At 38.4% G+C, this 72,089-nt stretch overlaps 3 pseudogenes; all 3 read right to left on the bottom strand.

Annotated features, from left to right (window-relative positions):
- Nucleotides 1-37,340: 37,340 nt before the first annotated feature.
- On the bottom strand, nt 37,341-38,143 carry LOC138810017 (heat shock 70 kDa protein 4-like; annotated as a pseudogene).
- A 443-nt stretch (nt 38,144-38,586) lies between these two features.
- On the bottom strand, nt 38,587-44,089 carry LOC138810016 (heat shock 70 kDa protein 4 pseudogene; annotated as a pseudogene).
- Nucleotides 44,090-63,270: 19,181 nt separating this feature from the next.
- Nucleotides 63,271-63,392, bottom strand: LOC138810288 (U4 spliceosomal RNA; annotated as a pseudogene).
- Between the last annotated feature and the right edge of the window lie 8,697 nt (nt 63,393-72,089).

Raw genomic sequence — 72,089 nt, 5'->3', positions numbered from 1 at the left:
GTACATTTATTTTGAACAGAGTCACCTCTTCCCTGGTTTTCTCTCAGTTTTTCCTCCTGACTCTTTCCCCTACAAGTTGTATAATTTATTTTCAAAATAGTGCCTAGTGAGTATCACTGCTGCATTTGTTCACCCTTTGTCCTGGCATTTCTGTGCTCCTCCTCTCCCTCCCCCAAACAGATAAACTTACACACAGTACAAAATGTACAGAAATGAAAAACAGGAGAAAAAAACAACAAAAAGAAAAATAACAAAAACCTCTTGTTTCCATTTCTTGCAGTGCATTTTTTTTTTATTGTAAAGATACTATACAGAGGGTTACAGTTACATGAGTGAGGTAATGAGTACACTTCCACTTCCTCTTGAACATTGTTACCCCCTCCATTGTTTTCCCCCTACCATCTCCTCCCTCCCTCCCTTCCCCAAGGTTCTTTTTTTTTTTTTTTTTTTTGATTGTGATTAAGTGATTACTTAATTTCCGGAAATTCACAGTATTGTGGAATAATGATTGCAGTGCATTTTGATAAACATCATTTTATATGATCATAAATCATAATCACTATTAAGTGTTAAGGGGAGGCAAAGAAAGATGGCCACTGAGTTAGATCCTCTGAACATGTTCTCCACACAGCACACCAAACTGAACAGCCGTTTATGCACCAGGCTACCTTCACAATTGCTGAAGAAATCAGGTTAGAGACCATAGTACCTGCTTTCAGAATAATAAAATGAAGAGAGGCACTGAGGAAAGCAGGGAGGAATGACTTTTCTATGGTAACACTCCAAGAAGCCTCGCACTGAGAAAGAATTTAGTTCAAGTCTTTGACCTGAAACCCAGTACCAGTTCTCCTAAAAATGAAATGCAGTGCTGGGCAGAACCCAATTCCTACCAACAGGATGATACACACAAACTGAGCCGCTGGAGATGCATTAGGCAGGGTGTTGATGGCATCCACACCTCCTCCAACCTCAGAAGTAGCATGCAGAACAAGGTCTCACCAGCAAGTGAGAATACCTGGTAGAAACTCTAGGCCATGTACACAGGCCATAGTTAGTAGATGGAACTTCTAGATTTTCCCAGTGGAAACTTTTGGGCAGTGGGACAGACTTGTGTTTCAGCTACATTAGTTTCAGTCTTGGAATACGCTGTGGCACACATGCCCTCTTCTCTAGCCTGTACAGATCTCTAGCTGTGAAACTCATGTAACTCGGCTTATCATCAGCCCAGGTACCACTATCTCAACCTTTGACAGTATAGTAGATGCAAAACTCCATTCACTGGGTTTAGACTAGGGAAATAAACAAAGACTTTGCCCTAGAACTTAATAGAATTTGTCTTTTCCACCAGTAGCTCATGCCTGTAATTTTAGCTACTTAGAAAGATGAACTCTGAGTATCATGGTTCAAAGCTTTTCCTACCTGGGTAGGAAAAGTCGGTGAGAATCTTATCTCAAATTAACCAGCAAAAGAGCCAGAAGTGGAGTTATGGCTCAAGTGGTAGAGTGAAAAAGCACAAGGTACAGCACCTAGACCCTGAGTTTGAACCCCAATACCAGAAAAGAAAATGAAATTCTTTCCATGATAGCCATTCTGAGATAAATGATATCTCATTTGTTTGTCTTTTGTGAAGTTTTATTTATCAGTTCAGCATGTCAGTTTATGAGTACATTATATTTTGATCCAAGTCACCTCTTCTAGCATTTTCTATGGGCCCCAGCTCCACCCATTCCCTCAGGTTACCCTGGTTCCTTTTACTATACCTTGTTGGAATAAATTAAAAATAATTTTCTGGCTGGGAATGTAGCTTAGTGGTAGAGTGCTTGACTAGTATGCATGAAGCCCTGGGTTCAATTCCTCAGTACCACATAAACACAAAAAGCCAGAAGTGGTGCTGTGGCTCAAGTGATAGAGTGCTAGTCTTGAGTACAACAAGGCTCAAGGACAGTGCCTGGGCCCTGAGTTCAAGCTCCAGGACTGGCAAAAAAACAAAAAATAATTGAAGGAATTTGGACAAAAGAAATGTAGTGGAAGGACAGAATCTATGAATATTCAAATGTTAGTTGTGAAATCCTATATCCTTGCAAGATATAATCTATAAGTTTTCCCTAGCACCTATCATGACAAAAACACAAGCAGGAGCTGGAGGCATGGCTCAAAAGGTAGAGAGTCAGCCATGACTCTCTTGAGTTCAAGCCCAGTACTGAAAAGAAGTTATTTCCTACTGACCTAAATTATAGCATTGCTGAAAAAAAAGAGAAAACATAACCATTATCCTAAGTACCCTTAAAGCATGCAAAAACAAGTTGTCTTTTAAGTTGTTATTGTAAAGGTGATGGACAGAGGAAAACCAAGTTGTTCAGAGAAAATACTATTCCTTTTGAGAACAGAATATTGTTTGATGTAATGAGCAATGTTCTCAACAACATCTTACAATTAATAAAACTTTTAACTTTACTATGTTGTTTCTTGTAAGGGCTATATGTAAGCAGGTATCAATTTACACAGGATTCTCACTAATGAATTGGCTAACACTTTAACTGATTTTGGCTACTCCTTTTCTTTTCCTTCTTAATATTCTTTTGTTTCGTGTGGTCCTGTGGCATTTGTTGCAACAATCACTTATATTATGACATCTATTATTAACTGCAGAAAAATATGAGTCTTTCAGTCAATACAGTGATTTAAGTTTACACCCATGAAAATCAAGCTTGGATCAGTTATGTTAATGGGATAGTTTGATACAGCCAATGTGCTTTCCCAATTCTTTTTCTTTTTCTTTTTGGTCTGGTAGTGGGGCCTGAACTCTGGGCCAGGGCGCTGTCCCTCAGCTCTTCAGCTCAAGGCTAGCGCTCTACCACTTGAGCCACAGCACCACTTCTGGCTTTTTTTTTTTTACTTATGTGGTGCTGAGGAATCGAACTCAGGGCCTCAGGCATGCAAGGCAAGCGCTCTACCACTGAGCCACCTTCCCAGCCCTTCCCAATTCTTTTTATCTTACTAACTTACTTACTGGAGAATGCTTTTTCCTCCAGGGCTCTGGTCCTGTAGCTATCTTTTTTTTGCAGCTATATTTTTACTTACTGAGTAAGTAAAATTTATACTTCTTGGCCTGAAAAATATGTCCAAGTCAGGTCCAACTTGATGGGATTCACTTGGGTGGTGTATGGAGATTATTAATTCTTACCAAGTGGTGGGTACCACATGATATGATTTACTTCTGTTACTTCACTTAGTCCCCTACCAAACTGAAGTAACAAGTATGTTACTTTTGCTTTACAGATGAAGAAGCAGAGACTTAGAATGAATGAACTATCCATAAAGAGTGGTGTTAGGATTTTAACCAGGATCTCTTATACACCAAAATATGTTTTGAACTTCTAGCCATAGGTTTTATTCTTTTTAAAAATTATTTTTTACAGCAATTTGTGATCACTGCAAAAATAAACAGAAAATAGAGACTTGTAGTCCTAGCCCCTAGTACCAACCTACTTACTTCAGCAGAATGGTATGATTTTTGTAACTGAGAAAGCATTATTACTCAGTCCACAGTTTATATGTGGTTTCAGTTTAGATGCCATTTGTTACACAGTTTGAAGCAAATTCATATGATGGATCCTAAGGTTCACTTTTTACCATTTCACACATTTGCAGACTGAAGAACTCTCCAAGGATCCTGAATTCACTTTCAGGAACTCGATGCTATCAACTCATTTAGGAATGATGAGCTCCTGAGGATTCACTTCAGGCTAACAAGTGACACAGATTTATTTATAAACAAGGGATAACATTAATATTCAATGGGGGGGTTTATCTTTCTTGTCACCAGAAAACCCTTCTCTAAGGCTTATTAAGTTTCCTTGGAATCCTGGTTAGTAACCAAGAAAGGGTGAGACAATGAGATATGGATTTTTGTGAAGCAAATGGAGTAGTCCTTGAAGAATATTTCTTAGGAATAGCAGAAGCTGGAGAAATATACATGCTTTACAGTGAGTTCACATTTCTAGTCTCAATGGGTAAATTAACAATTATTCTTCAACTCCCCACTTTTTTTTTTTTTGGCGGTCATGGGGCTTGAACTCTGGGCCTGAATGCTGTCCTTCAGCTCTTCAGCTCAAGGCTGCGCTCTACCACTTGAGACACTGAGCCACGTCCCGTTTTCTGAGTGATTTATTGGAGATAAGAGTCTCACGGACTTTCCTGCCCGGGGTTGGCTTTGAACTGCCATCCTCAGATCTCAGCCTCCTGAGTAGTTAGGATTATAGCCACCAGCCCCCGGCTTTGAACTCCCCACTTCTTGAACTCCATGAACATTGTCAGGTTACTTTGTTTGCATTAATAACAAGATATGTACCAATGTTATTTGAGGACAAAGCTCAGGCCATAGTGATTTAGTGTTCTGAGGAGATTTAGAGCCACCTCAGTCCCCTGCATAAATCAATTTCACGTACCTAGGTAATGCCACAAGGGCTAATCACATCCATTCAGTGTTATTAAATATAAATTTCTTCAATGCTGGGTGCTGGTGGCTCACATTTGCAAGCCTAGATTTTCAGGAGCCTGAGATCTGAGGATCTCAGTCAGCCTGGGCAGACAAGTCTCTGAGATTCTTTTCTCTAGTTAACCATCAAAAGGCTGAAAGTGGCAAGTGGAGTTGTGGCTCAAAGTGGTAGAACATGAGCTTTGAGCAAAAGAGCTCAAGGGCAGTGCCCAAGCCCTGAGTTTAAGCAGGGGCTTAATGAACAGCAAAAAATAAAAACAAAAACAACACAAAAAAAATCTCTCATGTATGGGCTGGGAATGTGGCTTAACGGTAGAGTGCTTGCCTAGCATACATTAAGCCCTGGATTCAATTCTTCAGTACCACATAAACAGAAAAAGCTGGAGGTGGCATTGTGGCTCAAGTGGTAGAGTGCTAGCCTTGAGCAAAAGAAGCCCAGTGACAGTGCCCAGGCCCTGAGTTCAAACTCCAGGACTGACAAAAAAAAGCTGAAAGTAGAGGTGTGGTTCAAGAGGTACAGCTCCAGCCTAAGCAAAAAAGCTAAGCAAGAGTTCAAGGTTTTCTGAGTTCAAGCCTACTACTGGTACACTGGCACTAGATATAATGTATGTGTGTATATTATGCATATATAAATATATAATACATAAGTATATATCTGTACTCTATATAGCATATATAATATGTTATATACGTATGATTGCTATATAAAAATTTTAATCTCAAAGGATGAGCTTTCCTATTTTGTTCCTAATTTTAATTTCTTCTTTTTTCTTCCCTTTTTGTTTTCTGGTCTGAGATTGGCCTCAAACTTGGTACCTGATGCTTTTGCTCACTGGCTAGGGGTCTATCAACTGAATCATGCCTTCAACTCCTTATCTGCCTGCCTGCCTGCCTGCCTGCCTGCCTGCCTGCCTGCCTGCCTGCCTGCCTTCCTTCCTTCCTTCCTTCCTTCCTTCCTTCCTTCCTTCCTTCCTTCCTTCCTTCCTTCCTTCCTTCCTTCCTTCCTTCCTTCCTTTCTCTTTCTTTTTTTGTCAGTCATGGGGTTTGAACTCTGGATTTGGGCGCTGTCCCTGTGCTCTTCAACTCAAGGCGAGAGCTCTACCACTTGAGCCCACTTCCAGTTTTCTAGTGGTTTATTGTAGATAAGAGTCTCATGGACTTTCCTGCCTGGGCTGGCTTTGAACTGCGATCCTCAGATCTCAGCCTCCTGAGTAGCTAGGATTACAGGCGTGAGCCACCAGCGCCCGGCTTGCTTGCTTCCTTTTCTTTTCCTTCCTTCCTTCCTTCCTTCTTTTCTTTTCCTTCCTTCCTTCCTTCCTTCCTTCCTTCCTTCCTTCCTTCCTTCCTTCCTTCCTTCCTTCCTTCCTTCCTTCCTTCCTTTCTCTCTCTCTTTCTTTCTCTCTCTTTCTCAAAATTTTTTTTTGGTGTGAGACTGGGACTCAGACTTGGCTATTTTTTTTTTTTTTTCTGTCAGCTGTAAGGACTGAACTCTGGGCCGAGGCGCTGTCCCTCAGATCTTCAGCTCAAGGCTAGCACTCTATCATTTGAGCCACAGCACTACTTCTGGCTTTTTCTGCTTATGTGGTGCTGAGGAATTGAACCCAGGGCCTCATGCATGCAAAGCAAGCACTCTACCACTGAGCCACCTTCCCAGCCCCAAACTTGGCTAATTTTAATCATGCCTATTTAGATTTTGAAGTCTATTTTTATTTTACTTTTTGCTAGTCCTGAGGCTTGAATTCAGGACCTGTACTTTTATACAGGTACTTTTGCCCAAGGCTAGTGTTCTAACACTTGAGCCACAGTGCCACTTCTGGTTTTCAGTGCCTAATTGGAGATAAGAATCACATGGACTTTCCTGGCTTGTAACTGTGATCCTCAGTTCTCAGCTTCCTGAGTAGTTAGGATTACAGGTGTGAGCCACCAGTGCCCAGCAAGGTTTTGAAGTTTATAATACACCAATGTGAAAAAAAAGTAAAGATATCATTTTTGCTTTCGAAGGGTTTATCTGAAACTTGGAATATAGCAACAAGCTGACATATATGTTTGACAACTTATAATGTGTTTTTTACTTAGTACTGGATGGGATATTGTCAGATATGTGAAAATCATACAAAGTATTAGGTGGAAAAGGCTTAGACAAAGAAATATAGCCAAGTACAAAAACCTAAATCCCCATGTTTCCCTCAGCCCTAACTTAGCCTGCTTATGACTGATCCTGGGAATTCCACCCTGATTCAACCTCATTGTGTATCTTGTGTTACCAGGACAATTTTATTCTCTTGAGTTTCTCAAACCAAGGTCTGCCAAATTAACTGTCACTTTCTATTGAACCTGGCATATAAACTACCACCTTCAAAGGGACACTGTGAGAAGCACTTATTTTCCCAGTGTTCCAGGTGACAAGCCTTTGATTTGCCAGTATTAAATTAACAAATGCAATGTCTGAACTTTATAAACAAAAGAATTTAAGTCTGTCATTAATGACAGACTTTTGAAATTTAGTTCCCCCAAAAAATCTCAGTAGTTTTCTCTCAGGCTATTCTTTCTTTTTTCTTTTTCTTTTCTTTTCTTTTTTTGCCAGTCATGGTGCTTGAACTCAGGGCTTGGGCACTGTCCCTGAGCTTCTTTTGTGCAAGACTAGCACTCTATCACTTGAGCCATAGTGGCACTTCTGGCCTTTTCTGTGTATGTGGTACTGAAGAATTGAACCCAGGGCTTCATGCATGCTAGACAAGCACTCTACCACTAAGCCACATTCCCAGCCTGTCAAGCTATTCTATTAAGATGAATAACAAGTTGAGACTTAAATAAAAGACATTATTTAAAGAAGAGACTGACCTTTATCTCCTGGTGAAACTTCAGTTTGATACTATAAAACCATGCTTGATTTATGCCCCAAGATTATAAATCATTAAGAGAGACATCTGAGATGTGTGTACGAGTGTGGTCTGTGTGTCTGTATGTGTGTGGACATTCTTGTATAATGGGATAAAAAGTTATATATCTTATAAGTGTATTTTCTAATCAATTTGATTTCAATTTGAGCAGTAAGATAGGCCAGTTGAAAAGTTAGTATACTGTATCTCCCAAGCACAAGAGCACAGGCATTTAAAAAATATATTCACAAAATTTATGTTTCCTTTCTTTGTCATGAGCCACACTAGTACAGACAAAGGTATCTGCCCTTTTGTACCTCTTCTCTTCCCCCTAAAATTCATGATCAAACTAGAATGGTAAAGATGACAGTCAAAAAGTACCCACAACCTGTTCATTGTTCTTGCCCAAGGAGAGCTTGTGAGTAGGTAAGGGAAGGAAACCCAGTGTCTCAAAGCTGTAATAGGAGAGTCCCTTGAGAAGGAGGTTTTCTCTCTGTACAGTTGGGGAAAAACCAATTTCATTTAATAACTGCACAGTTCGTTATTGTTGGAAAGGCTTTTATTGGTCTTTAGCCTTTAAGAACCCATGGATGAAGACAACTTAATTAGGAAGAGTTTTGAACCTCCACAAAAGACCATTGATTGTATTTTAACAGTGAGACAGAGTGGGACACTGATTAGTGAGAAATAGCATTGGTCAGGTACATCCACACTGAAGAAATGTTCTCCCCTTAAGTAAATCTATGCAAACTATTATATACATTTCCCCGAATAGCAAATTAATGTTTGACAGATTCACAACTAATGAAATACCAAGGTATAAAAAATTGGAAGTCACAAGATTCCATTTTTAATGGAAAAAGGAAAACAGTTATGTTCAGGCAACTGTTTACTTATTAAACATTTGGTGAACTTTTTCCATATCAGAATGTCTCAGTACGAAATGCTTTTGTTGACACCCCTCTTGAGTAATAACAAACGTATTGTAAAACCCATCCAGCTGATGAATGGTTTTTGGCTTTTAGGAGAGTTTCCCACAAGATAAAGAGATCAGTGTAGAATAGAAGGGAGGCCATCTGTTTCAGTGTTGAATTTTAATTTTCTATTATTAATATAACAATTAGCAGTTGATAATTATTCCAGACAAAAGCTGTGTTTATCAGTATTTAACTCAAGCTAGCAGACACATGACTAGTTGCTTGGATAACTTGAAGGAGATTTGGATCAATGTGACTAGATTAGGGGTTATATGGTTTGTGTTCCTTGTTAAATTCTGGAATGGCACAAGGATATGGAACAGCGTTAAATTAATTTCTTTTTTTCACTCTTGTTTTTATGCAGTTCCCCACATTATACCCTTTGCTATAATATATGCCATGTTCAATTAAGGTGTGTTGGTCTGCTGAAGGATTTTTCAACAACTCTGTTGAAATCTCATCAATGAGGTCAGCTCACAGGGTCAAACTAATACATGCTAAATGCTTGTATGTAATTTTTTTTTAGCTTGAGACAGGCTCTGAGGCATTTATTTGACAAACTCTAAGAATAATTGGTTCCTCAACAACCTTGACAGAATAGGCTTTTTGAGAATAAAATAGGTCCTCTTCCATTTCTTTCCTGCAGCTCATTTTAAGTAGCATCTTCCAACAATCCCAATTTTAAAGTTACTTCTATTCACCCAGTGAAAGTAACTTGTTACTTTCAATCCGTCTGGTGTCTTTATATTGCTTAGAGCTGTTCTCTCAAACTGCAACTGTTAATCACAAACATTTTTTGTTGCCTTATGTTATTAGTAGCATGCAGTTTACTAGATCTTGGTATGATCCTGTTATACTGATACACTTAACATCTGCCATAAATGATTTATTGAGACTTGGTGAAAATTATATTTAAAATGTATTTAAGGTAAAACTTGATTGCAATCATAAATGTTTTACTCATATTTCAGTACTTTCCCAAATTAGAAAATTATAAATAAGGCAATTTCTTTCCCTTATTTGGGAGCCAGAAGCAATTAAAATTTATCTTTTCTTTTAATGACAACTTTTATTTTTTGGCTAGTCCTGGGACTTGAATTCAGGGCCTGAACATTATCTCTGAGCTTCTTTTGCTCAAAGCTAGCACTCTATCATTTGAGCCACAGTGCCACTTCTAGCCTTTTCTATTTATGTGGCACCGAGGAATCGAACGCAGGGCTTCATGCATGCTAGGCAAGCACTCTACCACTAAGCCATATTCCCAGCCAAGCATTTTCTTTTTAAAGACATTCATAAAACTTTGATTTATTTGGATGACTGCAGGCCTTTGCTTATGATTTCTTGTTCAGATCAGGTGCATGTGTAAAGATAAGGAAGATTTTATGATTTTTTTTCCCTCAGCGTAATGAGAAAGTCTAGGCTATGAATGTTAACAGCCTACAGAACAAATATACATAGTAAATGGAACTTGATGCTTATTTATTTATGGTTGTATATTGCTTAGACCAAAAGTATTCAAATGGGTAAAATCACTTGGGCCACTCGAGCCAATGTAATAATTCTGACCAGTCATGTTAAAGCATTAGCTTAATGGATTGATATGCCTTCTTTGAATAAACAGCCCAAGAGCTCAATAAATTTACTGTCCAAAACATTAGGCTTAAATAGAGTTCTGTTCTCTTGGGAGTTGAGTCTTGCCAATTCAAAATCAAACTTTAGAAGGGCTTCCAGTTGTACTTCCTTTCCCATTTGTCCTTTTGTTCCTTACCTGTTTTGTTTTTGAGAGAACTTGCTACTCTTTTGCATAAGTGTAGACTTGTAACAACTTGACTTTCTAATTGGTGAGGAGAGTATGCCATGTTCTCTTTCCTAAGGTAAAGAGCACCATATTAACATTGAGTGGTTCTCTTAATCTCTCAGAGATTGAGTGACCTCAATCCTTTAAGAGTTGACCCCATGTATGTGTCTGTGTGTAAAATGGTTAAGACAAACATCCCTGCAGCTCTTAAGGGAGAGGTGTGTAGTGCAGAAAAGCCTTTTCAGCTAACAGAGTCACGAATAAAAACTCATGTTATTGTACAAACTAAGCTTACCAGAATTTTCCACTTGGCAAACTGTTTAGAGCACTGAGTGCTTTACTACTGAGGCAAAACACAGACAAGAGAGAGGCTCATGTTAGAAAGCAACCTCCACTTCAGCTTTAGTATTATAGGTTTGGTCTGAGTACTCCATTATCAGAACACATTGGAACAAACATCCATAAAATCTTTAATAACTATTTTCCAGAAAATGCCTTAACAGTTATTAATTAGACACCGATAATAATCTACAAGTAGAAAAACAAGAAGAGCCCAAGAAACATTGTACTTATAGCTTGAGTCATTAAATTGTAACCCCCTTGTACAAGTCCTTAAAAATAGCAATAAAAAACCCCCTGAATGTGTTTTGCTTGACTCGCGGGATGGTTTGAAAAAACTGAATGTGGATTACGTTAGGTAAGACATCTGTTCTTCAGATTGCTACAGGCTCCACTACTCCCTAATGTTTTGGAATTACCAAGGTTTATATCCTTAAATACTTTCCTGGGTTTTGCAGCTGAATGAGTTCATGCTTTCTGATAATCAGGTGTTGGTATATTGATAATCAGCTTATTTTATCACACTGCAGAGACATAGAGGAAAAGAGCGTTGCTGAGCACTAAAGTAGGCTGTAATAAACCAGGCAGAAATATCCAGAGATATTTGGCTCTTTGCTTTGAATTCTCTTTCTTGGTAAGATGCTAGAACTTGCTTCCAGAATCTGAATGAGAAATATACAGAGATACTTAGAAGTATTTAACAATTAACACTCATGACAAACATTAGTTTTAACTTTTTTTCATTCATTTACCCAGCAATTATTTAATTTTTATGTAAGTCTAGGATTTCTCCATTTTGTCCTTTGAAGAAGAGACTGAAACCTTCTTGTTGGGGCACACATATAACTGACAGGCGATTCCAACATCATTTCCTGTGTCCTTGGTCATGCATGGATTGTATACTTTCAGTTCTCAAATGCTTTCTGTGCAACTTCAAAAGTCTTAGCTTATTTCTATCTTATGTCTTGGCAAATTGCAGGAATCTGTCTTGTGGAAATGATGAGAAAATGTTAGATTTAGGAGGGGGTCTACTGTCCTATTAGTCATGAAAGTGAAACAAGCTAAATATTTCAAAAAGGATATTTGTTAAAGAAATTGTACTGTGATGAATTAGAATTCACTATAGCCATGAGAAATCTTAACTTGAATATATAGAAACATAGAGAAAGTATTTACAGCAAAGTGTCTGGTAAAAACATAACAAAACAGAACACTGTGAAATAGTTCTAAGGCCTTACCTGGATCTTTAAAAAGTAAGTATAAAATTACACAAGTTTAGAATTATGCCTCAAAATGTTAACAGTAGTTGCCTGGAATTAGGGATATGGTTGATTTTAACCTTTGTATAATGTTGTTTTCTAAATTTTATTTTTTAATGAGAAACTATTGCTAAGAGAAATTTTTAGTGACTAATGGCCAATGCTAAGCAAGTACCATTCCTTAAAGACAACTCATTAAGCTGTGAGCAGGTGGCTTATGCCTATAATCCTAACTACTCAGGAGGCTGAGGTCTGTGGAACGGGATTCAAAGCTAGCCCAGGCAGGAAACTCTGTGATTCTCTCTTTTTTTTTTTTTTGGGTCTGGTCTTGGGGCCTGAACTCTGGGCCTGGGCGCTGTCCCTCAGCTCTTCAGCTCAAGGCTAGCGCTCTACCACTTGAGCCACAGCACCACTTCCGGCTTTTTTCTTTTTGCTTATGTGGTGCTAAGGAATCGAACCCAGGGCCTCAGGCATACAAGGCAAGCGCTCTACCACTGAGCCACCTTCCCAGCCTTGTGATTCTCTTATCTCCAATTAACCACCAGAAAAAAAAACAGAAGTGGTACTGTGGCTCAAGTGGTAGAGCGCTTGCCTTAAGCTGAAGAGCTCAGGGACAGTGCCCAGCCCAGAATTCAAGCCCCACAACTGACAGAAAAAAAAAAAGACAATTTAGTAAGACATCTCCATAAGACTAGTGCTGCCTATACTAGAGTACTGGAACATCATTCGTCCAGAGTGCCCATTCAACCATATAACCCCATTCTCTGATTTTAAGGTAAACATGTAGATCTCATACCATCTAAAACAACTTTTCAATTGTAGAGGAATTGGAAGCTTTGCACTATCAGAACTAATGGTCCATGCCATTACTGCTATCTTGTAAAATAATTATACTTTCAAGGGAAGAATTCTCTGCTATCCAGTGATGGTTAGGTATAGGGTTATTCTTTTTATTTCAAGAGGAGTGGCTCTAGTTTAATGTTTCTGAACATCAGTAAGGGGAATGGATATTTGTTCTTGGAAGGGTCTTTTTAATAGGATCATTGTCTCTAAACAATAATGTTTCCTTGGTAACTGCCTAGTGTCTGTCTTTGAAGACAGAGGTGAGAGAGATAGAGAGAGAGAGAGAGAGAGAGAGAGAGAGAGAGAGAGAGAGAGAGAGAGAGAGAGAGAGAGAGAGAGAAGAGAGAGAGAGAGAGAGAGAGAGAGAGAGAGAGAGAGAGAGAGAGAGAGAGAGAGAGAGAGAGAAAAGTCATATTCAAATGGTCAACGGCTAGTAAGGAGAAAGGCAATACATTTGTACCTTAAAAACTCAAGTAAAAATTATTTCTTTTATAATCCAATTATTCTACTTCAAATATTCGTGTGGCAGAAAAATTTATATCTAAAATACACAGCTTCCAGACTCACATTGTTTTTCATATTCTCTCCTTAGCTTCCAGAAGTACAGCATGCATGTGTGGCAGGAGATGTGCAAGGGAAATGGACATGATTGGCAACCAGTTGCTGAGCATTTTTACACTGTTAACCCCAAACCCTAGTCTCAGTAATTGTATAGAACTGGATGGAAAAGGAGTTCACTTCTTATTTGAATTCTGAAAAAACTCCCAGTAGTTGTTGTCCCAAACCCAGGCAGTATAACTTTCTAAGTTGTTTTTATAATTACTGATAGATTATTTTTTTAAAATAAGTTTTTATTGTGAAAATACTGTACAGAGGGATTACAATTACATGAGCAAGGTAATGAGTGCATTTCTTTTCAAGCATTGTTGCCTCCTCCTTTGTTTTCCTCCTACCATCCCTTCCCTCCAACTTCCACAATTAACTTTCTAACTTTATGAATAAAAATGGCAAGGTCCAGAGAAGTTAAGTATTACTACATAAAATCACCAGAAATCACTCAGTTTTGGGAAAACAGATTGATTGCTTATCCATAGGATGAATTGTTTTAATTTTAATGGAAAAGGAGGAGCAGGAAAAAGACCTCTGCAGACTGAGCAAAAGTGTTTCTCAGATTGCTTTATACTCTCTACTCTAATACAACTGAACTCTTTTGTTACTTAATAAGTGAACGAACGAGTTTGCTTTTTGAGATATAGTTTCCCTGTTTCCCAGGCTGGCCTGGAATTCTTTTTTAAAAAATATATTTTTTATTGTAAAGATACTGTAAGAGGGGTTATAGGTACATGATCAAGGTAATGAGTCCATTTCTTTTTTTTTATTGTGAACATACTGTACAGAGGGGTTACAATTACATGGGCAAGATAATGAGTACATTTCTTATCAAGCATTGTAGCCTCGGAGGTTCCGGGAAGATGGCGGAGGAGAAGCTGGAATCTGAACAAGCTCTCGCATAGAAAGTAGGTTTAGAGTTCCAGTGAACAGTCCTAAGCCAGAGAACCACACCAAGTCTGCCATCACAGGACAGAGAGTTAGACAAGAGAGGGGAAGCCAAGGAAACTCACCAGCTGCCGCTCCGGCGGCGGGGTCGCGGCGGCGACCACCGCCGCGGGAGTCATACCTGAGACACAGAGAGTCGGGGACGAAGGAGCCAGACGCAGCGGACGAGCGGATTCTACTCAACACCAACAAGAACCGACAAGGAGCGGAAATCTTCATCCTGCTGTTTGCAGACCAGAGACGACCCAGGATCCAAGACTCGGCGTGAGTACAAGCCCGACATCCTCACTCCTCAGGGAGCAGAGGAGGGAAGGCCACCCCTCCCCCCCCAGCACCGGTGATCTCCATCTTGGATACCGACAAAGCTCGGAGTTGCTGCTAGCTCCAGCTCAGGCCTTGGAATAAAACGAGTCATTTAGCAGGTCACAAGAACTTAACGGCGAAGTGACCTGCCAGACTCAGCTCCATCCAGGGAAAAGTCACCCAGCTCAGGCGCCAGCCATCGGAGTGCCTAGCGTCACTGGGTAACCAGAGCCAGAGGCTGCCCCTCCCTCTAGCAGCCACCACAATCAATTGAAAAACAGAAACCCTGAGAATGGCTCCAGGCTGGGCGCTGTGAGCTCTATCACAAAATAGCCCCAGGGAAAAGCTACTGTTTGTTGAAAGGCCTCAACCCTACCCAGAACCTAGCCTCATAACCACATCCCCCTCTTTTGTGACTCTCAAAGCAGACCACCCTCCCAGAAAACTAACCTGGGAGGGGGATCTCAAAATCTTGGGTAAAGCAGAGCATTTTTCTGCCTCTTCCAACCAACCGACTTAAGAAACCAATCAAGCCACAGGACCTCAAGCTGTCCAGAGACTACAATAAGAGACTGGTTGCAGACAAAAGGGAGATACAGGATTCTTCCCACTCCTCCCCCCCCCAAAAAAAAAAAAATCAAAAGACTTTTTTTTTCTTTCTTTTTTTTTTTTTTCTTCTTTTCTTTTTTTTTGCTTGTTTTTTGTTTTTTGTTACCTTATATATATATATATATATATATATATATATATATATATAAATTTTTTCCCTTCTAAAACTTTTATTAATCTTTAATTTTTGCCTCTTCTGAAAAAAAAAATAATTGTTTTCCAGTAATTTTTTTTCTCATCTTATAATTTTTATTTTAGGAATACGTGAATGAGAGTTTTCCTTTCTTTTCTTGTCTTCTTTCTCTTTTTCTTTCATTCTTAATTATCTTTTTGTTTTTTATCTAGCTCTACTGAACTTCTGATCTTTTCTTCTCCCTTTCCCATCCTTAAAGCTTTCCACATCTCCTCTATGTCCCTCCCCTTCTCTGAACATATTCACATTCCTCTCTAAATAGACGGTCTTTTAACCTCTATAATAACATTAATTTTTACGTTTCTATTCTTTTTCTGGTCTCTCTTTATTCCCCTTTCCGTCTCTTCTTTTTCTCTCTCTCTCTACTTGCATCCTACCCAACCCATTTCCTGCACTGTGATTAGGACATAGTTAACTCTCCCTGTGCCTCCCCACACCAATCTATTCCTATTTTTTACCCACATCTCTCCCTAATCCTAATAATTTCTGGTTTTCCAAATTCTTTTCTGCGGTTCGAAGTCCTTTAACATATAGTCATTTGATGTTGAATAGATGTATCTGTTGAACTAGATTGTATCTGTAGACTATTGACTGTACAAATGCAAACTTTGGTTGATGGTTGCCTTAAGATAGTGTTCTAGCACAAAACTGGTGCAATCTGTATCTCAAATGGGCCGAGTAAGCCGGAAAAACACAAGAAAAATGGCAAATTCGGGTATCTCAATTCCCAACCTTGATAATCAGGGATTAGAACAGATAAAGAATAATCCAGAGGAGAGTTCCCAAATAGCTCTACAAACACTAATAGCAAACATGATAAATGAGAAGTTTGACAATGTACAAAGGACTCTGTATGAGCGTGATAGGGAGAGAGAGGAGGCATCCCAGAAGTTTATACAGGAACATCATAAGCGTGAGGAAGCTTCTCAAAAACTGATACAGGATTTGCGTGAACAACTTGAGAATACTCAAAGAGAAAGGGAGGAATGGCGTGAGCAGGCAGAGAACACTCAAAGAGAACTGCAGGAATCCCACAGAAGGGAGGAAACTAATCAAAGAGTAATTCACGAATTAAGAGACCAGGTAGAGAATACACAAAGATCACTAAAGACATTCATGGAATCCATTAACAAAGAGCTGAAGGAAGTCAGGGAGACCACAAAGGGAAGGCTGAATGGAACCCAACAGAAGGAATGGGAGTCCAAAGAAACCATAACCAATCAACTAAGTGATTTGAGAACAAACACTGAACACCAAATTAAGGAAGTAAAGAAATTCATACAAGACCTAAAACAGAGCTTCAACAAAGAACTTGAAGCCATCAAAGCTGACCAATTAGAAGGAAAAGAGATAAAAAACAAAGTAGAGAGTCTTGACAGCAGGTTAGACCATGCAGAAGATCGAATCTCAGGGATTGAAGACAGCCTAGATATTATAGAGAAAGAACATACAACCATCCAAGACAAGTCCAAGAAATATGATAGGTCTATCCAACACCTGGAAGACACCATCAGAAGGCCCAATCTAAGGATAATGGGTGTAGAGGAGCACCTAGAAACAGAAGTTAATGGTCTAGGAAATTTGTTTAACAGGATCCTAGCAGAGAACTTCCCAAACATACAAAAAGATAGGCCTATTCAGATACAAGAAGCTTTTAGAACCCCAAATAGACCAGACCAGAATAGGACATCCCACTGTCACATTATAATCCACACAGGATCAACCCAGACCAAGGAAAAGATCCTTAAAGCTGTCAAGGAGAAAAGGTTAATCACCTATAAAGGGAAACCAATTAGAATCACCTCAGATTTCTCACCAGAGACAATCAAAGCAAGAAGAGCCTGGAATGATGTATGCCATGCCCTAAAAACAAACAACTATCAACCAAGAATACTGTACCCAGCTAAACTCTCCTTCATAACTGAAGGCCAAATAAAAACCTTCCATAGCAAAGAAAAATTGAAACAATACATCTCCACCAAACCAGCCCTGCAAAAGATTCTTAAAGATGTCCTACACATAGAAAACCAACAAGAACGCAACAAAGGCCAAGAAACTGCACCCAAACTGAGAATCCAAGAACCTTAGGAAGAACCCAGTTTTCACAGCCCCCAAGAAGGTGGATAACATGGCAGGAACTCCCAAATACCTCTCAGTCCTATCTCTTAATGTTAACGGACTGAACTCTCCAATTAAGCGACATAGACTGTCTAGTTGGATTAAAAAACAAGACCCTTCTATCTGCTGCCTGCAGGAGTCACATCTTGCCCGTAAAAACAAACATATTTTCAAGGTTAAAGGCTGGAACAAAATCTACCAAGCAAACGGCCCTCATAAACAGGCGGGAGTTGCAATCCTAATATCAGATAAAATAGACTTCAAATTAAAATTCGTGAAAAGAGATAAAGAAGGTCGCTACATACTAATTAAAGGATCTCTCCTTCAGGAGGATATTACAATTCTAAATATCTATTCGCCAAACAATGGAGCACCCAAATTTATCAAAGAAACACTACTTTCCCTCAAATCCCAGATAGATCCAAAGATATTAATCGTTGGGGATTTTAACACACCACTCTCCCCACTAGATAGATCAACTCGGCAAAAACTCAACAGAGAAACCGCAGATCTTATTGATGAACAGTTGAGATGACTGCTTCTGGCCTGATGTGGTTCATATCTGTCCATGTTTGTTTATCAGTACAGGTATGAGTGACATTTGAACAAATGAAATATATGATACCAAGATGTAAACTGGCAGAAGGGGTTAGAGTGAGTTGGAAAATCCAGAAAAGGGGACTGGTGTGCCTGGACGATTGCTTCAAGGGGTTATTGAGGAGTGCTAGTGGTAGCTAAATAATAATAATGATGATAATAAATAATATAATGAAAGTGTTTACAGGATATGATAAAACATGAATGGAAAATGTGTATAGTTACAAGAGTATCTTCAAATTTTGTTGGTGTAATTCTGCTTTCCAATCAACCTGAAGCATCTAGCAGCTTTCAACAAAAAAAATTATATTTTCTAAGGAGTTTGTAGGTCTAACTTAGGCTCAGCTGAGCTTGGCTGGGCTTGGCTGCCGTCTGTGTGCAGATTGATTCAGGCTTGATCCACATGACTGTTGTGCAGGAGTCAGAAGCAATCCCCCAGGCGTGCTCTTTAGAAAGCAGATGTCAGCAGCACAAGTGGTCAAGCTAAGCCACGACAGCACACTTAAAGCTTCTGCTTGCAGAATGCTTTTTCACACACTTCACATGGCATAGCCAAATGTCATTGGGTCAGAGAAATACATTCCTCCTAGAGAATCAGGAGAGGTCCACACATACACATGCTGGTAATGGATTTAAGGGTTACACATGGCAAGGAGTAAAGGACCTACTGCTTTTCCTTGCCACTTTCTATGATCTAGGCGCTTCAGTATATTGGCTCACAGTCTGAGATCTGTGCTCTCCCGGCTGTGTTTGCTTGCTTCATGATAATACTTATCCTTCCGCTATGTATTAGCGTGTTCAGGGGCATCTTTAGTGAGAGGTTGACATTTGAATTAACTCCTGCATGAGACAAGGAGAGTGCCACACAGATTTCTTAGAAAAGATGTTCTAAACAGAGATAAAAGCAAACAATGGCACTGGAAAAGGATGTATTTGTTGTGTTCAAGGACAAGGCAGCAAGACAGTGTCAGGAATAGAAATGTGGGGAGAGAACATAGGAAGTGAATGAAGTCTAAGTGGCAAAGGGTATTGGTAGTGGATTAGACAAAGGAGTGACTTGATCTGATTTACTTTTTTTTTTTTTTTTCAATTCCAGGGACTTGAACTCTGGGCCTCAATGCTGTCCCTGACCTTTTGTGCTTCAATCTGGTACTCTATCATTAAAATCACAGCTCCTTTTCTGGCTTTTTTTGTGGTTAATTGGTGATAAGAGTGTCATAGACTCTTCTACCTGGGCTGACTTTGAACTGCAGTCCTCAAATTTCAGTCTCCTGAGTAGCTAAGATTACAGGCATGAGCCATCCCTGTCTAGCTGATCTAATTTACTTTTAATGTATCATTCTTATTTTCACATTGAGACTGGACTTCCAGGATTGTGAGTGTCAGTATAAATACTGATAAAGAGGTTATGATTAAACTCATGGAAAGAGATAATGCTGACTTTAACCAAGGTGGTAGCAATGGAGGTGATGAGAGGCTGAGATCCTAAGCATATTTTTCAGGAGTAGACATTCAGTATATTCACTGAGTATATCGGAGAATGAAAATCAATGGTGGCTACCAAGTTTTTAAAAAAATTATTTATTTTAGACTGAAACAATAGAATTGGCTTTTTAATATATGAGAAAGAGTCAAGAATCAGGACTGGGCATAAAATTTTTGTTCATAATGAAGTGAAGGTATTAAATTGGAGGTTGGTGTGGGAGGTTGTGTTATTCATTCACAAGTCTTTCTTTTTCTCCTTCCTCTTTGTCATGGACTATATATACTTTTCTGTGTCATTGGTGATGAGATTGGCCATGTTATTTGTTTTAGCTAATTAAAAAGGTTCAAATGATAGTTTGCCAGCTTAGCTGAAGCCATAGATAGTTCAACAAAATAGAAAATACCTCTCTAAGGTTTTACCCTGTCACAAGAACTTGCTCTTGAAGAACTGCCGGTACCAGAATAAAATGTGGAGCAGACCTGTACTATCTGTAGCCTGAAGCAGAGATATCTCGGTAAACCTTCAGATAATTGAGCAAGAAGTTATTATTATAAGCCACTGAGTTCGTGAGTTGTTTGTTACACTGTGTTATGAAAGCAGAAACATGACTAATGCAGTTAGCTATTTGAGAACGAAGTTTATAAATCTTGGAGTCCAGAATCTGTAGATGAAAGGATATCAAGGAGATGAGTGGAGATAGAGAAGAGATGAAGAGACTGAATCTTTGGACCCTCCACTATGATGTCCAAAGGGGAGAAGGAGGGATTAGAATAGCTCATGCTGGCAAAGGAAACTGAAGAGTGGCTCATGGCTAGGAGAAAAACCAATAGAGAGTGCACCTAGGAATCATAAAAAGCGTCATTTAAGGAGAAGGCTGTAGCATGCCAAATTAAAATCCCTACAGTTTGGTCATGTAGGGGAAGACTGAGACCCAGCTTAGCAACTTGGAAATGACCATGACAGTGGAAGTTTGGGCTAAATGAAAGTAGATTCCCTTATTAGGCAAGACAAGGGAATTTTTAGAGCAAGATCATTTATTTGATGAGAAATTGTCCAATCCAGTCTCAAGTAAAGGAGCTGATTCAAGCTAAGGCATGGAAGATCCACCTTTGATAACACAGTAGAAATTGGTGGCAGTTGTTTCTAAAACTACTTTTTAGAGACATAGGAAGCAACATTGTTAGAGTGATGATGAATTTTGAGATGAAGGAAGAGCTATGGAAGTTTTTGAGGAGAGAGAATTAAGTAGAGAAATATAGTTCAATCTCTGGGCAACATGAGAACTAAGCAAGACTGATTTTCTTTGTCTACATTCAGCTTCATGGGTGCCAGGACTAAGTAGGTAGAAAGTTAGATTTAACCTGGTTAACCTGGTTTTACCAAGTTAGAACCTGAGGTCAGAGGGCAAGGGATTTGAATTTTACACAATAGAGAGATGAGCCTGAAATCTGAGGATCTAAGTTCAAAGCCAACACCATCAGGAGAGTCCATGAGACTTCAATTAATCACCTAAAAGCCAGAAGTAGAGCTGTGGTGCAAGTGGTAGGGAACCAGCCTTGAGTGAAAAAGCTAAGGGATAGTGCACAGGCCCTGAATCCAAGCCTCTTATGGAACAAAAGAAAAAAAAAAGAGAGAAATGGCCAGATACTGGTAGTTCATTGCCTGTAATTCTAGCTACTCAGGAAGCTAAGATCTGAGGATTGATATTTGATGCCAGCCTAGGCAGGAAAGTCTGGAAAGTCCGTGAGACTCTTATCTCCAATAAACTACTCAGAAAAAGCTGGAAGTAATGCTGTGGCTCAAGTGGTAGAGTGCTCACCTTGAGTAAAAGAAACTCAGGGACAGAGTCCAGGCCCAGAGTTCAAGTCCCAAGATGTGTGTGTGTGTGTGTGTGTGTGTGTGTGTGTGTGTGTGTGTGTGACAGAGAGAAAGAGAGAGAGTGAGAGAGAATATTAAAGATTTTAAACTAGATAAGTAGGGTGATTTACAATAGCCAAGATGTGGAAACATCCCAGATGCCCCATAATAGCTGAGTGGGCCCCCCAAATGTTCCTATACACAGTAGAATTTTACACAACCATTAAAAGAGTAAAATAATGTCATTTGCATGGAAATGGGTGGAACTAGAACAAATCATGTTAAGTGAGGTAAACCATGCTCAGAGAGACAAACAGCACATATTCTTTCTGATATGCAAAAATTAGATCTAAAATGTACTGGGAAATGATAAAGTATACAGGATTCTAGATACATACAGTGAGACAAAAAAGAGGATACTTAGGAGAGAAAAAGAAAGCACTATGCCTAAGTGCCTCTTCATAGTTTATAAAAATAACATACACACTGACACAAACTCTCTAAAACATGGAAACAAGAGACTGCTTCTCCCCTTCCTTTCTCTCTGTCTGTTTCTCCTCTCCCTCCCTCCCTCCCTCCATCCTTCCCTCCCTCCTTCCGTCCTCCCTCCCTCCCTTCTTCCCTTCCTCTTTCTTTCTTTCCTTTCTCTCTTTCTCTTTCTCTCTCTTTTTTCTTTCTTTCTTTCTTTCTTTCTTTCTTTCTTTCTTTCTTTCTTTCTTTCTTTCTTTCTTTCTTTCTTTCTTTCTTTCTTTCTTTCTTTCTTTCTTTCTTTCTTTCATTTGGATGATTCTATCTTCTTTACCTTGGTGTATTCTTTGAAAGAATTTGGGGGAGGATACAGAACTCGAGGGAAAAAGGGTGAAAAAGTGCAGCAGAGAAGCTCACTGGGTATTGATGAATTGTACAACTTGTGGGTGGAGATGGCAGGGAGGCAACTGGGAGAGAGTAAGGGAACAGAAGACACTGTACCAGACTCAGGTAATTGTAATCCCTCTGTACATTACCTCTATAATAAAATAATGTAAAATAATAAAAAAGAAGGGTGATTCATACAGGATTTAGAAATGGCGTGTAGAAGTCTGCATAGGAATGGCACATTAGAGGGGAAGAGCTAGAAGGAAAGAGATGTTGGTGGTAGGAAAGTGGATCTAGCACCCAAAGAAATTGCTGTTAAAGGTGCCTTGTTAGGTGGAATGTGAGGACATTGGAAAAGATGAACTTGAGTTTATTGAGAGATAATTACTGAAGTCACCAAGATTTATGAGAAGTAGAGAGCTGGGTCTGAGAGTTAGTGGAGAGATTAATTCTTCAAAGGCTGAAGGAAAGGAACCAGATACATAAATTATTATTACAAGAAGGAGTAGTGAGTTGACAATGTAAAGGATATGACTATGGAAACCATATTCTGTTGGTGGGGGAGCGGTCAAGTTGAGAATAGTAGGTTTCAGGGATTTTGCCAAGGACTGGTGGTAGATTCCAAAGCATAGTGGAAGTGTTTTAGGATTTGGGGTGAGTTCCTAAGTGGAAAGTCCAGATCAGTAGAGTAGGTAGAATTTGGGGGTAAAGGCTTATGGGAAGAGTGTGGAAAGGTAGGAAGCTGAACTTCTTGAAGCAATCAGTAAATCGAGAATAACCAGATGCATCTGTTTAAGTCTCAACACAGGAAGAGACTTGGTGTAGTGATCAGAGAGGCTAGTATTATGTCTGCAGCACATATATTTAGTACAACCTCCTTCATCAAGAAGGGAGGAGCATCTCCCTTCTTGATGTCCAGGACAGTGTAGGAGAGGGGAAAAAGACTTCACTGGTGCTTGTAGAGCTCCTGGGCCTGGCTTAGGATGTTGGGTGAGTGGTGGGGGCAACAATGTTAGAGTCCCCTGGCATCAGCAGGGAACCACCATTTGGGGCCATTAGGTTCAGAACCGGAGATTCTTCTATATCACATTGCCTTCTCTGTATGATACCTTTTTCTGATTATATCATAGAAGCTATGCTTCAGCAATTAGGGGCGTGGCAATTAAAAGCAAAAGATAAAGCATGTGTTAAGAGCACACACAAGGCAGGATTGAGAACTATTGAGTCTATTCCCCCCCACCCCACCCCGCTCCCCCTTTGTGATGATGGTATGGCTTGACTGAACTCAGAGCCTCAAGTTCTGGCTTGACTTTTTCACTCAAGTTTGGCACTCTATTACTTGAGCCATACCTCTATACCTTTACTGGTTTCTTCTGGTTAATTAGAGATAAGAGTCTCACAGACTTTTCTGCTCAGGCTGGCTTTGAACCGTGGTTCTCAGATCTCAACTCCTCGAGGAGCTATTACAGGTATGAGCCACCAAAGCCTGACTTCTGCATCTTATTTATCAACCAATTCATTAACAAATGAATATGAATAGGGTAGCAGAGCAGTATCTATGACCTAGAAGAAATTCCAGAGAAATTCCACATTTTGTTAAATGTGAAAAGAATAAATTAGAGGTTTCTATCCTTTTTCTTCTTTTCTGGCCATGTTGCAACCTTTGTCCAGCTACAGAGAGAGAAAGACAGAATCTGGTAAGTTGCTGCCCTTGAGGGATCATTTCCTTTTGTTTTTTTAAAGGGTCAAAGTCTTAAAGGACTTTATATAAAGTTTTTTGATACGAACATGATGACCAGTACCTTGAGAAGATTAATTCACATACCTCTTGATGTAGAGATCTTCTTTTTGCCAAATGGAGGCTAGACATGATCAATGAGGTCATTTTGGCTGTTTTAACTTGAAAAATTTTCCTTTAGTTGACTTCGCAATTGAAACATAAATACACTTTATGTTTATAAGGTACATTTTCAAAGCCACTTCACTTACCAAGGTTAATTTTATGACAGAATTTAGCTTTTTGCCCACTTTAATTTACAGTGTTAAAATGTTACATCTGAGTACTTTGCTTAATTGGCTTCTAGAAAGTGAGTGACAGGCATGGCTATGTTAATCAGCTCTGAATCTCCTTAGAAATTTTTTTAGACCTTCTGTAATAACTTTATGCCGTCAGGAAATAGTATAAAACCCGTTGGGAATCCCACATTCTTGGAGAAGTTAGTGTGAAGAAAGATAATAAACCTTTTTGGCTCTGGTGGTCCTCTGAAGTGAGATTCTTGACTAATTACTACGATAGGTTGAGAAATACCTCGCCACTGTATTTATAAATGAAATACACATTAGTTTACCATAGCATCCTGTATTTTGGAGTCCTGAGATAGGATTTTCAAATACCTCTGTCCTTTATTCTTTTGTCTTTTCTGAGGAAAATCACATCAAATTTTTATTTTTTTTTATTCCTCCTAAATGCAAAGTAGAGACAAAATAACTGCTAGAGAGAATAGAACAAAACTCTGTAGGTTAGGATGAATAAAATTGCTGGAGACATACTAAGTACTAGAAATGTGTAACAATCAATGTGTATGTAACAATCACTGGACTAGAAAGGGTAAAAATTGTGTCATTTCATTTCTCAGGTGCAAATGTTAGTTGATTAGAGTATATAGTCTTTATTAATAGTAAAATAATGTAGCATTATTTGGTATAAATTACATTCCTATCTCTCAACTGTTTTCAAATTATCATGGGAAGTACATACATATTTTTAGAATTGCATAGCAAATGAAAATGTACCATAAATGGGAATTTGCATGCTTTTTTCTTTCAATGCTTGACTATGTGAATGAAGTTTAAATTCACAAAATGTATATGCTTTTCTAATTTGATAGTGCACATTGTGATTTAAGCCAAAAGACATATCTAATTGTGCCAGGCACTGGAGGCTCATGTTTGTAATCCTAGCTATTCAGGGGGTTAGCTATAAAGTTTGTGGTTTGAAGCCAATCCAGGAAGAAAAGTTTGTGAGATTTGCTTCCAGTTTACCAGCTGGAAGTGTTGGTATGGGTCATGTGGTAGAGCACCAGCCTGAGTGTAAAGCTAAGCAAGAGCATGAGGCTCTGAGTTCCAGTTCCGGTTCTAGTACCAGCACACACACACACACACACACACACACACACACACACACACACACACACACACACACACACACACACACACACACACACACACACACACACACACACACACACACACACACACACACACACACACACACACACACACCATATCTACTTGAAAGAGATAATAGTGCATGGGAGTGTGATCAATATTGTATAGAATCAGTTAAACCTATATAGCTACTTTTTGTTTTTGTTGTTATTGGTCGTGGGGCTTGAACTCTGGGCCTGGGCACTGTCCCTTAGCTCTTCAGCTCAAGGCTAGTGCTCTACCAGTTTGAGCCATAGCACCACTTCCAGTTTTCTAGTGGTTTATTAGAGATAAAAGTATCCCAGACTTTCCTGCCCCAGCTGGCTTTGAACTGTGATCCTCAGATCTCAGCCTCCTGAGTAGATGGTGGCATGAGCCACCAGTGCCTGGTTTATAGCTACTTTTTGATGAAGTCAAAGTAAAATCATTTCAAAATTCTTTGTCCTATTTTTGTTGCTTTTTGATTTATCATTTGAAATTGACTACTAGGTGATTTTGAGTTGCTAGGAATTCACAGCCTGGGAGGAAAAAATAAAAGCCAAGAATACCATCGTCATTAAAAAGAAATTATGTTAAAGAATGAACAGTGGTTTGTTGCTACAAACTCTGTACATCAGAACAACACAGATTTATTATTCTACAGTTCTGGAGGCCAGAAGTCCATTATGTATTTTCAGTCCTTAGACCTGTGTTTCTTTCACAGGTCTAGAAGTCCATCTGTTTTCTTACCCAGCTTCCTAGAGGCCTCTCATGTCCTTAGGCTCATAGCTCTCTTCTCCTGTACCAAAGCTGTCAACATCTGGTCGAGCCTTACTCAGGAAGCTGTTCGGTTCTCCTTTTGTCTCCCTCTTCCATTTAGAAGAACCCCTGTGATTACTTAGTGCCCACCTGAATAACCAGGATGACCTTCCCTTTAAGGACATCTGATTAGCAAATGTAATTTTACTTCCAATCTTCTTGTGATACAACCTACCATACCTGAAGCTTCCAGAGTGTAGACATCTTTGGGGCCATTCTCATTTCCACAGTAATTAAAAAAGAAAGTAAATATATCATCCAGAACAATGATAGATCTTGTGGAGTAATGATGGGATTCGAAAAATCCAGATAAAGATACAAATTGTGATAACAGAGCTGCTTCTTCTTTTCTTCTTCTTCTTTCTTCTTCTTCTTCTTCTTCTTCTTCTTCTTCTTCTTCTTCTTCTTCTTCTTCTTCTTCTTCTTCTTCTTCTTCTTCTTCTTCTTCTTCTTTCTTCTTCTTCTTCCTCTTCTTCTTCTTCTTCTTCTTCTTCTTCTTCTTCTTCTTCTTCTTCTTCTTCTTCTTCTTCTTCTTCTTCTTCTTCTTCTTCTTCTTCTTCTCCTTCTCCTTCTCCTTCTCCTCCTCCTCCTCCTCCGCCTCCTCCTCCTCCTCCTCCTCCTCCTCCTCCTCCTCCTCCTCCTCCTCCCCCCTCCCCCTCCCCCTCCTCCTCCTCCCCCCCCCTCCTCCTCCTCCTCTCTTTTTGCCAGTCTTGGGGCTTGAATTCAGAGCTGGGCACTGTCCCTGAGCTTCTTTTGCTCAAGGCTAGCACTCTGCTTGAGACACAATGCTACTATCCAGCTTTTTCTGCTTATATGGTATTGAGGAATTGAACCCAGGGCTTCATACATGCCACATTCCTAGCCCATATCAGAACTTCTTAAAAACAATTTGTAGCCAGGCTCCAGTGGCTCATACCTATAATCTTAGCTACTCAGGAGGCTGACATCTGATTATCATGGTTCAAAGCTAGTTTGAACAGAAAAGTTCCCTGTGAGACTTTTATCTCCAATTAACCACTCAAACACTGGAAGTCATGCGGTAGCTCCAAGTAGTAGAGTGCTATCCTTGGGCAAAAGAGTTCAGAAAAGAGCTCAGGGACAGTGCCCAGGACCTGAGTTTAAGCCCTATGACTGACAAAAGTTTCTTAGCTTCTATACATACAAAGTGCAGGTTTAGATTTTATAAATGCAAAAATAATCTTTTATAGTCACTTTTGCTACTTTTTCATGTTCTCTCTTTTTTGTTGTTGCTGGTTGTGGGGCTTGAACTCTGGGCCTGGGCGCTGTTCCTCAGCTCTTCAGTTCAAGGCTACTACTTGAGCCATAGTGCCACTTCGGTTTTCTGGTGGTTTATTGGTGATCAGAGTCTCATGGACTTTCCTGCCCAGTCTGGGTTTGAACTGTGATCCTCAGATCTCAGCCTCCTGAGTAGCTAGGATTACTGGCATGAGCCACCAGCATCTGGCTGCCATGTTCTCTTTTTTAATGTTTATTTTTATTGTTATTTTAAAGGTGACATACAGAGGAGATACAGCTACATAAGTCAGGTAATGAGTACATTTCTTTTTGGACAATGTCACCCCTTCCCTCATTCCCTGCCAATTTTTCCTACCATTCCCAACCACAAATTCTATGTTCTTACAATTTTCTGCATATGAGGTTACTTTGAAACTTAATCTTTTGAAAATGCATATGTAACAGGGAAAAAGGAAAAGTACAAAAAAATAGAAGCCTACTGTAATGATGAATACATATCATTATAAATACAAAGCCTTAAAGATGTAATATTGAGTATAAGGTATATTGAAATGTCATTTGTAGGTTCATTAATTGTACTAAATTTATCAGTCTGGTGGGTTTGTAAATAAGCACATATTATAGTATAAATTGGGGGCTCCTGGAGGTTTCATAGGTGTAAACTGTGAAAAGGCTCACCTGGTGGGGAATGCTTGTAGTAGTGGCTGTGTGTATGAGGAGGGCATGTCTTTGTAGTTTTCTCTCAGTCTTGCTTTGAAACTAAAGATCTTTAAAAAGGGCCAAAATAGGGCTGGGAAGGTGGCTCAATGGTAGAGCGCTTGCCTTGCATGCCTGAGGCCCTGGGTTCGATTCCTCAGCACCACATAAGCAAAAAGAAAAAAGCCGGAAGTGGTGCTGTGGCTCAAGTGATAGAGTGCTAGCCTTGAGCTGAAGAGCTGAGGGACAGCACCCAGGCCCAGAGTTCAGGCCCCACGACCAGACACCCCCCAAAAACCCAAAAAACAAAAAGGACCAAAATAGATAGTAAAGGACATGCCTCCTGTACTGATGGTACAGGACCAAAAGCAATGTGTCTAGGACTGGTCATGTCTGTCCTGAGAGGCTGAGGACAGGAATCAGCAGAATGGCTGTGGACCCAAATTTGGCCAACATGGTCGAAAGTGTATGACAGATTGAGGTAGGAGGGGGAAAGCATACTAAGGAAATGTGGAGTGGGCTGTAGAGAGAAGAGATGGGGTACTGGGGCCAAATGTGTGCTAGGGGAGTAGGCATATAAGTAAGGCATATAAGTAAGCTTACAACTGAAGAAGAGAAAACAAAACCTAGTGGTGTGGGATTCAGCTATCTGTTGAATGCAGTCCAGATTGGTGCATTTATAATGACAACAAAAGATGGCTAGCAACAACCAGGTAACTGTGCTTCCTTTTTGCCTTCTGAAGGAGAGAGAGAGAAAAGGAGGCTTGTAGAAAGTTTGAATTGTTGGAATTACAGGCAGGTATAAAATGTAAGGGGCGGAGTAGGACTGAGGCTGAGCTAGTCAAGAACCAGAAGAGCCTTAGGTGTGAGAATAGCAGAGAGACAGGGGAGAGAAGTGATATTTAAGTACAAGTAATTCCTCAGGGAATAAAGAGCAGTAAGCACAGAAGCTGTGTTCAACGTAAGAAGTGATTATGGTGTCTATTTCCAGGTAAGCAAATGGCCAACAAGTTCATAACTACAGAAAGGTCAAGTAGGGTATATGCTACAAAGATCTGCTCAGGCTAGTATTCAGGGAGATTTCATCGCTATTGTTGTTGGTAACTCAAACGTTGAGAAACAGAGAAGCCACACTTTGAGAGGTCCAACTGGGAGTCTTTACTGGAGAGCCAGTGACTGGACTCCTTTCCCAAAGACCTACAGCCCCTCAAACACACACAGCACTGTTAGAAAACTGAGCCAGGAGGTAGGAGAGGAAAGAAATAGAAGAAAAACAATACCAAGAAACCAGACCAGCTCCAATGGAGAGCTGACCAGAGGAAAGCTAGGAGACATGAGGTGTGGCATCATGGCGCCTGAGCAGTCTGGGCCTAAATAGGGTCAGGGTCAGAGGGTAGGGTTACAGGAAACTTGAGGGTCTGGTGAGTTCAAGGCACAGGACTGACAGGTACAGTAACCTGTGTCCAAGTCCCAACCCTTGTCTCTGGGAATTCAGGCGCGCACATCACCCGGGGGTTGAACTTCCCTGCCCCCACCATAAAGAGAAGATAGCAACAGTTAAACCCAATTCCCTATCATCCACCATGTGGCCAAGATGGCTCTGGTTTGACACAGTATCCTTATTTCACTATAAGAGTGTAGGTTGTGACTTATGATACCCCACTGTGGAATGCAGGACTCTCACTGATGATTGGTACCCTTTTACCTACCAGCAAGATATTGACCTACGAAGATATTTTATCTACCAGCAAGATGTTCAAGTTCCCTCCTGATGTGAGCAGCTGTTACTGCCTGCAAGAGGTTGCTAGTTGCTAGGCCAAGTACTGCCTCAGATCCCCACAGATGCTTTCCTGGATAGAGAGGCAAAGTAAAACTGCAAGACATTAAGGGAAATGGTATTTACAGATTATTTGGGAAGCATATCATTAAATCTTTTGAATATGTTAGTAGTCACCATGTTATATACTGGAAAAGAATGAATTTATGATCTATAAATACATTTCAGTTGCAAAACTTAGGCAAACATCAAGAAATTTTATGGAACATTTCCCACTTATCAGGTACCGTTTTTGATATTGGGAATCCATTTGTGAACAAACCCAACTAAGATCTTTGTTGCAGTGGAGCTTAATTCTAATGGAAGATTCTAGTGTACCACCTAGTTGAGGGATTGGAGTGGAGGACACAAAAGGGTTAAGCAAAATTGCAGGTCGAGGAAAGGAGCCAGGAGAGGAGAATGTAGGTGAGAAAAATGGTGAATGGGTCAATCTTGGGAAACAGAGAAGAATGCAAAAGAAATGTAAGAGTAGGTATTATAAAAATATAAAATGAAATTATAGTAAAATAGTAGTGTTTTTGTCTGGGTTTATCTCTAAAGCATAATGAAATTGTGCTGGGTGCCAATGGCTTAATCTTGATTCTATCTAGTCAGGAGCTGATATCTGAGGATCAAGGTTCAAAGCCATTCTGGGTGGGAAAGTCCATGAAACTCTTATCTCCAGTTGACGAATGAGAAGCCAGGAATGGAGGAGTGGCTTTGAATAAAAAGCTGAAAGAGAATAAAAAGCCCCTTGTTCAAGGCTCAATAACCTAGAACCCAGAACCCAGAGCACACAGAAATAATGGAATTGAATTCATATACTGATTCACTTTTTGTGCATAGAGGAGAAAATATCCATTTCACATTCATAGAACTTTACCATGCCTTCTTTCCAGGGTCAATGGTCTTCTAGAATGAGGGTGCTAGAATGAGCACTATCCATTCAGGTAGCATCTTTGTCTGTGGCTCTCTTTCCCATGAGAGCGGTGCATACACAGTTTTCAGCAGGTTGTTGGGTCTCATATTTTAGGTTGTAATTTTTGCAGAAATCAGATCTGAATGTACAAGTGCCTTGTGTCCATACACCTCATAATAGCTTGTTAAATATTTGATGTGTGAGCACAGTTTGTTGACAGCTACCTCATTTCCAGGAGGAGAATGACATGTTGCCAGGGTATATATTCTAGTATTTCAATCAGTAGGAGGACATGATAGAATATTCTATCTCTTATTGATGTTTATCATTATGAAATGCACCTTAGTGCATAACATGGGGGAATGTAAGTTAGAATAAGACTCTCTTGGGTGAAAATACCCTAAAAATCCACAAGAGGGAGATATGTTACCACCGAAGTAGAGACGGAGCTGATGAGAACTAACTCCTAACTTTTATGAGCAGGCTATGGTGGTGTGTTTTTCCAGTTGAAAAAATGAGAAAAGGATAGGCTATTTGAAGTTTGGCTTTACAGTTTTCTTTTGGGATGGGAGATTAGAGAAGCTCAGTTATTCGCTGTCTTGGAATATGCATGATATGTCAAGATTTAAGAATCATCAACAGCTTCAATGGACATATCTAAAGGATTTAAGGATTTTTGTCTGGTGCTGATCACAGTGTGGTTCTTTCAAGGACAGATTGTAAAGCTGCTTTGCTCTGTCTCCCCCTTTTCTGGCAGTGGTGAAGAGGTAGTGCTGCCCAGATTGGGTTGAAAATACTTGGTGGGCAGTGTTCTTACTGTCTCCTGTAGGCAGAATGAATCATTTTGATTTTTAGTGTCCTTTACCTATGAAGGGGAAACCCAAACTGTAGGTAACAGTACAGAAGAGGAACAGAGGGAAACATTTAAATAATGTATATTGTGGGCTGGGAAGGTGGCTCAGTGTAGAGCGCTTGCCTTGCATGCATGAGGCCCTGGGTTCGATTCCTCAGCACCACATAAGCAAAAAGAAAAAAGCCAGAAGTGGTTCTGTGGCTCAAGTGGTAGAGTGCTAGCCTTGAGCTGAAGAGCTGAGGGATAGCACCCAGGCCCAGAGTTCAGGCCCCAAGACTGGACCCCCCCCAAAACAATAATGTATATTGTACCTTGAAATTTACATTCATATGTGGTCACTAGGGATAGAAACTACACATAATTTCCACTAAAATGTTGACAACATTATTACCACATCACTTAGGAGTTTTGTTTGGTTTCCTTCTTAGAAAACTTTTTCATGTGTTTACAAATGCTAATTCCTATTTCTCTTTTCAATGTTTGATATTCCTGATCCTACTCTCATTCTTCAAGTGATTTCTTCTCTTGATTTTCTTCTGTAATTTTCCAGTCTCTGTATTGTTCAACTGACCCTTTTTTTGATCACATATTATTTTCTTGTGGCAATGGTTCACTCACAGGAAGGCTGTATTATGTGAGATTAAGAGCACAGATGGGTCCACCTGTGTCCCTATTTAAACAATTTGTGTTTTCCCTTCCCCTTCCCAAATTATACCAACATCAAATACAGTGAAAATGGGTTATACCTTGGGGGAGGGACATACAAAGAAACAAAGAAATCATCTTATAAATATGTTAGAAACAATGGCAAGAAAGAAAAACCATGCAACAATGGGATGTACAAGATGTTATGTCAAAAAACGAACTTTACAACTTTGGTGGGGGAGGGGCATGAGGGCAGGGACGCTAAGGGGAAACAAAGGAGGAGACAACAATGCTTGATAAGAAATGTACTCATTACCTTGCTCATGTAATTGTAACCCCTCTGTACAGTATCTTCACAATAAAAAAAAATTTAAAAAGAGCACAGATGGAAGCCAGATGTCAGTGGCTCATTCTGTAATCCTAGCTACTCAGGAAGCTGAGAGTTGAGAATCTTGGTTCAAAGATAGCCCAAGAAAAATAGGTGAGATGCTTATTTCCAGTTCACCAGCAAGAAGTTGAAAGTGAAGCTGTGGCTCAAGCTGGTAGATCTCAAGCACAGCCTTAAGTGAAAAAGCTATAGGACAGTGCCCAGGCAAGGAGTTCAAGCCCCATATTCTCGCTCAGTTTTTCTTTCCTCCCTCCCTCCCTCCCTCCCTCCCTCCCTTCTTCCTTCCTTCCCTCTTTCTCTCTCTCCTTCCTTCCTTCCTTCCTTCCTTCCTCCCTCCTTCCCTCCCTCCCTCTTTCTTTCTTTCTTTCTTTCTTTCTTTCTTTCTTTCTTTCTTTCTTTCTTTCTTTCTTTCTTTCTTTCTTCTGTCTCTGTCTCTCTCTCACACAATACAAACACACACAGATGTGTACACACATGAGAAGAGTTGTATGAGACTTTAGGTAAGTCACTTAGGTTCACAGTGCTTTCATCTCATAAAGCTGCAAAATGGGGAAAAGGATGTTGCTTACTTCATTGGGTTTCTTTGAAGATGAGTTAGTATATGCAAAGGGCTTGGAATGGAGCCCTTCAGATAGGAAATACTTTAGATTTTGGTTGTTGTTTGTGTATTCATGGGTTCCGCATTGACTCAACCAACTACAGATGAAAACTATTTGGAAAAAATGCTCTGAATATGTATAGACTTATTGTTTCTTTTTAGCATTTCATAGACAATACAACAACTATTTATATAACCTTTGCACCGAATTAGACATCATAAATAGCCTAAAAACGATCCAAAAGTCTATGGAAGAATGTATGTAATTTAGATGCCAATATTGCACCATTTTATGTTAGGGACTTGAGCTGTTGTGGGTGTTAGTAACTGTGGCAGTCCTGGACTCCATCCCTCCAAGCCCCTATGAATATCAAGGAATTACTGTTTTTAGTATTAATCTCTTCCAACATAAACTTTGTTTTCAGGAGTTCATCTATGGCTCAAAATCCCTAGACATGTTTTCTAGGGCTTTCTAGATGTATGTAGACAGGCCATCCATCGGTACCTCAGACTCAGCATGCTGAAGACTGAATATATCATCTGTTGCTCTTCTCTTCCCTTGTACTATTCCTTACTTAATAGCCAGCACCAGGAAACAATGGACTCTTCTTCCCTTCAGTCCTTCACTTCCAATGCATTTGGTTACAAATCATGCTAAAAACGATCCAAAAGTCTATGGAAGAATGTATGTAATTTAGATGCCAATATTGCACCATTTTATGTTAGGGACTTGAGCTGTTGTGGGTGTTAGTAACTGTGGCAGTCCTGGACTCCATCCCTCCAAGCCCCTATGAATATCAAGGAATTACTGTTTTTAGTATTAATCTCTTCCAACATAAACTTTGTTTTCAGGAGTTCATCTATGGCTCAAAATCCCTAGACATGTTTTCTAGGGCTTTCTAGATGTATGTAGACAGGCCATCCATCGGTACCTCAGACTCAGCATGCTGAAGACTGAATATATCATCTGTTGCTCTTCTCTTCCCTTGTACTATTCCTTACTTAATAGCCAGCACCAGGAAACAATGGACTCTTCTTCCCTTCAGTCCTTCACTTCCAATGCATTTGGTTACAAATCATGTCTATGTAAATAATAAACGTCATTTATACTTGCCTTTAAATTACTTCAAGGACCCTGAACCTACCTATACTGTGTTCTTTTCATCTAAGCCAAAGGCAAATATGATCCCATACAACCATAGATTAAAAATATTTCATATTAAAAAATAACTTTCAGTTATTTGTGGCTTGACATAGAGATTTTTTTTTTTGCAGGTCCGGAGCTTAAACTCAGGGCATAGGCACTGTCCCTGGGCCTCTTTGTGCTAATGGCTGGTGCTCTACCACTCGAGCCATAGCATCACTTCCAGTTTTTTTCTGAGTGGTTTATTGGAGATAAGGGTTTCATGGGACTTTCCTGCCTGAGCTGGATTCCAACTGTGATCCTCAGATCTCAGCCTCCTGGGTAACTAGGATTATAGGAGTGAGCCACTGGCACCAGCTAATACACTGATCTTTGATGATCTGGCCCCTGCTTACCTTCATGTGCTGATTTTCCTTCTGTCTGGCCTCCCAGAAAGGTTGTCCCCATGTTGACCTGAAAGCATTATCTATGCAGCAGAGACAGATGAGAATGTATATCCCTGTTTCTAATATACATCCAAGAACACAGTAGGTACATGTTAAACCTGTATGAATAAAGGTCTGTACTTTATGTGAATGGGTGTTTTTTCATGCTCATAGACTTAAAGCTGTCTTCAGTGTGTTGATTGGAACAAGCACATCCCACAACATAATTAAAATGTGAGAAATGTTTCTAACACATCAGTAATGTAGACACTTTCAAATGATGGCTAAGGAAATGCAAGCTCAAACTTACAAATAGCCTTTTACATAAAAAACACTCAGAGGTGCATTTTCTCTTTAATGCATGTACATAACTTCCATTAACATTCCTTGCCCCAGTGCTTAGCTTTTATTTTTTTATGTCTGTTGTATATAAATCTAGGTCTTGACATGTTAATGGAAAGATCTTGGTTTGTGATGACATCATATCACATGTAAAATAGAGGTGGTTGAATTGTTTGGAAAAGTTTCATCTGAGGTTGCTTATCTGTAATCCTGAAGAAAAATTACTTTAAACTAATGGCATTCTGCCAGGGGGGGTCCTGTTCTTTGTTTAACAAATAACTTCTGGATGATTTCTTATGAATGCAATCAAATGGTCTGATGTGGTTCTGCTCCACTTAGTAGCAAAGGGCCTAGGATGTAGAGAAATTCTAGAAGTGATTGTAGCTTCTGCAGAAAGGGGTTGAATTACTTGAGGGGATGGTGATGAGGAGGAACAGGTGATAAGAATAAGGCAGTCACTGAGTGTGTGTGTGTGTGCCTGTGCACCCATCTGTGTGCACGATATGGTTGGTATACTAGAAACAATATACTAATATCTATCCTTCATATTGACTTTGGGGTGAAATAACGGGTCCTGTATTGTTCTGGGTTCTTGAAATGTTGGAGGTAAGCCTAGATCTTTGATTATTTTATGATTCTCTTTTAGATGACTGAGACAGCGTGTGACTACTAGTTCTTGCTTGTTATATATGAGAGTCTGAAGCCTACCATCTCCCTCTCTAACCTTCACTTACTTCCCATCCCACCTGCCTTAACATAGTAACTGCCCTGATAAATGATGCTTTGACCTTCATGCTGAATTGTAACCTTGACTTTTTTTTTTTTAATCTTTCCTCTCTGTTCTCTGGATCAGACAGAGACTGAGTGCTTTAATTCTAGAATAAGCCACTTCTCCAAATGTGAACCTCAGTGGATATTTTCAGGATCATAGGATGTAGAGTGGAAATCTAGGCCATTGTCTTCCTGTTAGGGAAGAGAAAACTGAGATTCATAGAACTGAAGTTATTTGTCCCAGACAGCTTTAGTGGCAGAACTAGGTTGGAAGCTCAGTCCCCTGACTTTCCGTATGGACCCTCTCTCTCTTAGTTGAATCCTAATTTCTCTCATTCTCTTTCTTGCCACCCACCCATTCCTTCCATTTTATTTCTGTAATGTGGAACAACTGTTCAATATAGAAGCACAGAAGTATTTACATTACAAAAGTCCTAGCAGTCAATCTAGGCCAATTTTAATGGCAATAATGTATTATTAAAATGAATTTTTGGTGGTTAACTGGAGGTAGGAGTCTCACATACTTTTCTGCCTAGGCAGCTGTTGACCTTTGAGCCTCAGATCTTAGCCTCCCTGTGAAGCTAGGATTATAGGTGTGAGCCACTGGTGCCTAGCGAGTTCAGTGCATCTTGATGAATGTCGTCTCTTCCATAAATTTCTAGTTATTTATCTGAACCATATCCATTCTCTAAAGTTAGATATCTATGCTAGTATAGTAACACTTTTCTTGGCTTGTATTTTTCATTTAAGTAGCTATGTATGATACCACTTGACAAAGCACCATGGTTTACCTTTCACTCATGACAGTGAAGTTCTGTTCACGTGTTCTATTATAAACCATGTTGCACTAAACATCTGTGTATGTATTTTTTTTTTTTACTGCTTATAAGTGAGAGATTCTGTAGAACACTTACTTGAGTAGAAATTTTGGTTTTTAGGGTATATTTATTTTTGCGCCTACTTCTAGCTCTCAGCCTTATAGGACATGGTGAAATTAGTTCCTTTGAAGTTAGGCATAGCCATGCAATTTGTTTTGGAGAGTGAAATGTCAGCAGAGCCTTAAAAGCCAGTCAGAGTGCACCACATTATCCCTTTGCCTTTGCAAAGAGACACTTTAATGAGCCATACAGTGAATCTTTATTGTAATAGCTCATTGTGACAAATAGAAAAGCTTCCAGTTGACTTAGAGTAAATAGTAGGTATGAGCTATCAGTAAATTAGTGATTTTTTTCTTTAAAAGAATTTATTTTAATATAAACAAGTGGGAAAAAACCTTGTCTACATCTGAGGGCACAACCATTTCTAGACCCAGCTCAACAGCCTGTGATAGGACTACAAATACTTGTTGGTATCTTAGTTTTAGCTCTGATCTCTTTTGTTTTGACAACAGGATTCATGGTCAAACTATGTAGATTCGCTTCGTTATTGGTCCTCTCTTGCCTCATTTATGCTTATTACTACCTTTATCACATCAGCCGTATCCACCTGGCCATACTGGTCTTGTTTCTGAATGAGCTAATTACTTTCATATACTGTTGGGTTTGTTTTCCTACTCTAGAAATATTTTTGGTTTTTCTTTAAAACCTTGAGGGCTGTGTCTAAATAGCTTGGCTTACATTCTTAGTTCAGCCAATTTATCTATATAAATTTACTTTGGAAGGTCTTTTCCATCTTCATACAACCCATTTTTCAGTATCTTAGTTTCAAAGTGAAACAGTTCTGGCCATCTCCATTAAGAACCTTTTCGTGCTCGCTTCCCAGCTTGTCTGTCTTCATACACATATTCTTCCACTGCGTTTTTGTCATCATTCCACTCCTCCAATTTGTTCTGCATGATTGTCTTACCCTGATTTTCAGTGTATAAATGGAATGATTTTTCAGTCTATTTGCCATGATTAACTGATTGTTAATCTGCAGGTTCACTGTAACTGGGTTTTACTTTTGTCATTCTGTTTTGCTTTTTGATCCAGTTTGGGGGTCCCCATCTCTTTAGCCTCTGCTTTAGTTTCTGCTCCTGTCCTGCTCCTTACCACATAGCTTCCCCTGCATCTTCTCTCTCCTTTGCATTGGGATCTTTGATTTCCATGGCTTCTCTGTTTTCTTCACATTTGTGCATTTTCACTAGGGATGCATCAGACACATGAAAATTCTATGGACATTTTGAACTGAGGCCATCAGACTATGGAATGACTTTGTGGACTGAAGACTGAGCTATAGCAGGATCTGGATAGAGTAATCCCAAGGAGAGGCATAATAGGTTTCAGGAGTGAACCATTCCTTTCTATTACATATGAAGACTTTAGAGAAAGTCTTGACATGGTTTTCTGGGAAGGCTTCACAATCTCTTGTCCCTTCTTTGGAGAATTCCATCTCAGAAGTATTAGAGATGCTACCACATCATAGAAAATGTTTTCACTTTGAAAATATGCAGTATGCACCTACAATGCACGACTTCCAAAGATAAATTCATCAACCTTTAATGTTAGAATAGGTATTTGAACAAATAACTTGTCAGTATTCTTTACCATTGTAAGAGTTTTTGTGACTCCACCGTCTCCATTACCTTACTTTGGCTTGTTTTACAACTATGAAGGGTGGCTCTGCTCTAGGTTAGAGCTCATTACACATTTATAGAAGTGTGCCTCTCCTCATAGCTCTTCATACATATCCACATTGTTCGTAAAACATTCAGTGCTCAAAGGGAGGGCTGAAGTATTTGTACTCAATGATTTCCTGAGTTTCTCACACTCTTGAGATAGCTATAATAATTCAAGGATTTTAGACTTTATGTCTAGCTTATATTTCTTCTCAAACTTTCCACTGAAGTAAGTTACTTATATTGCACCAAACAAATTCTCTGCCTCTTGGTGTCATGTCAAATGCCGTGGGCCCAAATTGCAATTTTACTCCAGTGAATGAATATACAGCAGCTTGATAAACAGAATGCCCATGTTTACAAAAGCTACATGTTTTAGTTTGTCTTCTAAGGCAGGAATATTTTGTTTTAGATTCTATATGCCAGAGCAACTACAGTAGTTTTATTCATTAAGTATAGGCAGTTATAACCAACAATCAGTTTTGTATCCAACACTGATCATCTTTCATTATGGAAGTATGGATGGAAACAAGATTCCTTAAGAAGCCGCTAGGCTTCTTATAAACACTTTTCAGAGGGGCGAGGTGCTTCACAATGGGATGTTCATGGTTTGAAACCAGCTGGAACAAAAGTGTTCACGAGACCCTATCTTCATTAATGGTGAGCCGTGGCTGTCATCCCGGATATGTGAGAAGCATAAACAGGATAGCAATCCAGGCTGGCCTGGGCAAAAGGTGATACCCTATTTAAAAAAGTGACAAAAACGAAAAGGGCCAGGGCCAGCTCAAGTGTTGAGTGTGGACACAAGATCCCGAGTTAAGACCCAAGGACAGCCAAAAGAAACAAAGCAAACTAAACAACAGCAACAGCAAAAAAACTCGACGTTCTTCCTGGGTTCTTTTCCAGTTTGAATCAAAGCATGACAGTCACTGACTGGCTCAGCAGTAAGATCTTCCTCATTAGTATATCACCTTTATAGATGTTAATCCAGTGGATAATTGTACAAGATTGGATTTTTTTCTGCTTCCCCAAACAAATCAGAGAGAACTTGCCCATGGAATTAAAAAAAAACAAACCCTTGAACTGGGTTCTTTTCATTGTATATTTCCGGGTTATTAGCACCTGCCTCAGTTGAATGGATTCTTAGGACCAAAAGAAATGAAATCCACTATTGCAGTGGTCACTATTTCATTAACCACCTTGCAGGTGGCTCCACCATGGACACAGGTCCATCATAGCTTGGAAAGCACAGATCTATAACTGCTTTAGTAAGGTATGATCATATACCATAAGATTCACCCATTGTAAACTTTATAGTTCTGTGTCAGCTAGTAAATTTATGGAGTTGTATGAAGTTTTCATGGTTTTGAAGTATAATTGGGCCACATAAAATCATTTCTGTCCCATTCTACAGCAGTTTTATCAGTTTTTATTTTATTTTATTTTATTTGTGAACATACTGTACAGAGGGGTTACAATTACATGGGCAGGATAATGCGTACATTTCTTACCAAGCATTGTAGCAAGCAATCCTCAGTGACTCTCTTGTTCCCTTGTGGTCTGTTCCCTCTCACAGCCAGCTTTATCACTCATCTCCTTTCTTTCTCTATAGACTTTTCATTCCTGGAGATTTCATAATATATTATGTATTTAAAACTGATCTTTATTTTAGGACCAAGGAATACCTGTTCTTTTTAAATTACTGAATAGCTTTCTAATTATATGTATAATTCTACACTCTTTAATATTTAAAAAATATTTTTATTGTCTTTAAGTAGTTGTACAAAGGAGTTGTCATTTAATAAAGCACCAGAGTCAGAAGCCAGACAACATGTTACAATTAGAAAACCTTTACAAATAGGAAAACTTGTGAACATTTGTGTAAATGCCCAAAAGTGGGATTGCTGGGTCATAGGGAAAATCTATGTGGAGTCTTTTGAGGAACCTCCATACTACTTTCCAAAGTGGTTGAACAAGTTTACATTCCCACCAACAATGCAGTAGGGTTCCCTTCTGTCCACATCGCCTCCAGCATCTGTTGTTATTAGAGTTCTTGATTATAGCCATTCTAACTGGAGTGAGGTGGTATCTCAATGTTGTTTTTTTTTAAATTTTTTTATTGTAAAGATACTATACAGAGGGTTACAGTTACATGAGTGAGGTAATGAGTACACTTCCTCTTGAATCAATGTTGTTTTGATTTGCATTTCTTTTATGGATAGAGAGGTTGAGCATTTCTTCATGTGTCTATTGGCCATCCTTCTTTCCTCTTCAGAGAAGGTTCTCTTTAAGTCTTTAGCCCACTTATTTATTGGGCAGTTGTTTCTTTGAAGATTTGCTGTTGGAGGATTTAATTTTTTTTTTTTTTTTGGGTCCTGTCGTGGGGCCTGAACTCTGGGCCTGGGCGCTGTCTCTCAGCTCTTCAGCTCAAGGCTAGCACTCTACCACTTGAGCCACAGTGCCACTTCTAGCTTTTTTCTTTTTGTGGTGCTGAGGAATTGAACCCAGGGCCTCAGGCATGCAAGGCAAGCGCTCTACCACTGAGCCACCTTCCCAGCCCAGGGGGATTTAATTTTTTGAGTTCCAGGTACATTTTAGATATGTCTGAGTCAAGCAGAAAAAGTCAGATAAGTTGATGTTAGGGAAATGAACCCTAAGATATGTATTTAAATTTTTTTTTCTTTCATGCAATTGTTTCTAACACATTTATAAGATTATTCTTTGTTGCTTTGTGTGTCCCTCGCCCACGGTATAACCCCTGCTTTCACTGTATTTGATGTTGTTATAATTTGTGGAGGGGAAGGGAAAAAACAAATCGTTTAAATAGGGATACAGGTGGACCCATTGCAACAATGACATGTACAAGTCGTTTTGTCAAAAACAAACTTTACAACTTTGTTGGTGGGGGGAGGAGGGGTGCCTGGGGAGGCAGGGGAGGATGGGATGGGAAGGGGAAACAAAGGAGGAGGCTACAATGCTTGATAAGAAATGTACTCATTATCTCACCCATGTAATTGTAACCCCTTTGTACAGTATTTTCACAATAAAAAAAAGAAAACTTGGAACTTTTAAATTCTGAAAATATATTTTTTCATTGAAAAATGCATTTCAAAACATTGTGGATGTTTGTATTGTAAGCAAGTAATAATGAGAGCTAGTTTCATCAGGTTCATGTCTATAAAATTGTGGATGTTGGCAAAGAAACTAATCAAAGCTTCTGCTCCCTTATCTTTTATTTTGGTTTTGGAGACTTCAAGAGAGTTAAGCAAATCCAGGGAGACCCATGTTTTCTTCAGAGATTTAAGGACACATCTCAGCAAGGGATGCATTCAATATTCTTTTATAAAAGAGGGGAACACAGATGTCTTTCAGTAGCACTAAGACTGCTCTCTGTAGAGTTAATTGTACACAGGGAGATAACTTTTTTTCTTTCTAGCTCCAATAATTTGGGAGCTGAGTGGGAAGTTACTTTGGGAAGTTACTTATTTAGCTGCAGAATTAATTTTCAGTATGAAGCAGTATTTCCAACCTAAAGGGGCAAGTATCTGAGTCACAAGTTAAAAGCATTGAAAAACACTCTCATAATAATCTCTGCCCACCAGTTATATGTTTTAGTTCCCATTCTCCTCATGTTGCTGCCTTCCTGGGCAGGGTTCTGGGTGCTCTGTCCAGAGTCTATGTTATGGCCCTGGGTTCAGTTCTCTAGTGAATGATCTGAAGCCAGTACTGGTGGATTTCATTGTTCGATATTGCCTCCCACCGTCCTTGAAACCAAACAGGCTTAAAGTTTTTTTTTTTTATTGTCAAGGTGATGTACAGAGGGGTTTCACATTTCTTGTCAAACTTGTTACCCTTTCCCTCAATTTTCTACTTTCCCGCCTTCCAACCCCCCCAAGTTGTGCAGAATGTTTCCGACATACAGTCTTGTGTACATCGCTATTGCATTGGTTCCCCATTGTCCTTTGTGTCACTCTTCAAACAGGCTTTTCTTGAATCCTGACTTTGCTAGAAGCTCGGGGACCACACTCAGATTATTTGTCTTTTTGAACCTTAGTTTTCTCATCTGTAAAAACAAGATGATGACCATTTATGTGTGGATGAGGCAACTAGCTCCATGGTGCCTAGGCTGGCACAATGCTTATGGAAATATACCACAAATGGTTGCATAGAAACTAACTGTGGCAGTAGTACTGCCCCCCTCTTTCTCTCTCTTTTCCTCCTCTTCTTCTCTCCCCTTTCCCTTCTTCTCCCCTCGCCCATTGGCAGATGACAATGATATTTAAGGTGTTTTGATGAGCCTGACCAACTGCCATTGCAACACAAGTCTTCTCCTATATGGCAAGCCATCATTGATGCTATCTCTACCAGACCCACAGGATAGGTCTACATGGACCAGATCTAACACTCTTCAGGTCAGGGTAGTGTAAGTTGACCTATTGCAAGGGTTGTAAGGGATAAAGCTTTTAGAGTAAAACCCAGGGGCAGAGGTCCATTCCTGCAGCCTGCAGGAGATCTGAAATGCAAAGTTTTGAGTAGATAAATTATCTGGGGGATACCTAGGCATCTTTTCAATGTCATCCTCTGGTTGACATCCCCAGGCCTATGCAATGTCCACTCATTTCTTCTTATACCAGCAAGTGGCTTCATTAAGCAACCTGCATCGAATGCACTTGCCACTCTCCCAGGGTTTCATGAAAAATGTCCCCTGACTCTTTTGTTACTGCTGCAAACTTTAACAGAAGCCTCCACATTGTTTAGGCTCTTTACTGCTTAATATACTCTTACTTTTCAACCCTTAGATAACCTATATTCCATTTTGCAACTATAGAGATATTAAAATAGAAATCATTGCATGTATTATCCTATAGAAGACCTATTTTTTCCATTCTTATTAGCAAAAAATCCAAATGCTTTCCCATGTGTTTTCAAGATCCCATATATCTGGGACCCTCTAAATGTCTCTGGCTTTATCTACTGTCATCTGCTCTAGTCACAGTAAATGTCTTTGTCCTTTAGGCCAGTGAAGTTGATATGCACTTCATAATCTCTTTGCCTAGGTCCTCTTATCCTATGTCCTCTTAGGACTGTGTTTTTCTTACATTTAGATTAAGCCCAAACATTTAATCACCAGAGGCTTTTTCATATAAAGAGGCATCTAGTTATCAGTTTGCATATGTTTTCTGTTATTTTTTGGTATATGTTTCTGCCACTGATATACTAACTCCAGGAGGAAGAAACCCCATTTTTCTGTCTTGTTCTTTATATGCTCAGTGTACAAAACAGTTCCTCCCACACTCAGTAAGTATTTGTACATCAACTGAGTTACTGGATACACAGTTTGGATGATCACTGCAGAAAGCGCTGAGGAAATGTCCTCTTCAGACCTTTTCTCTCTCCTGTCTCTGAGAGGGATGTCATCATCCTTACCTGGATGAAAGTGCCTGTTGAGGAGTGGATCTGGCCCATTGTTGCTCCAGTATCTGAGGCAGGATTCCAGCCTCAGTAGCTTTTGTTTTTTAGTCTAGTTTCTTGTAAATGGTGATCAAATACCACCTGGTTTTAGCAAAGTGTTGGTGTCAAAGAGATAGAGTGTGGGTCAGAACTGATCTGTCAATCATTTGGGTTAGTCAGGAAAGCGAAGCTGAAACATGGGGAAAAGTAGATATTAGGATTCTGGCTAGCAGGAAGCTGTGTTGAAAAAGGGTTGGCCCAGTGGGAGTGGCATGAGTGAACTCTATAGTTGCTTTAGATTTCTAAATTCATTTATTATGGTCGTGGAGCATGTATTCAATGGTTCATCTAGGTTTGTTTGAAGACAGCATCCTGTAGGTTTTAAGGTCTCCTTTGAAACAGATCTCCTTCATGCAGATATTGATGCACCCATTGCATCTCCCACTTTAAAAATGTTACTGTACTCTTCCCACAGTTATACCTGAACATCTTCCCATCTTTACTGAGGGATAATCACTATGCCAAAGATTATGTAGACTTAGAAGTACAATAGGATGTTTTGATTCAAATATCCCTTGGATAATGATTCCTATAACAAAGAAAACAACACCTGTCATGGCTGCCATGTGTTGTACACATGTGTGTGTTAAGGACACTAAGCTCTACCCCCTAGCAATTTTTTAACATATAATATTACAAATAGAGTGCTTTATCACACTACACTGCTATTAGGTATTATGCTGCATATGCGGTCTTGAGGTATACATTTTGGCAAACATATTTCCATTCCCCCCCACTCTCTGGCACCTGGTAACCACCATTTTATTGTCAGTTATGCTTAAGTTTGACTGTTTTAGTTTCCACATGTAAATGATATCATGCAATATATGTCCTTGAGTGTTGTGTTTATATCATTTAACTTATATTTACCCTCCAAGTTCATCCATATTGTGACAAATGGCAGGATTTCCACTTATAAAATGGAATGATCTTCCATTGTATGTTGTACACACATGCACACATAGTCTCTCTCTCTCTAACATAATAATGTTATGGCATTTATAAGAATATTTGTCATATGTCTCTATATATGTACAATCCTACCATTTCTATTTATTTATTTATTATATATAATATATATATTATATAATATATTATATATAATATATTATATATATTATATATTATATATTATATATAATATATATTATATATATAATATATATTATATAATATATATATATAATATATATTATTATATATTATTTATTATATATTTATTGTTTATCTTTTTTTTTTTTTTGTTGGTCATGGGGCTTGAACTCTGGGCCTGTCCCTCAGCTTTTCAGCTCAAGGTTAGTGCTCTATACTGGAGCCACAATGCTACTTCCAGTTTTTTGGTGATTAATTGGAGATAAGAGTCTCATGGACTTTCTTGCCGAGGCTGGTTTTGAACCGCAATCCTCAGATCTCAGCCTTCTGAGTAGCTAGGATCACAGGTGTGAGCCACCAGTACTCAGCTATTGTTTATCTTTATCTATTTATTGATACACAGGCTCAGGTTGTTTCCGTGTCATGGTTATTTTAAATCATGCTGCAATGACTATAAGAGTGCAGAGATCTCTTGAAGTCATTGATTTCTTTCCCTTCAATATATACTCAGAATGGGATTGCATGTTTTCTCTCAAGTATGTTCTCAATTATTTGTCCTTGTAAAAGGACATTTCTGTGCCACTTTGTAGTAAGATTTTCAAGGCTAAAATTCAGGTTGGGTTTCCAGGTATATTTAATTTTTTAAACATTTATTTTTGACCATTACTGGAGTTTGAACTCAGGCCTCTTTTTCCTCAGTTTGCTTGCTTTGTCAAAAAGCCTAACTTTTGCTAATTATTTTGAAGATGTAGTCACATTATGATCCTCTGGACTGAGTATTATTTGTAGCAATGCACAGAAATGTTATCTTAAGGAAATCTGAACATAGGCATCTGAATCTACTGTCCTCTAACGTACATATTATAGATAATTATTTCACAAAAATTGATAATGGATTCTGTTCATGATATCTGTTAATATTTAGGTTAAGGGAATAAGATTGCCATATTCATCATATTACATAAAGAATATATATGCAAAAAAACTACCATCCTAAAGTAGAATATTTATTTTTTTCAACTCTGCCATATATAGAGTGTGAATTCTAGCTGGATTCATTACTGGGCAAAGCTATTATTTGCTCTAGGCAGCAGTTGAGACACAAGTTACCCTCAATTCTAACATTTAAAAGTATAACTCAGAAGTAGCAACCTCTGAAAGCTACCTTCTGTGCAACAAGCCTTTTTATTTGTGCTTAACAACAACTATGTGTGGTAGGTGCTAGTTTCCCTGTTTTACAGATGAAGAAATGGGCAGAGCAACTGACTTCTTATAAATGCAGCTGAAGTTGGACAAATTAAGTTTTTCTCTTTGGATAATGGTAGTACTTCTTAGTTCAAATCAAATTCCCAGCATGCTTTCAACTTCACGAATTTCTTAGTGACAAAGGAGCTAAACCATGATAGGTTTACATAAATAGAAGCAAAACTGTTACCCTGGATTTTTGCAGAGTGGAAAGATGAAAAAACACAATTCTTCCTCCTCCCCTTCCCCTCTTCTTCTCCTCTTCCTTCGTATTGTTTTTGTTCTTATTGTTGGAAAAGCCTGTAGACAATTTTGTGTGTGAAAGAAGTTAACTAAGAAGTGTGAATTTCTGTGGTATTCTGACCTTGGGAACATGTTTGTACTTCAATTTAGTTTAGTTTTTCTCTCTGTCTCTGCCTCTCTTCCTATCTTTCTTTTTGTTTTTTCCTCTTGCATTCTTTTCCCTATTTTCAGGTGACCTTGTTTTTCTGATTATGAGATATTTATCAGAAACTTTTCCAAGTATGACTATTTTAGAATTAGATTAGTAAAAGAAAGAAAACCCAGAAAATGCTTAAAATAGTATACCATTAGTTACTGTTAATTTTCTAATAGAAATTTTTATTTATGCAGGTGAAAAACCTATGGGACTTGAAAATGACTATTGAGAAGAAAGTTTAGTTTTGTAACGCAGAAAATATCCAATTAAAACTCCAAATTTCTTTTATATTTGATAGAATTTAACTATTTTCTCTGAAGTGATAACCTAAGGAAATGTTTTGATAAATGTATCTAATCATCCAGGCATGTTGGTACATGCTTCTGATCTCCATATTTTGGGAGCAGGAGGATGCCAGGTTTGAGACAGGCTTCAATCATGGCATCCTCATAAGTGAAATCCTGCCTCAAAATAAAATAAAATAAATGTCTAATCATTCCTTTCACAGTGCAATTCTTTAAAAAGTGTTGAAGAATTCTGAAAACTTTCTGGAACCATCAGCTATTTGCAGTTGTAGAAGAAAAATAGAAACTCTTCACTTTCTAGGAACCAGTTTAATACTGTTGTTTAAAGACAGTGGATCTGTACATCCTGAGAAAATAGAATTAGCAAGTGTTGGAAATCTGAGAAAAAGGAGAAAGGAAATTTGAGATTTCCAATCCTTTGGTTTTTTTGGGTTGGTTAGCCATTTGTTTATGAGATATTTGGTAGAGGTGAAATATTAGAGCCTAGAAGAGAATAATCAACACTTCAGATATATAGATATCAGTGTCAAAACAAAGACCTCTATGGAGTAAATGTTAGACAAAATGACCAGAGTCCATGGTAACTTCTTTTGTATGCCAGTACTATGATTTGAACTCAGCGCCTTATGTTCTTGTTCAGCTTTCTGATTTATGGCAGGCAAATCATTTTGGCAATAGCTCCAGTTTCAGCCTTTTACTGGTTAATTGGAGATTAGAGCCACAGATTTCAGCCACTTGAACAGATATGATGATAGATTTGAGCCTGTGGTGCTCAGATATGGTTACTCTTGGTTGAGCATCAGAGATAACAAAGGAAAAGAATATCCAGTTAGAGAGCCAATCGGTGGGATCATTACCTGAGGGTGAATCCAGCCTCCAAGGCTGACTTTAATCCTGGTAGTGAACTAAGTTTAGGATGTGGAACTAAGGCTTAGGTTTGTATGAATAGCTCCTCTGAACAAGTTGCTTGGTAGCTATGCTTTGGGTACACCAACCTGGACTTTCAGAATGCTTTCAGGTGTAACTACATTTAAATATAAAGTGGCAGAAAGTCAAGTGTCACTTAAAAGTGAACAAATTCTAACAAAACATACATACACACAAACATATATATGATGTCTAAATATGTTTTCATTTTTATAAGCCAAGGTTTCAAATGCACCCAAAAATGAGTTGAAATGATTAACTTGTTTTTAAAATCCAGTGATTACAAATTATACTCCTGTTTTTTTAAGTCAGCAGCAATACTCATAGATGCTATCTAGGCAGGACATTTTCTTTTTCCAATTTTTCAAAATCAAAGTATTCATTTCATCTTTTAACACTAATATCTTTTTGAAATGAAAAAGGATTCATCTTATAAAATATCATAAGCACTGTGATCCTGAGACCAAGGTGATCTAAAGTTTTAAGGTAGCACTACTAGAAGAGCTCCCTTACAAATAACAGCTGCAAGAAGAAAAGGAAGGATCTACTACTGTTTAATTGACTCTCAATGAGTAGGCAACTGCAGATAAATGTTGACATAAATATATAGGATATGTAATGCATATATACATGTATATATATGATCATAAACAGCATTTAAATGAATGGAAATTGGATGATGGCTGTTTTATGTTCAGAATTTTGAAGGGAGAAGAGGGAAGTATAAATAAATACAACATCATATATCATGTTTCTTGTCCTTACCAAATCTTCACAAACCAATTTCTCACTACTTCTGAATATGTTCCTTCTGCTTCAGTTCTCTATATTCTTACGCCCAGTTCTCTCCTTAATTTGAAATTAAGATTTCTCTCAGTCTGAGGACTAGAAAAATAAAATCAATATATAATGATTAGAGACCTTATATTTCCCAAGCCTAAATCTGAAAGAATAAATCAGGTTTACCTGTATTACACATAATGGCACTAACTTTGCTAGAAGAAGAATATACCAATGGAAGCAGAGAGAAGCATAAAGCAAAGTCAGACTGGAGTGACAACATCGTTTTAGCCATCGCCACCATGTCTGAAAGAATAATTCCCAGTTTACATACATGAGACGCTGGTCTCAACTTTGACTGTACATTGAACTTAACTGGGGAGTTAATTTTTCTTTTTTTTATTGTGAAAATACTGTACAGAGGGGGTACAATTACATGGGCAAGATAGTGAGTACATTTCTTATCAAGCATTGTAGCCTCCTCCTTTGTTTCCCCTTCCCATCCCTTCCCATCCCCCCTCCCAAGTTGTAAAGTTCATTTTCAACATGACAACTTGTACTTCTCATTGTTACAACAGGTCCACCTGTATCCTTATTTATTTATTTTTTGGGTCCGGTCATGGGGCCTGAACTCTGGGCCTGGGCGCTGTCCCTCAGCTCTTCAGCTCAAGGCTAGCGCTCTACCACTTGAGCCACAGCACCACTTCCAGCTTTTTTTTTCTTTTTGCTTATATGGTGCTGAGGAATCGAACCCAGGGCCTCAGGCATACAAGGCAAGCGCTCTACCACTGAGCCACCTTCCCAGCCCCCTGTATCCTTATTTAAATGACTTGTTTTGGGAGTTAATTTTTCAAAAGCAAGGCTATAACTCAAACCAAGTAAATAAAAACCTAAATATATAAACTTGAAAGTAATTCTAGTTTGTAGCTAAGGCTACCTTATTGCTGTAGAAAGGAAGAAACTGTTAGATTTATCCAGCCCACCCAAATTCTACCTATTCCAATTCCTTCTGGCCTCAACTTATTTTCAAGTGTCTATATATTTTCTTTCTGAACTGAAAATAGACTCCATATGATCCTGAAGATATGAATTAAATAACTTCATGTGTACTTTGTTAAATTATCTCTGATACATACAAATACCTTGGATAAATAGTAATCTACCATACTTATTGAGCCATTTTTTTCTTCTGGATTACTTATACGTATGATGTTGGTAGAAAATAATTACATATCAATAATCTTAATCTGTACATATATAGACATGTACATATATAGACTATTGTTCACATATATATTTATATAGACAACTGTTGTCTTATGATGGTTCAGCTTACAAATTTTTGACTTGAGGATGGAAAAGCAATTCATATTCAATAAAAACTTGTATCAAACTTTGAGTTTTGATCTCTGTATAGGCTAATTTGAGTTATCATATTTTCTAGTGTTATGCTGTAGAGGATTATTATTATTATTTTTTTGGGTCCAGTCATGAGGCCTGAACTCTGGGGCTGGGCGCTGTTCCTCAGCTCTTCAGCTCAAGGCTAACACTCTACCACTTGAGGCACAACACCACTTCCGGCTTTTTTCTTTTTGCTTATGTGGTGCTGAGGAATCGAACCCAGGGCCTCAGGCATGCAAGGCAAGCGCTCTACCACTGAGCCACCTTCCCAGCCCTAGTGCTATGCTGTAGAAAGGAGTTGTTATTGCCAGTTAGTAGCTTGTTGTTTTGTGTGTGTGTGTGTGTGTGTGTGTGTGTGTGTGTGTGTGTGTGTGTGTGTGTGTGTGTGTGTGTGTGTGTGTGTGTGTGTGTGTGTGTGTGTGTGTGTGTATATATATATATAAAATCTTAGGATATATAATCCATACTATACCATGTTGCCTAAACTATGGTTTTTGGTAGGTTAAGTGTATTAAGTGCATTTAAATATACAATGTTTTTCAATTTGTGATGGTTTTATTGGGACATATCCCTAAAGTCCAGGAGCATCTGTAATCCGAATTCTGCTAAAATTCTAAGGCAGCATACTAAAGTAGAGGGCAATTTGATTTAATTATCTCCTGTGATTGATGGTTCACTTTCATGCTATTTTTTTCTAGTGAGTGCAATCAGAAAGCTTATATTTTTATTAAAATTCATTTATATGCTTAGATGGTGATATAATTGTATGATGACAATATGCCCAAACTGAAAACAACCATTATGATATTTTCAGTTCAGAAGTGGACAAAATGAGACTGTAGACTTTCTGTGAAAATAATTGTCCACAGGTTTCTGCTGAGCTCATTTGAACTCAAATGATGAGTTGGTCCCACATGATTTCTTGTAAATATAAAAGCAAAAGTTTAATGAACTTTAAAAAATGATTCATTTTTTCTATTTTTTGTTCTAAATACAATTAAGATTTCAGGATATAGATATATATTTTCATACATATATGAAAAATCTGAAAGCTTAACAAATGAGCTAGGTATTGAATGATTAAATGCAACTCAATTTAGTGGTTTTTCCCTTCATTTCTATGAATCATAGTGAGTCACCATTGTTTGAAAAACCACAAGATTAACTGTTTGTGGTTCTGTTATAGAAAATGTACTTACTAGCCGGGCACCGGTGGCTCACGCCTGTAATCCTAGCTACTGAGATCTGAGGATCGTGGTTCAAAGCCAGCCCTGGCAGGAAAGTCCGTGAAACTCCAATAAAAACCATCAGAAAACTGGAATTGGCACTGTAGCTCAAGTGGTAGAGTGCTAGCCTTGAGCTGAAGAGCTGAGGGACAGGGCTCAGGCCCAGAGTTCAAGCCCCATGACCAACAAAAAAATATGTACTTACTATTTTTCTAAAATTGGAACCTTAATAAAATAACTAATTAAAAATTTGAAAATTATTCTAGAATATCATTTTTTCTTATACAGTTCTATTTTTAAATCTTTCTGACATTTACTATGAGCTTCTAGTTGTGGTCACATAATGTCAAAATATGCTTTTAAGAGGAAAATATCCTTTCAAAATGAAAGGGTTAGGGAATTTTTACTGATGATTTGTGACTGTGTCAAACTGCTTTAACCTTTAGATATTCTGTGTTGCTTCTGACTCACTGATAAACACCAGTGCTCTGTTCATCTCAGAAAGGACTCTATTTTTGAAAGAAGTAAATATATGTGAAAAGCTTTTACACTTAACAATTGTGAATATAATCATGAGATGTCAGGCAGCACCTACTGCATCCGGATTCCCTTTTTGATAATGTCTGTCATTTCTTGCCAGAAGTCTGCGTGTACTTTTTAAAAAATCAAGTCTACCCCCGGAGTTGCTTCTCTTGTGCATTCCATGGGAAGGCACCTTGAGGAACATTTAGTTCCTTCCTGTTTGTATACCTCATGCAGTAGCACTTCTGTTGATGAAAGATAATTTGAAAAAAATGGGATTTATAAGAGGATTATTAAAACCAGTAGCAGAAATGCACCCTTAGGAACTCTGGAAACTAATAGACAAGACTCCCTAAATGTATTCTTTAATAATTCTTTTTTTTTTTTTTTGCCGGTCATGGGGCTTGAACTCTGGGCTTGGGCACTGCCCCTGTGCTCTTCAGCTCAAGGCGAGTGCTTTACCACTTGAGCCACAGCACCACTTCTGGTTTACTGGAGATGAGAGTCTCACGGACTTTCCTGCGTGGGCTGGCTTTGAGCCGCAATCCTCAGATCTCAGCCTCCTGTGTAGCTAGGATTATAGGCGTGAGTCACCGGCACCCGGCTGCATTCTTTAATAATTCTTACCTATATTTGACATGTTAGATTCTGAATAGTTGTGACTGAGAAGAGAGTTGGAGTAGAGACAATGCCAAAGATTTCACTTAACTGGATGGGTGTAGAAAGACTTGATATAATTAGAGTCAATTCTGGGAATTTCATGCCAAGAGAGACTAAGAAATAGGGGCACTGCATGTAAGTAGAGATTGTATTTCTGTAATGCTTAGAAGTTTGATTTAAAGATACAGTGCTTTTTAATTACACTATTTGACAATAGTATTTTGGTTTCAAGAAACAGAGATCCATTTCAACTGTGCCAAGAACAAGTGCATTTTTTTTTTGGTCAGTCCTGGGGCTTGAATTCAGGGCCTGGGTACTGTCCCTGAGTTTCTTTTGCTCAAAGTTAGCACTCTACCATTTGAGGCACAATACTTTTTCTGTTTATGTGGTACTGAGGAATCAAACCCAAGGCTTCATGCATGCTAGGCAAGCACTCTACCACTAAGCTACATTCCCAGCCCAACAAATGTATTCTTTTCTGAAAACAAGAGTCAAGATATCTGGGCTCCACTACCTGCTGATTGTGAATTCATTGTTACCCTTTATCTTAGACAGGAGTGCAAGCATCTTTCTCTTTTGCTCCACCATGCAAGATTAAGCAGCACTCTAGGTGTCTGTATTTTTCTAAGTCCCTGTCCTATATTTTCTTTGTCCATTGCCCTCAGAAAGAGCTATGGACATTGAAAATACGCTTCTGATAATGGATGTATGGGTATAAAAATATTTTGGTAATATGCCTGAGATATGACTCCAAAATAATTGTTACCAACATTTTATTAAGTGAAAAGGAAGGAATTCAGAGAATTCCTATTGTACTGGGGGTGATGTTAAATTTGGTATTGCATGTTCTGAGCAGGATGTGACTCGTATCTAGAGGGTACTGGGTAGGTTGTCTCCAAAGTTCAGGACAACAGACAGGGCTATTGTACCAGCTTTAGTGATTGAGTTCACATCACTAACTCAAATGATATTACCAGAAAAGGGCATAGAGAGAGGAGAGCAATGCAAAAAAATACTGAGGTTATTCTGTGGAATTCTAACATTTAAGGGATAGGCTAAAGAGATGTAAAAATAACCATAGATTAGTCAGAACTGGGATAGGATTAGGGAAGAATAATGCTATGGAAACCATGGGTATATAGTTTTAGAAAAGGAGTGAGTATCCACGGTTTTTTTTTTTTTTTTTTTTTTTGGTAGGTCATGGGGCTTGAACTCTGGGCCTGGGCGCTGTTCCTGAGCTCTTCAGCTCAAGGTGAGCTCTCCACCACTTGAGCCACAGCATCACTTCTGGTTTTCTAATGGTTTATTGGAGATAAGAGTTTCACTGGACTTTCCTGCCCAGGCTGGCTTTGAACCGAGCTCCTCAGATCTCAGCCTTCTGAGTAGCTAGGATTACAGGCGTGAGCTACCAGCGTGCGGTTAGTATCCACCATTTTCAAATGGGACAGAGAGTACCAGTGAGTTGTTCCAATAGGCAATTGGTAGATGACACTATGAAAAGAATTGTGAGCTGGTTTTGCAGAACCCAGGTTCATGTTAGGTAGGTGGGAGAGGATGGGCATGGGTAGCAGCGAGGATGTAGTGGTAGCTCTGTTAGACTATTCTCTCTGAAGAGCTTTACAAGGGAAGAAGCAAATACAGAAAAGGACTGTGCCAAGATGATGGATTGTTTTTTTTCATGCAGAAGAAAGTTGTTTATTAGCTACATATGTAAGAAGAGTGGGCATTGAAAAAAAAATTATGGTACAGAAAAGTGGTTATGGTTTCTATGGTTCCCAAAAATATGATGTGGAAGATTTCACATTGATTGGCAACTTTTGGTTCATTATAGATAAAGTGTTGTTGACTATCAGGAGTAACTAGGCAATATGTAAGCTACAATGTCTAGTAAGGTTTCTTTTTTGTTTATTTGTTTGTCACGGGGCTTGAACTCTGGGCCTGGGCGCTGTCCCTCAGCTCTTCAGCTCAAGGCTAGTGCTCTACCACTTGAACCACAGTGCCACTTCTGGTTTTCCAGTGGTTTATTGGAGATAAGAGTTTCATGGAGTTTCCTGCCTGGGCTGGCCTTGAAGAGTGATCCTCAGATCTCAGCCTCCTGAATAGCTAGGATTACAGGTGTGAGCCACCGGTGCCCGGCTCTAGTAATTTTTTTTTTTTATGTTGAGTTCTATCATTATGTCCAAGTCTGTTTTTGATCTTTTATTATATATGGCATTTCCTTTCTCTTTTTTGGTTTATAATAGTGTTTAGCAATGACAGAAATAACTAAAAGTCCTCAAGAACTCATTATAAACTATGTTTTTATGATTTTAACCATTTTGATCTAATATTTTAATGAAATAAAACTTAATGTCCTCAACTATTGGAAGCTTTATTCTCCTTTACTCTTCAATGTCACCCCAGTCGAAAATATCAATGAGTAAAAATTATTATAATATTTCCCTTGGCAAAACCTCTACTAACCTAAATAAAGTGGTGGAAGTACTTACTCAATGGGATAATTAAAGGAAGGAGGTATTTATGTACATTGATCAAGATGCATTGCACTCATAAACTGACATGTTGAATCGAAACTCCTCTGTACAACTATGTAAATATAATAAAAATAAGAAAAGAACTTGATACCATTTCAAAAAATTGTTACTACACTATAGCTAAGATATGGAACCAACCCAAATGCCCCTCAGTAGATGAATGGATCAAGACAATGTGGTATATATACACAATGGAATTCTATGCCTCCATCAGAAAGAATGACATTGCCCCATTTGTTAGGAAATGGGAAGACTTGGAAAATATTATATTAAGTGAAGTAAGTCAGGCCCAAAGAAACATAGGTCCCATGGTGTCCCTTATCTACAATGACTAGTATATATCTAGGACAAGCAGAAGAGGACAAGCTATGTACATATGACCACACAACCTGATGCTAAGCAAAATGAACCCCAAGATAGGACACAAGAGGTTTTATCTTTGTTGCTGTTCTTAATGTACTTATAATGTACTGTGTTTCTTTTTTATGTTCTTCCCCCATGGTAAACTCCTGTTGTCACTGTATTTGATCCTAGTTCCCTGCATATTGTATATAAAATTTTCTAATTTGGGGAGGGGAAGGGAAATAACAAAATGCTGAAATAAGGATACAGGATGACCCATTGTAACAATGACATGTACAAGACACTATGTTGAAAATGAACTTTACACCTTTGCAGGGGATGGGGGTGAGAGAGGAGGAGTTGGGGAGGTGTGGAGGAAAGGGATGGTAGGGGAAATATACAGGAAATGGACTCATTACCTTACTCATGTAACTGTAACCCCTATGTACAGTATCTTTACAATAAAAACATGTATTAAAATAAAAAAAGAAAGAAATCTATATTAGACTATAAAATTGTTACTATTTCCATTTGGTAGATTGGCGGTGGGTGTCAGCTGGTTGGCTTCAGTGACAGGGATTTGTGAAGTCATAACATTTATAACAGAATTTACAGAATTCATCTATACAAAAAGAATTTAGGAAGTATAAATACAAGCCATCTGTGACAAAAATAATTTTCAGTTGCAACACAAATGCCAGATATTGTACCTTGGATTCCTTGAGACATGAAACCAGATGTAACATTTAATTATTTTGGGGTGTTTATCATTAACAGCCTCACTCAGCTATGCATGTTGTGATAAAAGCTCTAAGGATCTCTGTCTTGATATGTAACAGACAATATTTTTCTCTTTCCATTAAAGCAGAAAAAAAAGAGAAACTCTGTAGCTCTACCTGACATCCTCGTTAGACCTAGAATGTTTCACATCTATTTTGCTTGATGATTCTGATTTGAAAAATTGAAGACATGTAATATATGCATTGTCACCACTGGGAAACCTATGAAGTTCAACTTTTTCACACCTGGACAACTTAGAATTAAAATTTTAAACATGGGAAAGATAAGAACCTGATTAAGTAGGAAAAAGGGAGCAAAAAACCTGCTGAGAGTAGGAGAGGCAAATAAAACCATGAAAATGTGTTGCAATGTTCTGAAAAGGAGAGATTCAAAAAAGGTTCACAAATTAGACAAATAGGGTAGAACTAGGTAGTGAAGCTTGAATCTTGGTAGAAGAGATATTACTCAAGTCCTGAAGGTCTTTTAGCCTAATTTAAGTGGGCTATAAATGGGTAGTTGTGAGATTTCAAAGAAAAATGTCTGATGACTATATTGAAAGATGTGAAACAGAGTGTGAGTTATGCATAGACTGTGGAAACACAGATATGCTCTGAGTGGAGGGTGATAATCTCTGGTAGTATTAGTGAGGACTGAGCATCTTAACTTCACTTGAATAAGAAGGGCACCTGTTCAGGTGAGCTCAAAGAGCTCAAAGCGTATGGGTTTCACAGAGAGATTTGCCTATTCCCAGGTTGCCTACCACCTACCCCATCAACTTAACTGTCCATTGATAAGGCTAGGAATTTGAACATTCAGTTATCTTCAGTGAGTCTGCTGACAGTCCAGGGGCCAATGAATTAGGATTTGAGAACTAGAAGGAGAAAGTCACTTGAAAATCTTCCTACTACAGTAATGATTAAAAAATATATTGAAGGCTCTTTCAGCTCTCTAAAAAATTCTTAAAGAAAACCCTTTTGCTCTTTAAAAAATCATTGTATAGGAAATGGACTCATTACCTTACTCATGTAACTGTAACTCCTCTGTACAGTATCATTACAACAAAAAATATATATTAAAAAAAGACTATCAAAGGGCTGGGAAGGTGGCTCAGTGGTAGAGTGCTTGCCTTGCAGGCATGAGGCCCTGGGTTCGATTCCTCAGCACCACATAAGAAAAAAAAAGCCGGAAGTGGTGCTGTGGCTCAAGTGGTAGAGCGCTAGCCTTGAGCTGAAGAGCTGAGGGACAGTGCCCAGGCCCAGAGTTCAGGCCCCACGACCCCCCCTCCCCGAAAAAAAGACTATCAAATGTATTGCTGAAATCAAGACGGAAAGAATTACTTTGATTTGTCCAGCGAATAAACCTAATGAACACCAAAAAAAATTCACTGCATATATTCTCATAAAGATTTGCATACATTTCAAAGTTTTCTTTTGCTTCTGAAGCTCAGCCATACTAGGTTAAAGAAAATCCCATTGTTAAGTGATTATTTATGCTCACAGAAACTCTTTGTGGCACAGATACAGATAGCAAGGAATGAATCAAATACCAGAAATTCTTTCTGGTTCCAAGTGAGTTTGACAGAGCAAACTAGCTCTTCAGTTAAAATGTCAGCCCTTCTTAATGCAGTGTACGACTCTTGCTAAGAAGCAACTATTTTTCCCAGCCTCCTTTACATATGTAGGTATGGCCATGCCAATGGCCTCATCAATGCATTGTGTGTCACTTTCAGAAATGAGGGTCAAGAATGAGACATTATCTCTCCACTATTCTTTCTCTACATTAGCCTGAATGAACAACCCTGGGTGATCTTAGAAGCCATGTGTTAAAAATAGTAGAGCAGTAAGTTGGAATGGAGACTTGCTTTCAGGAGAGCTGATGACTAATTGGAAATGCCTATGTTGCTTTATATGCAGGAAACATAAATTCATTATATGCTAAGCTTCTAAGATTTCAATTTTTTAAATTTAATTTTATTTTATTTGTGAACATACTGTACAGAGAGGTTACAATTACATGGGCAGGATAATGGGTACATTTCTTACCAAGCATTGCAGCTTCCTCCTTTGGTTTACCCTTCACATCCCTTCCCAGCCTCCCCCCTCCCCCCCAATCCCAATCCTTCTCCTTCCCCCCCCTTCTTCCCCCCCCACCACCGACATTGTAAAGCTCATTTTGGACATGACAACTTGTACTTCTCATTGTTGCAACAGGTCCGCCTATATCCTTAAACAACTGGTTTTTCCCCATCTCCTCCACAAGTTATACTGACATCAAATATAGTGAAAGCAGGGGTTATACTGTGGGGGAGGGACATACAAAGCAACAAAGAGATAATCTTATAAATGAGTTAGAAACACATGCATGAAAGAAAAAAACATTAAAATACACATCTAAGGGTTCATTTTCCTGACATCACATTATCTGACCTTTTCTGCTTGACTCATACATATTGCAAATAAGGGAAACCATGGGACCTATGTTTCTTTGGGCCTGGCTTACTTCACTTAATATAATTTTTTCCAAGTTTTTCCATTTCCTAACAAAGATTTCAATTTTTTTTAAAGAGCAGCTAGTGTTATCTTAAAGAACCATTGTAAGTTTTCGGAACTTAAAGTAAAAGATTAAGTCTAAGACCTTGACCTGAGAGATAAGTATAAGATGTGACGTGGTTCTCTCTCTTCCCCTTGCCCCCCTTCCCCACTCTGGTTGAGGACTGTGAATTTTTGGACCCTGTGAAAGAAAACAAAACAATAGAAAGCAATAAATGATGTCACTGTCATTGACATTGTTGTTTACAAATTTCAAAATGGAAATGTATATGTAATAGATATGTGTTATTAACAAGATTTTGAATGCACATGTAATACATGTGTGTGTATAAAAGGAAATTTCTAATGATGCTTTAGTTAAAATGACTAAAAGTAGTCATAGGAACAATGAGAAGGGACAGAATTGAAATGAAGGATGTTTGATGTCCAGAAAGTTTCTTATTTTTAGAGAAGACAGCATTAGTAATCAATAGTCAGTCAAGGAGTATCTTTGAATAAAAATTGGTGTCATATTATCTTTGTTGTAAGCAGTGACTTGTTTGTTCAAATTAAAATATTCAGTAGGTTAACTTCAGAATTACATTAAAAAGTAGAAGGCTGAATCCATCGGACTGTGCCTTGCAGCAGAATCATTAACATCTACATTTAGCAGTATGGATTCCATGATCTCTAGAGCTTCTTTTAAATGTTACACAGTCTTAGCTTCTTGGATCAACAACAAGTTTCCCATTTCTTATTTTCAATGGTGTGTAGTTGACAAATGACACTGAATTCTGTTTCCACTTTGCTTTTTGATTAATAGTATCCTAACTAGACTGAACTGACTGGAATCCAATGATATTTTATCTTCTGTTCCAAGGGACCAGCATTTGAAAACATCAGGTTCCCAGGAGTCTGACTAAATTGCTATCTAAGATCTATGCCAACTGCTTTTGTAATTACGTTTATGGAAGAACCTTTGATATCTGCTTTAAAAGATATTGTCACTGACTCTTTGATTTTAAAATGCAATTTTACTCTTGTGTATATATAATTACTACTATCTATAGCAATAATTTGATTAGGATACTTTTTAAAACTAGCTATCTGGTGGCTGGGAAGGTGGCTCAGTGGTAGAACGCTTGCTTTGCGTGCATGAGGCCCCTGGGTTTGATTCCTCAGCACCACATAAGCAGAAAAAAAAAGCCAGAAGTGGTGCTGTGGCTCAAGTGGTAGAGTGCTAGCCTTGAGCTGAAGAGCTGAGGGATAGTGCCCAGGCCCAGAGTTCAGGCCCCATGACTGGACCCCCCCCCCCAAAAAAAAAAACAAAAAACAAACTAGCTATCTGGTAAAATCTATTCATTTGTTTGTAATGTTAAATATTATTCTTAATAATAAAAGAAAGAGTATGATTTTATCAGTCAGTGAAACAGATAGGATATTAAGCTGAGTAATAAACAGAATAATAAATAAAGGCATGGTGCATGGATTAAGGCACAGACCAATTGATGCCTACGAGCTAGTAATAGGAAAGTACCTTTGTTATCTGGGATCCTGAGGGTACAAAAATGGGCAGTAGTTTTCAGAATCTGGAGAGAGAGAGGACATTCAGAGAGAGAGAGCTATCTGAAATGAGTGAGGGCCTGTGAGTGACAGAAACTCCTAGCCCATATGATTTTTCAGAAGGAAACAGGGAAATAACCCCATGACATTGTTCTTTCTTCCTTCTTTTTGTAGAGATTTCCCAGTGAACAATGCCAACATCACCTGGCAAGAGGGTCAGGGAATCTATTCATGTCTACCTAAGGGGCCTAGACTTGTAAGAGAAAAATAAAAAGACATTATCTGGAAGAACAAACAAAATACCCTCCTCATTGCCTTAGGACCTCTGTTATATATAAATTAGGGTAACTAGCCCCCATGATAAAAGGTCTAATAACCCATTCAAGGTGCTCTATCACAGGGTAAGACTATTGTCTTAGTTACTCTCTTAGTGCTGTAATGGAATGCTTGATGAAAAAACTTAAAAGGAGCAAAGTTTTATATTGGCCTACATGTCAGAAGGCCTATTAATATATGCTAAGCCCAAAGGAAAATTTGGGTTACAGAGACCAAAGGCAGGAGGTATATTGTGACTTCAGTAGGGGTTAAGTTGAATGTAAGAAATCATGGAAATGCAAGAAGATCACTTTCTTTGCCTCCGCTGCCCTCAGGGACCCTATATATGAATTTCCTTCATTTTTGTCCTTTTTTCTGTCAAATTTTTCTCATTTTGCATAAGGTGAAAGTGTCCATTTTAATTCCCTTTAAAGTACCTCATAACTCAAATAGTTAACAGAAAGACTGACTGGTGACTCTGTCTGAACTCTAATATAATCACTTTAAACAATGGAATTGGCTTAGCTTGGACTTTATCTTCTAAGAGTGTCAGATTGGAATATGTTGGCAGATTTTGTGAGAATGGGCATGGGAATATTATTTTAAAAGAATATATAGAGAAAATTATTAAAAGGGAATAGCTCTCCATTTCTAGTAGCACTAGGAATATATTTACACACACACACACACACACACACACACACACACATACACACACACACACACACAGATATCTTTACTAGACCAAGACTTACTATGGAATTTTGGAATATACCAATACTTTGAAACAAAATAATAGTACAGATTGTGAAACAAAAATAAGATTTTTAAACAAAACTTTGTCTTTTTAGTAGTCTTTTATTCATGTAATTTACTTGACAAAGTGGCATATACATACATACATATACATATACATATATATATATGTATATATATATTAAAGTCTGACTTTTAGAGATGAGTATTGCCAAAGAGAAGCCAGCTTCCATGTAGTGAATAGGCCAATCCATTATGAACATGACAAGACCTGCCTAAAATTGTTACTGATTGTGAGTCAGCTTTATATTTTATCCAGTTAAAAATCTATTCAATCAATTGCTTGAATCAATCTCCTTGATTAATTTTAATATGACAAACATTGTCATATCCATAATCCTGTTACTTTTTTAATACTAAGTAGAAAAGGAAAGATAATTAGGCACTGTGTGTGTGTGTGTGTGTGTGTGTGTGTGTGTGTGTATGAAATTATTTTTGAAGAATTAAGGGAAATGTCTCCTAGGGATTAGTGAACTAATCTAAGGACAATAATACCTGTAGCTGTTTGAAAATGAAGAAAAAAAACAGGAATGGATCATTTTCCCCCTTACTTAGAAAGGGAATAGCAAGAACAGTGTAGGAAATTGGAAAAAAAAGAAATAGAACAGTTTATATATGCTTCAGTTTTTGTCCAGAAGATATTCCTTGTACATCTTAAGTACTACTCCGCTTTGTAGTATTTTCCGATTTTGTATTTGTCAACAAATGGTTTGTAGATTCTCTAATTCTTGAACCATATTATAGTAGCCATCAAAAGATATAGTAGAAAGTGGAAGTGTAGCTGAAACTGGCAGAATGCCAGCCTTGAGTGAAAAAAGCCAAGTGAGAGGCCCTGAATTCAAGCCCTAGTACTTGTGCACGCGCGCGCGCGCACACACACACACACACACACACACACACACACACAAGATCCAGTAATCAAAAGATACATTTTTAATTGAACTATAGATGGATTTTTTCTTTATAACACTCCTTTGTTAAGTTGCAATTATGATTTTACTAAATAAACTTAGGCTAATTTATATCCTGTAAAAGAGCTCTACTTTCATTTTCCCTCAACAAAGAAATCTTTTAAAGAGATAATTAACTAGTGTCTTTTTTGTGAGTTCACAAACTCATACAAAGAAAATTGATACATTGAGATATAGTGTGATCTAAGAAGTCAGGGACAGCGTTATTTACCAGCATAGATACCATTCTTTCCTTTGTCTTGTTGGGGACCTGGGGATCAAATTTGACACATACTAGGCTAGTGCTCTACTGCTGGGTGAGCGATACCTCCAGGTCCCACCACATAGATGCCATTGGCAACAAATACAATGCCTGCAACAGTGTCTGAGCTCAATCATTCTGTGTTAGATGAGTGGATAAGGCAAATGTTCTATTATTTCCAATAAAAATAAATAACAAGAAATAGACTTTCCATTTTATTTTTAGGGAATAATCAGGTAGTTAAAATAAAATAATTGTGGCATTTAATAGATTTATTCACACTTGGAAATCTAGGTGTGTCTGAGTCAGAAATGATGGCTAGGGCTGAATCTACATAATATGCATCAAGTGCTACTTTGTCCCTGAGAACCTGACATTGAAGGGAGCAAGTGTTATGAACATGTAAATTATTTCTTTTCATATGACATCTACCTTGAAGAGTGACAAATACACTGAAATGTCATAAATAATGAAACATATAAGCCTGTTTTATTTTGGGAAAGTTTTCAATTAGCAATAGTCATTCCTCAGACAAACCTCATTGACTATGATACTGCCTTTGTGCAAAACTTATTTTGGAATTTTGAAAGTAAAAGTCTAGGGAAGAAACATTAGAATAAATTGGATTATGAAGTGGTAGAGTTTAGTAAAATTATTAAATTTAAATATGATGGAGATCTCTTCAAAGTGTCACATGTAATTAGAACCAGGGAACTTGTCAATGTTCTTGAAAATCTACTGGATTGAGTTTCTAAAGCTCAGGGCTAAGGCTCTACTTTTCTTTGAATGCTCAAAGCCTTACACAAAACCTGACCTCCCTGGGTCCACAGGAAAGTGTAAGTAATAACAGGGAAAGCTGTGTTAATCAGGTAGTATAACTGCATTTTTCTCTGAATCCTTCCATCAGTGTCTTTGTGGATAGTTAAGTGGAACCACTTTATATTACTTCACAAATTGACTTCGGACTACTTCCCTTTCCTTAATAAGATGTTACAGAGCAATGTTGCTTTAAAAAATGACTAGGCCATTTGAATGGCAAGAAGGTCACCAAAAATGTCATATAAAAATTCCATTTTCCATGGGGGCAAAAGGACAATGTGCTAAAGACAGAGCTTAAATCTCAGTTTTGAATTGAATGTATCTTGAAACATGAGGCAATATATCCGTGGTTGAGTAAGGCAATGTGTGAGATAAAATGCCTTTTACAGAATCCATCTTGGAAAGTATAAACCAGTGACAGGCAATCAGTTGTTTCTCAAAAAGAGATAAGGACATAGTTAGAAGCTTTAATGTGTATGAGAAATGGTGATGCTGTAGTGAATAGAATGGTTTGTTTGTGGGAAAAGAGGTTGAGTTTTTTTCTTTTAGCTATTATTTTTTTTCTGATAGGGTCTTGAGATTTTGTCTGGGGCTGGTCTTGGACTGTTATCTTCCTACTTACAACCTCCTGTGTAGCAAGGATTATAGACTTGTACCACCATAGTTAGCTTATTCATTGAAATGGAGGTCTCCCCTGCCCTTTTTCTGAACTGATCCTCCCACTTTCTGCCTCCTAAGGAGTTGGGATTAAAAGAAAAGGGGCTTACATTTTTAGGAAAATTTTAAATGTAACTAAAATGTCAGTGAAATAAAGAATTAGCAAATGGTCAGAACGATAGATCAAAAGGTCTTTTGGGGGGCTCACTTTTGTCAGATTAAGTGATGCTTAAATTCTGTACTTATCTACTGTTTTCTGCTACTACATGCTTAAATTGCTATGTATGTCATTGGTCTCTGTGTCCAACCTTGACCTTTTTTTGACCTTGAGGATCTCAGCTATATATTCCTGGTAGACATGTTCATTTGAATGTTCCACATGGCCTGAGATCAATTTTACATTTTTCCTTTTTTCTCCTGGTGCCACCTGATACTGACGACAGTGGCTCCAGTTCCAGCAGTCTAACATGGTTAAAGGCATCACTGCTCATTCATTTCCTCATTTGGTTTCCAAATGGGAAGAAATCTCATTCAATTAATTCAATTAACTCAATTAGCCTATGAATAGCTGTTATTTAACTCACTCTCAGACTCTCTCAAGTGTGTCTAAATTTTAAAGATGGAAACATTTCTTCAAAGAAACAAGGCTTGTTTGATGCATCACATAAACTGGACAGTGTGCATCTTGGTATTTTTCTAAAAGAACCAAATAGTACACATGCCTATTTCTTTCCCACAAGTTAGCCTTGCTCAAATGTCTAAATGCTCAAGTTCTTTCATAAAAGAAGTTCTAAGCTTCATAAAATATTATGTAGTGGAGAAGTCATACACACAAAGCATTTCAAAATCAACTTGGCTGTGAGGATGCCAGCCCTAAGGGCAAAATTTTCAGTTTCTTTCTTTTCTTTCTTTCTTTCTTTCTTTCTTTCTTTCTTTCTTTCTTTCTTTCTTTCTTTCTTTCTTTCTTTCTTTCTTTCCTTTCTTTCCTTTCTTTCTTTCTTTCTTTCTTTCTTTCTTTCTTTCTTTCTTTCTTTCTTTCTTTCTTTCTTTCTTTCTTTCTTTCTTTCTTTCTTTCTTTCTTTCTTTCTTTCTTTCTTTCTTTCTTTCTTTCTTTCTTTCTTTCTTTCTTTTTTTTGGTTGGTTGTGGGGCCTGAACTCTGGGCCTGGGCGCTGTCCCTCAGCTCTTCAGCTCAAGGCTAGCGCTCTACCACTTGAGTCACAGCGCCACTTCCAGCTTTTTTTCTGCTTATGTGGTGCTGAGGGATCGAACCCAGGGCCTCAGGCATGCAAGGCAAGCGCTCTACCACTGAGCCACCTTCCCAGCCCCAAATTTTCAGTTTCTTTATGCAAGATTGAACTTAATAGAATTTTCATATTGACTCCTGTTTCTACTTCAACAACAATTCCGTACTGTGAGAAATCTTGGCTAGTGATGTGGCTTATTCTCTCTTTCCCCCCCTCTTTTTTTCAAGTCCTAATGTATTTGACGGTAAGGGATGTTGGAACATGTTAGTACATCTTCCACAGTGACAAATATTTGTTGAAAGTATAGCATTTTCAGGGTAGTGCAATGAATAAGAGATGATTCTATCTTCACATACCTTGTTAGAGGCTCTCATGCCTAGCTAGAAGGCAGGATATGATAAATGTTCTATGGGAGGTACAAATGGCCTCCCGAAACTCTAAGCAGAAGATGAATTCTGTATGTCCAAAGATGGAAAAGACTTTACAAAAGGATGGCATCTGAAGAATTGCTATAATCTCATAAAGTAGAAATGTTGGACAAAGGCATTCCAAACAACATGGGTTGGAAAGACCAATGGGAAAGGAGAGCATGCACCAAGTTGTAGATGGAGGGTTTGATGCAGATATGGTCAGAGGCCAGGACTATTGTTTTAGCTTTTGACTAAGAAACACTCTCAGCACAAGCTGAGAAAAATAGCTCAAGCATGTTCCTGTTTGTTATTGAACATAGTTGGAATTCAGTTGTTTTCATTTTCAGTTGGTTTAATTTGGTAGGATGTAAAACTTCTTTTTGCCTTCACCAAGTAGAAAATTTAGGAAATTGTTCATATATTAATATTTAAATATTGTATCTTAAAATCTTATATTCAATGAGTTTTGAGTCGTTTGTGCTTTTGGATTGTGTTCAGACACTGTAAGTTTTAATAGGCAATTATTGTCAAGTCTATACCAGATACTGTTTTGGTGCTGTGACTAGGAAAAAAGTCTCTGCCCTCACAGGGCTTACACTGCAGTCTGGGGCACAGATATTTAACAAGTAAGCAAATGCACAAACAATTCATATACTGTGAAGATGTCTGAGCTTTTGCTATGGCAAAAAAATGAATAACAAATTCTCTATGGCTTAAGAGAACAATGTTTATTTCTTGCTGTCGTTTCTGGGTCTGGCTATGGTGAATCTTTTTCATGCTGTGGGTGGGCTCTGGCTTGTGTCATGTGTTTGTCATTCTAGGGCTCTGACTTAAGTGGTAGCTTTATCTCAATTAAACTTTTCTTATACTGAGGTGAAGTGCTCAGAATACAAGAGGCTGGTGAAGTGGATCATGGCCAGCACTTTCAATCACATTTCAGTAGCTGAAGCAAGTCATATGACCAAGTCCCAGATCAGTGGATATGGGATTTCCCATGAAAAGGGGTGTGGGAAAAGAACCCAATGTACCTAAAAAGAAAAAGATGTTAGCATGAGTTTCAAAGCCAATGTATTTTCCTATTATAAGGAAAATATACCCAGGGCCAGTGATGCCATGCTTGTCTTCTTAGCTAAGATGGGAGGCAGAAATCAGGAAGATTATAGTTTGAGGTGAGTGTAGGGAAAATGTTTGTAGAACTCCCATCTCAACCAATAAAAAGTTGTAGGTGGTGGTTCACCTTTGTCATCCCAACTGTATGGAAAGTGAAAATAGGAAGATTACAGTTCAGATCAGCTCAGAAAAATGGGGTCTTTTAATTTTTCAAAGAATAACAAAAGCAAAAACAGGTTGAGTGTATGACTCAAGGGATAGAGCCTTTGTCTAGCAAGTGACAGGCCCTGAGTTCAAACCCCAGTACTGATCCTGCCAAAGAAAATAAATCCAGGTATTAGGATAGAAAAATTAGAGTTAGAGGATGGAACTCTTTATCTTAGAAGCATATTAGAACAATATTTATTATATTTTATGAGTTATTGTGCTTTTGAAGAGTCTGAATATAGTGTCTATGGTAGAAGAGAAAGAGCAGTGGGCTTAGAGTCAACTGATCTTTAAGTTTCTCTGTAAGCCATGGTTGACCCCAGAGCAAGTGCCTAACTATCCTGAATCTTAGTTTCAACAATTCCAATAAACAATTAAATGAGGCATTGAGTAAATAAATGGATGTGACATAACATCTAAGTCATATTGTTCTTCAGATTTTAAAATGTGAAAGTAATTCATATGAAATATAATAGGTCTGGGCTGTGAATGTGGCCTAGTGGGAGAGTGCTTGCTTAGCATGCATAAAGCCCTAGATTCAATTCCTCAGTACCACATTAAAAAAAAACCAAAAAAGCGGGAAGTGGCCCTCTGACTTAAGTGGTAGAGTGCTAGCCTTAAGCAAAAGAAGCTCAGGGAGAGTCCCAGACCCTGAGTTCAAGCCCCAGGACTGACTAAAAAAATGCAGTGGGTCTGAGTGAGCAGACTTAGATTTCTTGGCTTCAACATGGTAGTCTGTTGGTATTTTCAGAAATATTACAGACATACACAATTACATATGTTGTATCCTTGGTAGATGGTACAGAGGTGGCAGTTACGACTTATCTATAGCCTTATATAAAATATCAGTGCCGTGTCTCCCAATCTGCAAGTGTGCCTACTTCCCAAGAAATGTAGAAACTGCCAGAGCCAGAGGTTTTTCTCAACATGGGCTTATGATGTAGGTTTCTGGTAGCCCTCTCTCAGGCTGACTGATATGCTAGGAAAAAGGGATCACACACCAGAAGCCTGATCAGTTAATACAGCAGCTTTGCTTGTAATGGAATGATTAAGCCATTGTTTAGGAATGATTAAGCCATTGAGCTATCAGGGATTTGCAGGTAATCTAGCAATTTTTCAGAAAGAGAGAGAGACAGAGAGAGAGAGAGAGACAGAGAGACAGAGAGAGAGAGACAGAGAGAGACAGAGACAGAGACAGAGAAAGAGAAAGAGAGAGAGGAGGTGTTCTGGTATTTTCTGATAAACCTCATTGTTTTATATCTAATTAATACTACTGTTCTTTGGCTGGCATTGCTGAGACAAACATCAACTTCATAAGTCCCAGACTAGAGGGAGAGGTGACCTTTTCTCAACTATCTGTGTTTGTTTTGCTTATTTTTATTCCCTCACATAAGTTAATCTTTATAGTCTGATTACCACTAGCCCTACCTTTTTAAAAAAGTAATAATTCACAAATGACTTTTCTTTCTCATTGTATAGCTCAGGCTGGCCTTGAAATTACAGTTCTTCACCCCCATCTTCACATGTTCTAGGATTACAGACATAGGTCACTATGCCTGACTCCAACGTAAACTTAAGCTATTTCTAATGGGTGTTTTAATGCTCTAGCTAATTGTAGTTATGTAGACTTTCACAGCTCCAAGGTTGAACACTTCAGCAAGTCACCTTGGCACAAATAATCATCATTTATGTATGTGTATGTGAAGCAGTTTTCAGGAGGAAAAAAATTAAATGAGTTGGTTTAAGGGTCCATCTACACAGGGTGAATATGAAAGAAACCAACAATGAACATAGAGTTGCCCAGAAACTAGCAACAAGGGAAGCCAGTCCAGCTTTAGTCTTGAAGGAAAAATAGCAGTATTGGAGTCTGATGAGAGTTGATACAGTCCCTGATTTAATATGAATTATATTCCCTGAGGACTGTAAGTTGGCACAAGTGTATTTTGAAGCATGAGTGGCAAACAGAATATAATCACTTTCCTTTTTTTCATCCCCTGACTTCCTTTTAGAGATTCGCATTGGCTAAGCTCTAAATAAGCCAGGCTGCGAAGGAGCTCAACTAATGTGGACCTTTATACTGGTCTTCCAGTGACAGAACAGAGAGGGGGACTGATCATGAAACCACAGGGAAAAATGGATAGGAAGTGAAAATCTATAATTCTCAGCTCTTATACTATACTCTGGAATGTGCTCCAGTTGTCTGAAAAAGTTTTAATTTTTTCTCTAAACAATGGTTTAAATCACCTTGTGCAGTAAGGCCAAGAAGGCCAGCAACAGAAACTTAAGTAATCACTAGGCCATGAAACATGTAGTTTTGGTTTTCCACTGAGTTCTCCAGCCAGTACTTTGAGTGAGTACTTCTACTGAGTGTTCCTGATTTTGCTTTTCATTCTGAGTATTCCGAGTGTCTCAACTCACTGAATTGAACAGAGGGTTTAGGAGTTTCAGATTTTGGCTCCATCAACAAAGAAACATGTGACTGAAGCAAGGAACTGTGAGTCTATAGACTTTTTGTTTCTGTATTTTAAAAATTATCTTTAAGTAGTTGTATGAAGGGGTTTCAATTCAGTAAGTCGGTTTATGGGAATAAACCCTTTTAATCATTCCTTCCCACCTCTCCCCAATCCCACCCATCCCCTCAATTGTCCTAGTTATGTTTTCACATATGTACATTGAATATTATGACTCATCCTTCCTCTCTTCATTTGTTTACCTCCATTGGTTTCTGTGTTGGTAAGTGAGGAAAATTCTTTATTGTTCTGAACTTTAAGGGTTATTATAACCACCACTGAGTAACAGATAACTCCTAGAATATGCGTAGTATAGTATAAGCCATAGTCAAAAATTTGTATGATAATGAAAGCATGTATTTGTGATTTTAGTTTTATCAGTGTTCGGTATTTTTCACGATATCACAGTTAGAACATCAAGGTTGGTTGCAAGTTAACATAAACACAGATGTCTTTTGCATAAACAGTCTGCTATGGCTTTGTGATATTAAATTAAATGTAAATATTTGGAACCAATCAAAACATGAAGCATGCTTTCATGCTTCATGTTTTGATTGGTTCCAAATATTGTTAGAATTTTAATTCCAATACACAGCGATGGTGATATTTTTATGCTTCCCTTCCCTTCCAACATATGCTTGCAAGTAAGCATTTGTGGAAGGTCACAGATAACATTAGCCAAGCAGTTGGCTGCTTTCCAAGGGGTCAGTTCTTTCAGAACAGAATTGAGTCTATTTTTTGCTCTTCATGGAGTAAGAATTCACTTTCCTCCTAGGTTGATCTTTTTCTCTTTTTTATGTTACTTTCATCCAGCTTTTTTATTCTCTTCCAAATTCTGTATTTTATCGTATTCTCACACTCTACTATTAAAAGCAGACATAATTTAGTATGTAATAGAGGTTGAAGAGTTCTCAAGAACTATCAAAGATATATGAAAGAAAGCAAGTGGTATCACATTTGCTGATAAGGAGAACTCAATGTGAGTAGAGTTGTTTAGGAAGAGGGAAGTTGGCTTTGTGAGGTACAGAGACTTATCAGGAAGAATAAATCTAGGCAGGATTTGAAGTTTGGATTTTATTTTCACTGCAATAAGAAGTCATTGAAATTAGAGAGTAACTTGATTGGCTATACATTTAACAGAGTTCTAGTATTTTTCTAAGGAATTGATTTGAGAATTTCAAGAGTGAATGTAGAGAAAACGGTTAGAATATTTCAATGTCAAGGTGAGAGTTGATAACCCCCTTGAACAATACCAGTAGCAGTGAAGTAGGAGGCAGATAGACAATAATCTGTATGCAATATTAAGCCACCCAGATTCCCTTTCCTTTTAGCCCTCAACTGAAGCACTGAGACATTTATTCCTTAGCTGAATCATGGCAGTTAGTGCCCCCAACAGCCTTTACCCAACAAAGATGCCCCATCCAAAATCATGCCTCTAGGTTGGCCACACTTGGTAGCCAGTCAATAAAGGTAAAGTACAAAGACTCTTTCCTTAATTTTCCAACTCTGAAAGATAAGTCCAACTCCAGACCACCGTGTGGAATCAGCTGAAGCCTCTGCTGCACACCCCTCTCTGTTCAATCTCTCCCTCTCCCATCCTGTTTTCTTACAAACATTGCCTGAATATGTTCTAATAAGCCACTTACATGAAACTCTTTATCTTACATTCTTTCCAGTCTGAACCAAGAATAATCTAAGACCAGTACTGAAGGAGTAGTTAATGGTGTTTGTGAGCAAGTCAGGGGGAAGACTGAAGGATCTATTGTATCTTTGAGGTTCCTGATGGTTTCTCACTCTTCAAGCTAAGAGAAGGATGGTTACTTTTGTGGAGCTTGAAAGATTGATAATCATTTTGGGGGGTTTGATATTTTTTTGTTTGAGAAGACATTATGGTTTTCTTGCTCAAGCAGGAGATGTCAAGGTTGTAGACATTATGATTTTCTTGCTCAAACAGGAGATGTTAAGGATGTAGACATTATGGTCTTCTTCCTCAAGGAGGCAATGTTAAGGATGTAGGTAAAGCTTCCTCAGGGACCCTTGGCTTCCCCCTTATTCTGGCTATCATTAGCTAGAATCTGCAACAGTGTCTGCCTCATCTTCCTGGTTCTAGCCGTGTTCCTCCTAAATCTTTGCTCATTCTTTTGTGTAGGAGCTTCATAACTTGTTTCATACTTAAAATATTGTCATCATTTCCCATTGTTCAGAGGATAATAACAAAATCTTCTAATCTGTTGTTTAAGGACTGTGTCTAGATTGTGAGCCTCATCTCTTTCCTCTCTCATTTGTACCACTGATTTTTTTCCACGTCAT

Source organism: Dipodomys merriami, unplaced genomic scaffold, assembly GCF_024711535.1.
Source record: "Dipodomys merriami isolate MVZ:Mamm:240054 unplaced genomic scaffold, mDipMer1.0.p SCAF_5, whole genome shotgun sequence".
NCBI classification, from domain to species: domain Eukaryota; kingdom Metazoa; phylum Chordata; class Mammalia; order Rodentia; family Heteromyidae; genus Dipodomys; species Dipodomys merriami.
Note: the sequence above shows the minus strand (reverse complement) of the source record. Positions and strands in the feature narration are given on the sequence as shown.